We start from the raw sequence: 72,089 nt of genomic DNA, 5'->3' as shown, positions 1-72,089 counted from the left end.
TTCCTCCTTCCTATTTCCTCCTTGTCTCCTAGTCCCTCCTATCTTCCTTTCCTATTGGCCAACAGTGCTTTATTCATTAATCAGTATGAGAAACATATACAGAATGACATCTCCCATCAGACTTGGTCTCAGGAACTGAGAGGTCCCCAGTTCAAGAAATAAGGATTCTGACCACTCTTAGCTAACTGTCTTTGATGGTCCAGGACCTCTCATTTTACCTGTTTTGCTGAAAGCAGAGTCTACTGTGCTTGATGCTCTGCTACTTACACATGCTACTTACAAATGTGACTGTCAAAGTCATGTGGGTGCATGTACCGGTGTGTGTATGAGTGTGTATGTGTGTGGGGGGGTAGGCATAATAATGCAGCTTTTGACATGTGTCTGCAAAGGTCTGGAAATACCTGAATTGGGTGATTTCTTCCTGAAAACTCAAAGTGTTTGACACTATGATTACAACCCAGACATGGGGCATGTGTGCTGAGTAAAATCCTTCTTCTGTGGAAAAGATGTTCTTCATCATCTTACTAAAAAACAAAAGTAACCACAAAAAAACCTCAAAACTCAGGCCTCTCAGTTTTTAAGACTGTGTAAGGGCCTGGATTTATGGCTCAGCTGGTAAGGGAGCATACTGATCTTGTAGAGGATCTGAGTTCAATTCTTAGCTAGGCAGCTCACAACTACCTCTAACCCCAGCTCCAAGAGATCCAACATCCTTCTTCTGGCTTACACAGGCATTCATATAAGAATGAACACACATACACACACACACACACACACACACACACACACACACAAAAGACTTTATGGAGAAATAATTTATATAACACTAGTATTTTTCAGCATAAAATTCAGCTGTTTTATTAATGAATACACCATAAAATGTAAAGATCTCCCATGATCTTGGATAGGTAGGATAAATATAGTAAAAATGACAATCTTGCCAAAAAAGCAATCTACTGATTCAATGAAATCCCAATCAAAATCCCAGCACAATTCTTCACTGATCTTGAAAGGATAATACTCAACTTTATATGGAAAAACAAAAGACCCACGATAGCCCAAACAGCCCTGTACAATAAAGGAACTTCAGGAGGCATCACCATCCCCGACTCTTCAAGCTCTACTATAGAGCTATAGCCTGAAAACAGCTTGGTATTGGCACAAAATTAGATAGGTAGACCAATGGAATTGAATCAAAAATCTTGATATTAACCCACACACCTATGAATACCTGATTTTTTGACAAAACAGCTAAATGTATACAATGGAAGGAGGAAAATATCTTCAACAAATGGTTCTGGCACAACTGGATGATGGTATGTAGGAGACTGCAGATAGACCCATGTCTATCACCATGCACAACACTTAAGTTCAAATGGATCAAAGACCTCAACATAAATCCAGCCACACCGAACCTCTTAGAAGAGAAAGTTGGAGGTACCCTTGAACAAATTGGTACAGGAGACTGCTTCCTGGACATAACTCCAGTAGCACAGACACTGAGATCGACAATTAATAAATGGGACGTCCTCAAACTGAGAAGCTTCTGAAAGGCAAAGGATACAGTTGACAATATCAAATGGCAACGCACAGACTGGGGAAAGATCTTCACTAATCCGACATCTGACAGAGGGCTGATCTCCAAAATGTATAAAGAATTCAAGAAACTAGTCACCAAAACACCAAATAACCCTATTAAAAAGTGGGGTGCAGAACTGAGTAGGGAATTCTCAATAGAGGAATCCAAAATGACTGAGAGACATTTAAGAAAGTGTTCAACATCCTTAGCCATCAGGGAAATGCAAATCAAAACAACTCTGTGATATCTTACTCCTGTCAGAATGGCTAAAATTTTAGAAACACCAATGACAGCTTATACTGGAGAGGATATGGAAAAAGGGGAACACTCCTCCATTGCTGGTGGGAGTGCAAACTTGTACAGCCATTGTGGAGATCAGTATGGCAGTTCCTCAGGAAAATGTGCATCAGTCTACCACAGAACCCAGCAACTCCAAATGATCCATATCCATGCAACAAAGACATCTATTCAACTATGTTCATAGCAGCATTATTTGTAATAGCCAGAACCTGGAAGCAACCTAGATGCCCCTTACCTGAGGAATGGATAAAGAACATGTGGCACATTTACACAGTGGAATACCTCTCTGCGGAAAAAACAAAACAAAACAAAACAAAAAACCAAAAAAAAAAAAAAAAAAAAAAAGAATAAAAGAAAAAACGGAATCTTGAAATTCGCAGGCAAATGGATAGAACTTGAAGAAACCATCTTGAATGAGGTAACCTAGTCACAAAATGAGGAACATGTTATTGAAAGACCCGCAGAGCACGGACCTTTATGCTCCCACTCAGGAAAGGTGCCCCCCCAATCACTCACGAGAAGCGGTCTTGATGTGAAAGAATGAGGTATTTTATATTCCAAGTACACTGGGGTCCACTGTCATGCGCCATGCAGGGGCAGAGGACTAAGGACCATGAGGGCAGAAGTAAGATAGCTTTTATAGGATTACAACAAAGCCCGCACATCATAAGCCAATCATCTCATAGCATCCTGAGCCCACAAGGTGCAGACCAATCAATTCAAACCATCCAAGCCTTCACTTTATAGACCAATCAGTTTCCTATAGCCCCGGAGGTTTACATTCGCGTGGGTTTCTGAGTGGGGAGACAAAGTTCATATGTACTCACAGGTCCTGTGAGTACAGCAAGGAATGTGTGACCTTTCGCCTATTTACTGGCTGAGGGCAGAGTCTTGAATTTAAGGGTTAAACTTCTAGCTTCCTGAGGTCATTGGAGAGTTAGGCTGTATTTTTTCATTTTTACAGTATGTACTCATTCATATATGGATTTTAGACATAGAGCAAAGGATAACCAGCTTATAATTCACACTGCCAGAGAAAATAGGATACAAGGAGGAACCTAAGAAATTCATACAAGGTCCCTCACAGAAGGAGAAAGGAAAAAGATCTCCTGAGCATATTGGGAGTGAGTGGAGAGGGAGTTAGAAGAAAGAGAAGGGGAGGAGAGGAGAGCATGTGGGACCAGAAAGATAGAGTTGGGGGAGGAATAGACTAGAGCAAAAAAAAAAAAAGAGAGAGAGAGAGAGAGAGAGAGAGAGAGAGATACCATAATAGAGGGAAACATTATAGGTTTGAAGAGAAAACTGACTCTAGAGAAATGTCCAGAGACTGTAAGGATGGAAAAATTTAGCCTAATTTTCCCTAGACTCTGCCCCCTAGCAGTGAATAGGCAAAAGGTCATTCTTGACTGTTTACGACAGTGTGGGTTACTGACAGCACCTGTGAGTGAATGAGAACAGGAGATGAGCCGTGCCACACTACCCAGAAGCCCTAACGAAAGCAGACTTCCTGGGCTTGGATAGTTCAAATTGATTGGTCTGCACTGGATGCTATGAGATGATTGGTTTGTTATGCGCAGGCTTTGTTGTAACCCTATAAAAGCAGTCTGAACCCTGTACCCAGGGTTCCCAGTCCTCTACCCCATGTGGAGTATGGCTGCGAACCCCAGTGTACTCGTATATAGAAGACCTCATGCTTTTGCATCAAGACCACTTCTCGTGAATGATTTGGGGGGGCACCTTTCCTGAGTCGGGGCGTGAGGGTCCACACCCTCTGCGGGTCTTTCAAGACCTGTAAGGATGACCCCAATTAACAATCTGAGCAACAGTGGAAAGGCTACCTTAAATGCCCTTCGCGTATAATGAGATTGATAACTAACTTAGATGCTATCATAGAGCCCTCATTCAGTAGTTGATGGAAATAGAAGCAGACACCCACAGCTAAACACTGAGCCGAACTTCTGGAATCCAGATGCAGAGAGGGAGGACAAAACCAGGCTACAGAAACCCACAGAGACAGCTGACCTGAACAAGAGGAGCTCGTGGACCCCCAGACTGATAGCTGGGAAACTGGCATAAGACCAACTCAGACCCAATGAATGTGGGTCTCAGTTAGAAGGCCTGAGCAGTCTAAGGGACCTCTGACAGTGGCCCCAGGATGTATCCCTGGTGCAAGAAAGGACTTTGAGAGCACATTCCCCATGGAGGGATACTCCCTTAACCTAGAGACAGGAGGGAGGGCCTAGACCCTACTCCAAATGACTTGAGAGATTTTGATGATCCCTCCTGGAAGGCATCACCCTTCCTTTGGAGTGGGGGCAGGGAATGGGACAGGAGGGTGAGGTCAGGGGGCATATAAAATTCAGCTGTTTTTTAGGTAAATTTGCCAAATTACATTACCACCACTATAGAGTTTTAGAGCATTTTGGAGAGTACATTGTTAGCATATTGAAATGCAGTTGATCTTTAATATATCAGATGCTGAGTTCTTACTGCACTTTAAAAGAAGTGGTTGTTAAAAGCTTTTGTTCATGTGTGTCTTTATCTTAAGATTTTCTATAAATAGGACCCTGTTGTCTGAGTGCAAAACAAGATTTGCCTCTCGGCAACTTCTCCTTCAACAATAGAATCAAATCTATTACCTTTACGAGAAGAAAACACTGGGAGGAGACTGGTTTTAGCTCTTACCACCCACTGGGGTGTCCATGTGAAAGTAATGAGAACCAAGAATTTATTCAATGGTTCCAGAAACAGGTTATTTCTTCATAGTTACTTGCTAAGTTATTTCTGTGATTATGATTATATATTGGATTTGTAGGCTTATGCCTATTTCTTTACAACTGTCATTATAGCAGTCAGTGAGAGCTCCCTACCCACCCCAAGCCCCACTTCCAAGTCAGAAAATAAAGCAGGTGTGTGGCTGGTAGTCAGTTCCAAAACCTTGTGGTGGCATTCATGGACAGAGCCTGTGCATTGCATGTAGTGGCGTCTGCTGTGTGTTCACTGTCGTGGCTTCTCCGTTGCTGGTTCAAGTGGAATCTCCTGTCTTCAAAGGGTGTTATAGTTCTCTGAGAGGTCACTGCTAGCTGTCCTAAGGATGCATGATGTGGTGCAGAAGTGAGTGAAGGAGACTCAGGATGTGGCACTGGCATTTCCCACCCAGCAATGTGCAGACCTCCCTACGTAAATGTGTGCTTGCCCTGCAGTTCCCATGACTTCATATCCCACTGAACATTCGTGTAGATTTAAAAATACATCCCATTTATAGTATGAGTCTAGAGCCTAACTTTATAAAAAGGATATACATATTGAATATTCTGATTTTTTTCCTTCGGTTTTAAATTCTGTTTAGTTCAGAACTTTAACATGCACTATGCACCCTTTTTGAAAAATCACACTGCCAACAGCTATACCTCTTGTCAGAAGAGCTGGTGGTTCTTTGGGTTGTGGGTCTCTCCTGCAGTATTTAATGCCATTTGCAGTTTTCAATCCTCTTCTCCTCCTCCTCCTCCTTCTTCTTCTTCCCTGTCTCTCTCCTTGGAGAAGAGCTACTCAGAGCCACCTTAAATTTTCCTTCCTTTGGCTCCCAAGTTGCCCGTGATGCAACATCCCTTGCCCACTAGTTTTGGCATCGTTAAGTCTTTTCTGGGAATAAATGTAATTTTGCCTGCCCCAAAGTTCAAAACCTCCTCATTTCCTGTGGAACTAAGCAAGGACGACAGCAGCTTTTTGCAGTCTCTTCCTGTGAACACTCCAGTGGCTGGATGACCCATCCTGCCTGGCACTTGAGCTGAGGTGGGGGTGGGGGGGCATGTGCCTTCACCTCCAAGAGGGGCTCTATGCAGTCTGCACCCTGCCATCAGCGCTGCTAATGCACCAGGCTAATTAGGCCAGTTAAAGGCCAATAAAGGCAGAAATCTGTTGGACTTTTGTCTCATTCATTTCTTTCAGAAAAACTCGCAAGGAAGCTCCTCTCAGCTTTTGGAATGGGAATGGAATCTCAAAAGCTTGGCATGAGAAACAGCTGAAGGCGCCAACCTTCCAGGCCAAAGATTCTAGTCACAGAGTCCCAATTCAACTTTTTCCCTTGAGGCAAACTTCAAAGTATGCAGAAATCAAAAACTCATAGAATGAAAATAAACGGAAGGACACCACACTTAACTGGGACTTGTTGGAAGCACGTTTCGCCCACTCTGTCTCCAGCATGGCCTCGTGGTACTTGTTGGTCAGGGACACAGAACAGGTTTGCCGGCGCCCACTGACGTTAACCCCTCTACATGGCTCTTGTACAGTTTATTTAATTTTACAGATGGAGAAATATGGAAACATTATTAGCTGTCTTTCCTTGAAGTTTTAAATTTGTTCTTCCTTCCTTCCGTTCTTCTATTTTTTCCCCCTGACAACAGGTTTTTGGAACAATGTGTAATTGTGTTTGACAATCAAGTTGTTGTGTGATTGAAAACACCCTGGTAGAGACCAGATGAAGCCGGTTTCAAAGCACAGGGTTTGGAGTTACCCCCCTCCCTTTTTTATATTGTTGTTATAGGTGAGATATGAGCTACTTAAAGAATCTCACAGAAGGGCATAGACTAAAACTATTTGAGGATTTATTTAGTCATTAGGTTCAATTTAGCAGAATGAAGTGGCATGAGAGGCTTGGGGTCTTGAATTCCCCTTGTTTTCATGTACTCCTGACATTGGTAAATTTCCTCCCTCTGGTGAGTTTCTTACCTCTAGGGTTTTGGTCATGGTAAGAGGAGTGGCACCCTTAACAGGGAAAGGGTCTTGTTAACACATTAATGCACCCTTTCAGAGAGCAAGGCCCAACCCTGGTGGCCACTGCACTGGGCCATTCACAATCCCTGCTTACACCTGCGCAGTATCCTCCATCTGTATGATTTTGTGTCTAGATTCAGGTAATGGGTTTAAAAAGATTATCAAACTGCTTGCAAAGTCTTGGAACCTGCTGTCTGTTAAATTGAGAACTCTCCGGCTGAAGCACTTGGTATTTCACGAAGGGAGAAAAATAGAAGCTGTGATAATTGGATGGGTCTTACCTCATGCCATTTCTTTCAGGCATGACAATTTTGCCATGCTGTTTGAAATTCTGAAGCCCATGCCATTTAGATTTGGACTATTTTCAACTATCAATTAGTGGAGAGGTGCATTTTCCCAGGCCACTGGAATTTTCCAGCAAGCTTGCTATGAGCTAGCATGTTCAGACAACGTAGAGATCTGGCTAGTCGGGAAAGGGAAGAGTTAATGAGGAGGCCCATTCTCTTCAAGCTCTTGGGTTTCCTTGTAAAATTAATCAGTCCACTTAATGGCCTTGGAAAACAATGTGTACTACTGGAACCACTGAATTCTCTCTTCCAAAAGCAAGGCATTGCTGTGTCCTATGTCTCATTCTGCAAGTGCATTATTACACAGAACGCTAGCTAGAGGGTAAAAGGGAGAGGGCTGAACCCCCAGCATTCCCTGGATGTACCTACTAAGAAATTCTATTCTCATATATTTTCAAAATATGTTTCCTTTCTTATCAACTACACAGGCTATGCAGCAGCCTGTTGAGTTTAAATTCTAGTTCCACCATTTATTCACTGAATAATATTGGGCAATACATGTAGTTCTCTGTTCCCAGGTCTCTTCAGATTTGCAATGCAGGTAAACTAGTGAGATTTAGCATGACCATTAATGTTCATGTTTATATGTTCATTATTCATACAAAGGCATCAGAGAGAACCCCTGGAGTCAGTCAAAGTGCAAGGTCTGGAAGGCACAACCCCCAAGATTCCTGGGGGCAGTCTTCAACTGCTTCTGCAAGCTAAAGCTCTTCCAAGCCACTTCCAATTTTGGTCATTTGCTAGAAGCGAACAGAACACAGAGCCATTCCATTTTGCCCCGTGGCCACTGTTTAGCGTGTGAAATGATGCCATTACAATGCGAACTCACTGAAGGTGGGAGACAGGGCAGAACTAAGGGTGATTCCCATCTTGAAGTTTCTCTTGTCCTCAAGATTTCTATTCTCTGAATATCAATGGTATGTGTGAGTGTGACAACCTGAAATGCTCGCCTGATCAGCAATGTTCACATTTTTTATTGAGACGAACTGGCTTGGTTGATTGAATACCTCCTCTGTCTCTGAGGCTAAGCTAATACTACATGACCTCAGGGGCTGCCCATGTGCAACTATGTTAGCACAGACTATCAGATACAGACAAAAGCTAGACATCTCTTTGAGGCCAAATTTATTCTCCCCACCCTCTCTTTCCCCTCTTTTTTTTTTTTTTTTTTTTTTTTTTTTTTAAGACGAGGTCTCACATAGCTCAGGCTTCAGGCTTCAAATTCCCTGCAGTGCTGAGAATGACTTTAAAGTTCTGATCCTCCTGTCTCCACCTTTTGGTTGCTGGCAAATAGGTGTGTAGTGCAAGACTGTACCCTGTAGTGCTTCCTGCATGCTAGACAAGCATGCTACCAATTGAGCTACAGCCCCGATCTGGGTCAGGCCCCAATCACTAGTGCAGAGTTGGCACAGAGTATGCATTCTATTACTGGTGATGACTGTTGCTATTGATTGTCTTCTGCCTCCTATAAGTACATTTCCCCACCCTCAACTTTATTATGAAAATGTACATGTACAAATAGTGCAAGAAATACCTATATATCCGTCTCTAGATCTAACAATATTATGCCAAACTTCTTTATCTATGTGTGTGTGTGTCTATACGCTTGCTAAACTATTTGAAAATAAATAACAGCTCTGGCCATCATTAATCCTTTGAAAATTCTAGTATGCATTTCATGTTAATAACCATGATGTCCTTAATTGGGCAGCTAACAATAATTTCCTAATATGCAATGGTCTGGATAGTATGTAAGTTAAATAAAAGGGAAATATGAACTAATTGAGTGTATGGTTAGTTTCTAGACTCCTTTTCCCTGATAACATGTTCTTCTGTTTCTCTCATGTGGAAGAAACTGGAGGTCTTATTTCTTCCTCAGTCAAGCCCAAACACTGCTGGGGTTGTCTAGGGCTGTGTGCACCTCACATATTCCCACACACACTTGTGTTCCTGAATTTGGTGTGTGACAGTATGGTGATAAATACTGTCAGTCTCCATTTCTGCTGCTTCTCAACATTGATACCCCCACCCCTGTGTCAGTCACAGTATCTCCGTGTCTTTCTGATCGAGTTGTGCACTCAGATTGTTGGCAGGAGCTTTTCTGTCACCTGAGCTATTGGTGGTCCCCTGGTTCAATAGTCTTCAATATATATATGCAGTTTGGATTCAGTCACCAAGCTCCAGGGACCGCCTCAAGGGTGAAGTAATGGCCAAGAGGGTGAGCCATTAGAGTCTGCAATTACTTTTCTCACAAAAGAAGGTAAAGTAGCTCACCATGACAGAAACGAGGGAGAAGGTTTACCCTTGCAGTGCAAGGCTCACATTAGACACTTATTGATTGACAGGAAATTTTGTGCCATCTCAGTCTTAATGAGCTAATATTATGCTTTACTGTTATAAAAACATTTCAGGAAGTTCTATGACAAAGGACTTGTCTTGCCTCCTAGGAGCAAAGCCGAAGAATTATGTCTCTTAGGGTAGTGGTTTCTCTGGCCGTGGAAAGCAGTGGCTGTATGGATTGATGGTCAAACTTTTTTGGTTTTTGTTTGTTTGCTTGTTTGTTTTTCTGATAAGGGGATTGAACCTAGGATTTAAAATGTGATTTTGCTTTGGGACAGCATTTCTTTAAGTTACCTGGGGTGATATTATATCGTGATTTTTCTGCCTCAGTATTTCAAATAGCTGAGGTTGCAGGTATGTGCCAGCACATCCAAAGAGTAAACCAGTGTTTAAGAGTATCACTCATTTCCAGTTTCTTACACTAAATTCCAGTAGACTAATCTATTTTTTTACTGCCATCATCATATCATCCGCATTAAGGCAGGGTCTCTCCTAGCCTCGGCTGGTGTGGAATTCTCTCTGTAGCTAAGAGTGTTTTTTCTTGGACTCCTTGTTTTCCGGCCTCTATCTTTCATGAGATGTGAGTACAGAGAGTGTGCTACCATGCCCAGCTGAAAGATTGTTTTAAAGTCCCCTTATTCTGACTTCGTTTCTATTCTGGAAGTGCTCACAAATGTCGCAGAAAAAGGAAATGATCAATTTGGAATCTAAAGGAGCTGCATCTCTAAAGAACAAAAATATATCCCATCATCTCCGCGGCCAGTCCCAGCTGTGTGATTCTTACACAGAAAGCCACCTTTCTGCTATGCTCTACTTACCTGTTAGGCTGTTCACATTCTCAGGGTCAATAGTGGACAAGCCATGAGAAATATAGCTAATTACTTCTTGGAAGTGCAACTAAATCTTTATCATGCCAAATACAAATTGTTACTTTTTGGCAGGTACTTTATGACATCCAGATGAATAATATTTTAAAAATGTTATTCAGAAAATTAACTTACTTAGTTGCCATGCATTTGCTTATGACTAACATCTGATAGGGCCATGAGATATAAATAAATAAAATCCATTAGAGGACTGACAGAGTTTAGTGTGGAAGGATAGGATTCTATAATGGCTTCTGCATTGTGCATTATTTGTGTTACTATATAATGAATGTTGGCTTCTCCGCTAGACTCTGAGCCCCATAAGAGCAGAGAGACTGACCTCACTATTGTATGTATCTCCGCTATCTTTCAAAATGCCTGATATTTAGACATTATAATTTTATTAATGATATGGCTTTGATGTAATCCCTGAGTGCTCTGATAAGTAAAATATATTTCAGCTAGAGTTTGGGAAGAACTCACAGTAGATATGATAAAATTGTGGGAAACAGGAGGAAAGTATGGGCATAGGCACTTAAAGCCAGTGTTGCAGTCTCAAAATAAGAAAATAAGCATTTCCTGTGTTTAACCTAAATGTGATAATTTTTGAAAACCCCTCATTTCTCAAATATCTGAATTTGAGGGCTTGTTTAAATACAGCACATCTAAAAAGAGACCTGTGTGTTAGTACTGTAATCCCTGAGGGTGGGTGAGTGGCAGTGTTTAGATAGAATGATAGTACAGTTAGATGCTTAAGAAGGCAGAATTGGCTTCATTCATATGTCTGAATCCTAACAGAACTGGGATTACTAACCAGAAGTGGCTCAGTTAAAAGGTACTTTGTGGAGCTGGAGAAATGACTCAGTGGTTCAGTGTGCATGCTGCTCTTACAGAGGATCCTGCTTCAGCTCCTGGCACTGCTTGCAACCCAGCTCTACAGGATCTGATGCCCTCTCCTGGCCTGTGTGGGTGTATATACTCATGTGCTCATGTGACATACGAAGACACACACACACACACACACACACACACACACACACACACACACGTCATATAAATCTTTTAAAATGTTAAGATGGAAATAAATATATTTTTTAAAGTATTTTGTAACTTTCTTGGTTGTTGCAGTGATAACTGTATGTGTGCATGTCTGTATTCACGCAACAGGTTCTCACACCGTCCAGGCTGGCCTTTGAACTCCCAATCCTCCTGCCTCCTGCCTCCCTGTGGGATTCTAGTCATGGGCCACCACAGCTGACTCTTGATAGACAAATCCTTTGCCATTCCCAAAAAGCCCTTGTTTAGTCTTATTTTAAGCAGGGGTGGGAAGGGAGGTTAAGACACACCAGAAAGTGAGTGGTGGTCTCAGGGATTCTTCCCAACTTCCAAGTTTATGCCCGGGTTTCAAGGAACTCATGAGACACAGGAAGAATAGGACAAACTCTGCCTTCCTGCTATCTCGGAACTAATGGTTCACTGCTCATTTTAATTAACAGGATCAATGTGGCCTAGTCACTGATTTATAATGCCCTAAAGAGAAAAAAATAATTTTATTCCCATTTATTGGTGGAAACACTAAGGTAGAGAAGGACTGATTGAAGTGTTCATTGACACATAGGTAGTAAGTAAGAAAACCAGACTGAACTAGTAGCAGCATGGCTTCAGAGATCATTGCCTAACCATTGGAGCACACTGCCTTTCAGGTGAAATCTGGGGCATCTTTTTACCTGCCTACAAAGGCTCTGTGCACTTGTCCGATTCTAGTTCAACTGATGTTTATGATCAACTGTATTTTAGGTACTCATACTAGCTGATTTCACAGAGGCTTTCATTCAATTTCAACACCTCCGTCAAGCAGATATCATCTCTGTTGTAGAGATGAGTAAATCGATAGGTAGATGTGAAATCCCCTGCTTGGGTTTATACAATTACTGAGGAGTAGCTTTGGAATGGAAAACCCAGATCTTAGAGGCTGGAGAGATGGCTCAGAGGCTAAGAGCACTTGCTCTTGCAGAAGACACAGGTTCAGTTCCCAGCACCCACATGGCAGCTCACAACCATTTATAGCTACAGTTCCGGGGGTCTGACATCTTCTGACATCAGTAGACACCAGGCATGCATGTGGTGCACATACCTACACATAAGCAAAACACTCAACACACATACAAATTAAATAAATACATCTAAACTGTCTTAAACCCATATCATCTGTAAGTCATGTGCTTTCAATAGCCTTGTAAATTATATTTCTCTGTAAACTGTCAGCCAGTGACTATTGAGACTTAAACGTTGTGCTAATGTGAGTTTCAGATTTCATCATTTTCCCATAGATCCCTCTACCCATTAGCAGTCACTGCCCATCCCATTCTCCCCCAGTTTCTGGCAGCTAGTCTAATCTGTGTTCCTATGGATTCCTCTACCCTCAGTATTTCACATAAATGGGAACAACATGTATCCTTTCATGTGTGTCTTCTTTAACATGGCATAATGTTTCCATTTCCAGGGACCATTGGATGATAGTGTATTCCTCTCTATAGCCGGATACTATTACATTCCAATATATATATCTTCATAAATTGATAGACATGTGGATTGTTCCACTTGGGACTTATTAGGAAATAGTCTTGTATGAAAACTCAGACACAAGTCTTTGTCTGAACATGTTTTCAGTCTTCTTCAGTTTAGGCCTAAGAGTGGAACTGATGGGTGAGAACTCCATGTTGGACTTTCTGAGGAGTGACCCAACTTTTCCCCCACAAACCCCACATCATTTTCACATTTCACACAGCAGTGAGTGCTCACATTTCTCCAGACTCTCTGTTGAACTTGTTTCTTTCCTTTCTTGTTGGCATTGTGGTGCAGAGAAGTGTGTGGCCTGCCTCGCTGACTGTCCTGGATAATTTTATGTCAACTTGACACAAACTAGAGTCATCTGAAAGGAGGGAATCTCAATTGAGAAAATGCCCCCATAAGATCAGGCTGTAGGCAAGCTTGTGGCACATTTTCTTAGTGATTCATGAGGGAGGGCTCATCCCATTGTGGGTGGGGTCATCCCTGGGCTGGGTGGTCATAGCTCTAAATGAAAGGATGCTGAACAAGCTTTGAGGAACAAGCCAGTAAGCAGCACTGCTCCATAGCCTGCGCCTCTGGTTTGACTCCAGGTTCCTGCCCTATTTGAGTTCCTGTCCCGATTTTCTTCAGTGAGTTGGAATCATATGACAAATAGACCTTCTTCTTCCAAAGTTGCTTTGGGTGTAGTTTTTCATCACAGCAATAGAAACCCTAACTAGGACACTGACCATTCTTTCATAGGCCTATGACCATTAGTATGTGCTAAGGAATGTCTACTCAAGTCACCTCCCCACTTTTTAAAGTGGGTTTTTGTGTGTGTGTATCTTGGAATCTAAGATTATTATGAATCTTGGAACCCAAACCTATGCGAGACTGACAATTTGGAATATTTTTCTCCCATTCTGTGGCTTGTATTCATTGTCCTAAATGTTCTAAATGTAGATGACATCCATTTCTTTTATTTGATTTCTTGTGCTTTTGGTTTCATACTCAAGAAATCTTGCCCATTTAAAGGTCAGAAAATGTGACAGATAAAGATCATTTTTAAACTTCTCCCATGAGATGCATTTTGCAGCTTAAAGTGAGCCAGCCCTCCATGTAATGCTGGAAAGATGGGCTTATTTTTGACTAGAGGATAGAACATGATGTTAAAGAATTCATAAATTATGCCCCAAATTAATAATTTACATGCTGTGTTTATTACAGGACATTAAATAAATCCTGTCTATTATCTTAATAACTACAATTGTTATGAGATTTAAGTCAATGTTCTGAATAAACTAATAGAAAATAATTTTGGAATTCACACTAAGGAGAAAAACATTCAAAGACATTACCATGTAACTTAGCTGAGATGGCTTCCCTATTCTTGTTCAGCTAACAAACTAAAGAATCGCACTTCTACCACAGACAGAAGAGCAAAGTCTTACAAAGCATGGGAGAAAAGAAATCATTTTACAAGCATATCATTTATGTTAATGTACACTAACGAGTGTTTATCTATTGTTAGACCCTGATATATGAGTTGCCTCATCACAGAACAGGTAAGTAATAGGGACTTTCATGGCTGTGTGCCTACAAAGCCCACTCTGTCTCCATTAGAGTCCACTGGGCACCTCAAGGGAGAATTCCAAGTGTGTAGTCATGATTGTATTCCTAATGCAATTCTAAGTGTGCACTCAGGATTGTATATATAGTGCAACTAACCTATACTGGGCACGGTTTAACTCAGTCATTCAAGATTCACAGAGTTGATGGCATTTCCAGCAGATTGACACACAAGCATCCTGGGAACCCTTTTCTAAAGTGTATCAACTAGCCTAAGGGGTAGTACACCTGGCATGTGGCCTCAAGCAATGTGTCCTTATTGTGGCACAGTGTACATGAGTCTTCAGATGCTAGGGATCCATCCCACCTGTGGCTATTAGCTCCCCAGTAGTCACAGGAATTGTGAACGAGAGGTAAGCACAGCCACACACTTGGACACATACCATTGATGGTTATCATGAGTGATGACTTAAGATTATAGCAATGGAAAGACAGACAAAACCCAGAATTTTCAGAAGTGATTTAAATGGACATTAAACATCAAAAAGTTAAAATTAGAACAGTAGAGGATAATTTTCATTTATTAGCTTGGACAAAGTGAGATGCCGGTGAAGCTATGAGTGACGGCATTCATGGACCATTGGCAGGAGTGGAAATGAGTGTCAATTTCTGTCAACTGTCAAAGGTGTTAAATGTATATTTTCTTTTGATTTAGACCTTCTGTGTCTAGTATTATTGCATACATGCATGCTTACAACCTTTGAAATAGAGCTGGAGAGATCTCTCTTCAATTACACTTTACTAACTGAATAAATTGAAACCCAGTAAGATTCCCTCTTTTAAAAACAACACACGAGCATTACAAGTGCATGATGATTGCCTCTGAGACACAGAGATGAGGGCAGAGGAACACAATTCACTTCTCTCTGTATTGCTGCAACACCTAGTATTTTTAAAATCATCTGTATCACCCTGAACTGGACACGAACAAGTGAAGTGCTTCAGCTGGGCATCAACAGTGTTGATACTTTTTGTAAAGTAGCCATGTGTAGCAGATGTTTTTCCCTGAGGAAAGCCACTTTCAGTACAACCCAAACGCATGAACTCAGGCACACTTCACAGTAAGAAGTCAAGGAAGACTAGGTACGAGATTATTCTTAACAGAGTGTGGTTTATAATTGTGAACAACTAATGATAGATTTTGAACAATGACACAAGTTTAAGTGCTTAGAGCAAATGCATGCGAGAGGAGGGGCCTTGTTTTGTGGACATGTAAGATCTCTTCCCACGAGTCCCTGAGCAATGTAGCCACTATATTACAACTAACAAGAGTTTCCATCTAAGCAGAATCCTGAGCATTCAGCTTTCTGGGGGTGGGACTCACATTTAGGGACCATAAACAATAAGTTACACTTAGAATAGCTCCTTTGTCCCTGACATTGCTATGCCCTTCTACGGACAGAAAGGCATTATTTAAAACTGAGTGAGTCAAGCCTGGATTCTCCCGTTCCACTGTCACACGCTCCCATTTCCTCACCTCCAAGGGCACTCTAGTAGCACACTGACCCGTGTTCCTCTTGGGCTGACACAGGCTGCAGCATCGCTGCGAGGGGCCAAGAGCATTCACAGCCCTGATGTCCGTACAAATGGGAAAGCACTCATATACCAACCTGACGTGATGCTATTCTGAAAGTGGGGAACATTAAAGGATGAGCCCCATTTCTTCTTCTCCTCCTCTTCTTCCTCCTCCTCCCCTTTTTTTTTTTTTTTTTTTTTTTTTTTTTTTTTAAAGACAAGGTTTCATTAGTAGCTCTGACTGGCCTGGGACTAGCTATGTAGACCAGATTGGCGTGAAATTCACAGAGATCCACCTGTTTCTCCCTCCCAAATGCTACTCTACCCAACTTCTATCTATTTATCTATCTATCTATCTATCTATCTATCTATCTATCTATCTACCTATCTTTCTAGCTATGGTTCGGCAGAACTCTACCTTGTTTTTAAGGACATTATAAGTGTCTGTATTTTATTAAATTTTATTATACATGACAACCATTAGGCCATGCCTGTTACAAAGTAAGGTTCATGTAATTCTTCTACCCTGGCAGTCACACATGTTTTATTAAAATAATAATTGTAAAAGCCCCCAACATTATGAAACAGCACTGTCTGACTTTTTATTGATAACATCATGGTATCAACTGTGTAAATTCTTCACATCATTTACAGTAATCAATAGGATCACTTCCTAAATTTAGTAAAGACACAAGTAGGTACTTTTGCAGACAAGAAAACTTTTTTATTTTAAACCACAAATAGTTAGCAGGAGGCCACAACTATCCATATTTCATTAAAATCACATAAAACCTAGGCACAAAAGCACCACTGATTATTGCTCTAGAAAAGTTGCATGAAAAATTCAAATACGCACAGTTAAAACACCACGGTATGCATAGGACTAAACTTTTAAAGCGAGGGCATGGAATGCTGAATCCATTTTACACGCAGCTTTCGATATTAAATTGGAATTTATTTTACTTGAGGATGATGGAAATTTCCAAAAAACATCACCATAAGAGGATAAAATGTCCATCTTTATATATATATTTATGCCAACTAATAGAGTCCTAAAAAATTAGCATTTACAAAATACGTGGTAAAAATAGCCTTTAAAAGTTGTCCCAAGAGGTACGTGAAATCAACCCCAGTTTTCCACGACAATTCATTCTCCCTCGTTATCTACAGACTCAGTTTTCGGTGCCTGTGAATGAAAAAGAAAGGGAGAAAACAATATGTAGTCAGCACTAAAAGGAGTTAACCACAGGAAAGCCCACCCACCAGGAAACACACTTTTGAGCATTTGGCCTCTTGTTTTCCTTCCAGGTCTACTTCGAAACACACTTCAACTCTGGGTGGAAAACAGACAAGGCAGGAATGCATCGCGCCAACACGCTGCTGCATTCATTGCTTTCTGCTATTTAAACAACACAGAAGCCTTACCTGCGGGCTCCCGTGTACATAATAAAGAAACAGCAAGCTACTACCTGATTCTAGTCACTGCAAACATGCAGAGTGTCTACTGTACCCTTAACTCTCACTGTTTCAATCTGCCCCTTTACTGACAGTGTGCTGGGTGGGGGGCTTCTGCAGGCTGAGACATTAACAGTTGAACGAGAGATGTGGATCTGCAATAACATTACAGGTGATAAAGAGAGACATTATGAGCGTGCTATCCAGAGCCTTAAGGACAGAGCTATTTCTCTGACAACACTGATTTGGTCAGTGGGAGGTGGTCGCGGAAAGTACCTCTTCAGTTTTAGTGTCACCATTTGCAGATGGGGCAGTACCTTCCTTTCCAGCTTCCTGCTTTTCTTCCTTCTTCCCCTTAACACCTCTGCTAATCTTCGTCCCGGGGTCTTTCTGATGGATCGAAGCACAGGGAAACAGAACAAGTTAGGTGCAGAGTGACAGTAGAAGCCCCCAGCCAGATACAGTGGCAGCTGCCATGGTGGCCTTAGGCAAAAGTGGGGACGCAACTTTGCCGCTTTAATTTGCCGCTTTACCGAACTACACTGTAGCCATAAAACTGTTAATGGGCTGCTTGCTGAGCCCACCAGTACTTCCGTTTCTGTGGGAAAGTGGTGAGCGGCCCAGGGTTCACTCTTGGGACATTTCTACTATGAGTGGTTCTGCTGTGGAAGAGGGCAGCCAGGACCTGGTGGAAGGGGAAAAGCCTGGGGAAAAACCCACCCACCAGGGGCTGCTATTCCTGTTGTTCCCCAATGTGACATGGGGAGCCACATTTTACATAAAGACCCAGAGAAAGAAATGTTGCGATTTTTCTGACTGAGCCACAGTGCTGAGTTCTTTGGAAATCATATTCACCACCACAAACAGTTTGAGTCAGTGTTTGTGCTTTGAGGAATACAGCACAGGAGAATCACCATGGCTAAGTTCATCAGCATTAATGCACTGTAGTTTTCCTCTCCTGGCAAACAGGGCATTCGTATCTATTTCAATAGAGTAGACTGAACTGAGCGTGACTAAGTAAAATGCCCAGTACAGGTCTCACACAGTGTCAGCCTAGTGTTCACTACTTGCTACAGGAAATGCTCATATTTTTATTGCTAGTCACGGGAACGGCCATCTACTATAGGCTCTGAGCCCCTCGCTGACCTCTGGTGCTGGTGGCAGCTGTGGGGTCCAGGGCCAGGTCTGACGCCACCAGACCACCATGTGACTGAGAGTGTGTTCTGAGTCAGCTGGCAGGCCCCTCCTCACACGAGGCTGCCCACAGCAACTTTCTGTGCTTCCTGTACTGCACTGACCAAATGGAAAACACATGGCTGCTAACGCACAAAACCGCGCTTCGTGTTGGGGATGACTTTCTGGTCTGTACATTTTCGCCTGACTTATTAAACAGGATCTCTCCTCAGATGACTTTCAGGCATGGAATTATAATGAATAAAATACTCATTGCTTAGAAAGCCAAGGGGGGCGGGGGGGAGAGGGGAATGCCTCTTACCTTAGCAGATGTTTTTCTTGGTTTAGGCTCGGGTTTTGGTGGAACAGGTTTCTGCAGAAGTAATTTAAATCATACAAATACTGAAACTGACAACATTAGCACCAAGAAGAAGACAAACAGGCTGAAAAGACAGTCACTGGTTCTGACTGTGGCTCTGTGCATTTTGATCTGGTCCTTTCAGTATCAGGCACTATCTCTATCCTGGGTTTGCAAGTGATGGGCAGATAAGAAGGAGACTAACTCATTAGGCTCTGGTCCAGTAGGGCTCTCCGGGGCAGGGTTAAGTTTCTCTTTCTGATATCTCTGTACTTCTTTTTTTTTTTCTCCCCACAACACCACAGCAAGAGGAGTGACTCCACCGACCCTTGGCTAAACGGCTTGATGAATTCACTCTTAGAGGCCTTCCCAACAGATTAGAAATTCCAGCACACCACGGGCAAAGTGCACTATCCATGGGTCACCAAGGCTGAGGCCTGAGACGTTCTACAAAGCCACATCCATCCCCCTCCCCCTGACACAGATTCGGGTTCTGTAGCCAAGCCACTTCCTGTTTCCCTGTTTCATGCTCTCCACTGTCAGCTTTAGGGACGATGCTAACACCAAGGCACTGGGTCCTTTTGTCTCTGAAGCTTTTTATTAAGCATATAACTACGGCAACCTGTCTGGCTATTAAAAGTTAAGATTTTTTTCCCTGTGGGTATTTTGGGTCAAATATTTCTCTAATAAAAGTTTAAAATGTGTACATCTCTCTGAGCGCTAAATAAATGTTTTAAAAATAGAAAATACTATCCAGGGTGCCCCTGTGAAGAAAATGTGTGTTTCCCTCCAACATCTGCAAAAGATCTGAAGTTCACACTGAATACAGCCTTTATGTGTAAAATTTAATTAGAGACATTCAGTTCCAAAAGACCAGCTGTTGGAAGGGAAAAAAAAAAAAAAAAAAAAAAAAAAAAAAAAAAAAGAAAGAAAGAAAGAAAGAAAAAGCTAGACGTGGTGACCCACTCCAGTAACCCAGCACTCAGGACACTGAGGCAGGAGACGCTGTCAGCTTGAGGCCAGTCTCCACTTTAGAGTGAGACATAGTCTCAAAGATCCAAACAGGAGGGCCAGTGAGATGGCTCATTGGTAAAGGGGCTTGCTGCCCAACCTGATAACCTGTGTTCTAACCCTGAGGCACACAGGGTGGAAAGGGAGAACCGATTCCTGCAAGTTAACCTCTGCCTCCCCAGCACACAAGTAAACACATGTAATCATAACATTCTTCTTTTAAAAGGAGAAAAATGTGACCTTTAAAATAAAATTACAAAAGAAAGAAAGGCAGAAAAGTTTATACTTGTGTTCCTAACCCATCTGAACCTTCAGTCTGCTCCCCAAACATGGCCTCGTGGCTCCCAAGTCTTAACTTCAAAATTTGTTACTGTAAGTTTTCACAGATTAGTGTGTGTGTGTGTGTGTGTGTGTGTATCTTCTTGATTTTTTTTTTTTAGCCAACTGTTTACACTTTTATTACTTTTTTTATGAGACAAACCTTTCATCTTGGTTCAGCATTCAGTGATTTGATAGCACTAAGAAACTAAGATTTTGCATGCCGGTGTCTGTGTGTGTGTGTTGAGGAGTGTCAAGTATGTGCTGAGGCACACAGTTATGTCAGGAGTGTCCATCAACCAGTCTCCACCTTATATTTTGAGTCAGGGTCTCTCACTGAGCTGGAAAGCTTGCTCCAGGGCTGCTCTTGTCTGTGCTTTCCAGTGCTGGGATTACAGGTACACACTGCTACACACAGCTCCTTGTGTGGGTGCTGGGGATCCAAACACAGGTCCTCATGCTTGCATGGCAAACTCCTTACTCAGTGAGCCACTGCCCCAGTTCTTGGGAGGGTTATAGTGTGGAACACTGCTGGCCCCAGATGAGGCTCTACTGGCCCCACAGGGCATGATCTCAGGGGACGGGGCTTCCTACAGTGCTGGCCCCTGGTGCTCACGGAAAAGCTTTCTTTTAATTTAAGTTTCCCTTTGACTTCCAGGGGTTTTTCCTTAGTCAGCTTGATTTGCAACCGCTCTTCAGTCTTTCTGGTGACTGATACCCATGCTCTATGGACTCCTAAGTGGTGCCAACATCCACTTGCACATACATCCCAGCAGTGCCCGTGACATTCAGTGTGGGGATGGTCTGCTCGCTGTCAGGGAACCTTCCCCCATTCTTTTTAGAAGTAGCCCAGACTAGAGGAATTGGGGCAAAATCCTCTCGCAGAGTCAGGCTAGTCGGTTTGTTGGTAGAATGAGGAAGAATGGACAAGCAGACTGCCAGGGAGGAGCTGGAGAACCAGAGAGAAGCATGTCCAGGCTGGCTAGGAGCTGGAGCACAGAATCGACATTCTGGATCCATTTCAATATTAATAGCTGTAGAATTTGGAGTCCAAGATTTGCCTAATGTACTTGCTTGTCTCAGGGATTTGTTCCAATATACTTGGGCTTTATATTCTTGATAACAGACCTGGCCACTGTTTTTCACTGACAACAGATAATCAAGTCAATTGCTTGGCAACATAGGTTGGATTTGCTAAAAACTGAGACCCCCTCAAGTACTTTCCAAAAGGAAAATAAACTCAAGAAAAAATGCCTGCTAATCATCCTTTTGCATTGGACCAAGGGAGTACTCCTTCCTAAGGAGCTACATCGAGGGCTCTGAGGTACTTACCGCTGACAATCGGGCTGACCGTCTCGTGGGCTACAAAAGAAGGGGGAAAAACTGGTGATTATAAACATCCAGGCTGGTTTTAAAAATTCATTCTTGATATATTCTACTCTGTTGAAAGAATAAATGCATGTGGCCCATCATCCTCTACAGGCTAGCATAATGAAACACACCAAGTCCACCGGATGTGCCAGAGAAAGCGCTGCACCAAGACACAGGGTCACCTGCCATCAAGCGGCTTCTCTAATTTAAGAGTGCTGTCAGAAGGGGGAAAGAGAGGGATCCTGGTTCCACTCTAACCCACAAGCAATTTTTTAGTGACAAACTGACTTCGGAACACTTAAGAAATGGTCTCTTTAAAATAGAACCCAAATCCTTAAGCTGTAAGAGACTTAATTACACAGAAACCAACATAGAAGTTTCCCACCTCTGCTACCCTGAGAAAAATTATGACTGCAAATCTTACACAGGTAAGAAAGGTATTTTTCTTTCAAACCTAGAATAAAATCAACACAATTATCTACTAAATACATGTTTCACTAATCGCTTAATTCCAAAAGTTTAGAAAATTAGACAGTGATCGAATTTAGGTTTTTTTTTCCCCCAGAAAATCTTTTAAGGATTGTACTAGTTAATAGCCAATGACACCCTAAAGAAAATACAAACTAACACAAGCATCCAGTACACAAAGTTGACACTCTTTGCTATACAGAAGAATCTGCTTCTCCTGGGTCACATGGGTAAAGGAATTTAACTTTTTATTTGTTTGTTTTTCAAGACAAGGTTTCTCTGTATTGCTTTGGACCCTGTCCTGGAACTTGCTCTGGCCTCAAAATCAGAGATCTGCCTGCCTCTGCTTCCGGAGTGCTGGGATTAAAGATGTGTGCCACCAACTCCCGGTAAGGCATTTTAAAACTAAAATTGGCTTCCCTGCAAGTTTTACTCCATATTTTCTGTTCATTTTACTTTTACTCTCTCCAGTAGAGCAGTTGATGCTACTACCTAACTCATCCAGAATATTTGCTGAATAAATGAACTCAAGCTTTCCCCTGACTCACACTGGTTTGAAAGACTCTCATTATGATAGCTAAATGCTTCCAAATAATTTTTCTTAAGTGGGTCAGAAGAAAATGGTCAGTGGGAACTTGTGCCATGACTGAGAAGAATTGTAGAAATTCCCAGCTCCGTGCTGAGGCCAGTGGGCCAGGTCAGAGTGGAAGAAATCGTTCTCCACGTGACCACATCTAAAACCTTTTCTGCTGGAAGCCACAAGCGGAGCTAAACTCATCTTTCTTTAAGATGAAGAAGGAAACCAAGGGCCAGAGCCCCCATGAATCGTTTTAACCTCGGGGTCTCAATGAACTATCAGAGGTGGATTTCAGTCCAGATAACAGGATATACATAGAAGAGGAAGCCAGGTTAGCTGCTGACGGGGACACAGTCACTACTCAGAATAGGACATAACTGTCAGCACATAGCCTGGGGCACAACTGTGGTCAGTAGAGAAGGACACTGGAGGGAATCTCCAAGATGCCTGCTAGGATTTTCTTGGGTGCATTTGTGACCAACAAGGCCCTAGGAGTCAGGATTCAAATCCTGCCATGCCTTTCTCAGGATGCTCAACCACATTGCTGAAGAAAGGACAACATGCCCACTTAAGCTGTGCAAAACACGTGTGTCCTATGCTTCAATGTGGTTTCTGAAGGTGGGAGAACAGAAGGGTACCCCCTGTTATTGTAGAGCACAGTCCTGAAGCTTCTGTGTGCCCTCAACCATATTCCCACCATCTAACAAGTACAACAGGCACTCTTCCTGTGGGGAAGAGTGACAGCCCCCTTGCTGAAGGGAAGCAGATAAACCTTATCCAAATCCCTTCCGCTTGGCTGTCAATCTACAAGCATTCCGCTGGTTTCTCTTCACCAGTGACTTCGTTCATCTGTATTCCCTAGCCCAAAGCACCATCTTTTTCTATTTCAGTATTGTTGATGCCTAGCAGGGACCCTGAGTAAGTGTTGAGGTGAATGGAAGAAGCAAGCTCCAGAAAGCCACATATAATTCACTTATGGGAAGGAGCCAAATGTGTTCACCATTATATATAACTGTCCATTTCCCAACCAATTACTGTTGGCAAAAATCTTCCTAAAGAGTTAAAAAATCATGTGAAGGATTTCCTAACTGCAAAACCCTGCTTCTCCATGGCAACATCTGAATACCCAGAATAGGCTTTCCGGAGGGACGGTCTCATCAGAGCTTGCTCTACAGGGCGGGACTCCAGCTGACTGATCCACAGACTTAATTTAGGTTCAGAATAAGTGTTCCAAAAGAAAGGCTTGGGAAATTGCTACAAGTCTCTCTCTAACCCAGCCAGACTCTAAAAAGTAGATGTCATACCATAAAATTATTTTATGACCTCCTACCTAAAATTTACCAGCTCTTCTGTGTCATAAAAAAAAATAAAAATAAAAAGGCTTTTTAAAACTTCCCTTCCAGTAATCACCATAAGGGATTTTTTTTTCAGTGCAGTGAAGGCTGAGGCTAACCTTTCACTCAGTCAGCAATACCGCTTACGCATGCAAGTGTGGATGCCTTCCTGGAAAGAAAGTTCATCAACTTCCACAGCCTTAACATCTATAAATGACTGAACTAAATTTATTGGATATGAAACAGACTAGACTGCTATTTGTTCCTTTTTGAAACATTGAAAGCATTTGAAATATTCATTTGAGGCTCAGCTTTGGTAAAACGGGGTTGGGGAGCCGTTAAGGAACTTCTCTTAATTTGTTGATAAGTGCAAAATCATAGAAAAAGTAGTTGAAAGAATGGCTCTCAGACAGGGATGGAGAGTTTTAGGATGCCAGATCACTGTGGTTTCTAGATACTGGAGACATCAGAGTTATTCAGTAAGCATTACTGATTGACAGACAGCCCCCATCTGAAAGACATGGGGTCCATGTCAACATCCTGGCTGCAAATGCAGCACACACATGCACTCTCACACAGTTCAAAGGGATGGGGAGGGAGGGAGGGAAGGAGGGAGGGAGAGAGAGAAACAGAGAGAGAGAGAGAGAGAGAGAGAGAGAGAGAGAGAGAGAGAAGTAAAATTACTAGACTGCTGATTTTTGCTTCAAACTTATTTTACAAGACACCCCTTTGCTCCTGGGCCTCAGCGTGTTCTTTTAAAGCGAGTTCTTTTAAAGCGTGTTCTTTTAAAAGTCAGGTTGCTTTTGATTCTTAAAAACAAACAAACGAGTTCAGTATAAGCGGCCTTCTTTTCAAAGCTGGGAGACAGAGAAAGACAGAACGACAGCCTTGTCTGGGCAATGGGTAAGATGAAGAAAAAGAATTGGCTCACTCAACTGAAGAACTGTACAAGAAGGTGGGTGGTGAATGAGGGTCAGGGATCAGGGCCTCAGGTGCTTTCCCTGACTCTGCTAATTACCAGTTGTGACATGCGGAGAAAATCGTATTATTTTTCTAAGAACCCTTCTCCTTGAGATGAAATGGGATCATTGCATCCGCCTGTCTGCTATCAGAAGCAGCACTGCTCTGACAGTCACTATTTCTTCTCCAGGCTCTCTCTCTCTTTTTATTATAGCAAATGTACTATTGCTTTACTCTCCTCCACACTAAATTGGAGGCCTTGGGGAGGCAAAGTTTTGCTTGTTTTTCACTGTGGGACCCACAGGGCCTGGAACAGCACTAGGAGAATTTATAGGTGTGCATATATCTTTGATAAGGAATGCTTGTGGGGCACAGGTATAGCATGGTGATAAAGCAGGTATATTCAAGGGGTTGGGTCCCATCTCCACCTCGGCAAGGAGGGGGGCGGGGTGGGGCGGGGAATGCTTCTTAGGCTTATTGTCCAGCTCACATACAGACTGGAAATGAAAAGGTTTGCAAACGCCGGTGAGTAATAATGATGGTACACTGTTTAGGTCATTTATTGTCCAATCTCCTGAAGCTCAGGGCTCTGTACAATGCTTTCCAAATACCACAGCCATCGTGGGAAACCTTCAAAAGGAAAGCCCCCTTTGTAATGGGTATCTGTTCATCCTTGGTGACATACAAAATGACATAACTGGAAAATTCAGTTTGAACTGAATTTCAATTCACTGGGGGAGGGGAGATCAATCGGTGCCCTTCTAGCAGCTTTTAACATTAGTCAACACTCAAGCTAACCTTTTACTTTGAAAGGACTGTGTTGATGTCTTGAAGGTACCTGATGAGTTTTAATGGCCTTGGCTTGCATGACAGGTTAAAAAAAAAAAAAAAAGCATTGTCTATAAAATACTTTTGTTAGGGATAATATATAACATAAAATGGAAAATAACAAACCAGAAAAACATAAAGCATGGGAATCCTTGGGCTAACACACCTAAGTGATATACACAAAACTCATGCTTATCTTTTATGTGTATCTCAGCCAGCAAGATCTGCTTCTGGCACAGAGGGACCGGGAAGGCAGTCTGTAGTCAAGCGTCTCCGCTGAGCAATGGTTTGAAGGCTTTCTGATTGATCAAGTTAAATGTCAACCCCCAGAGAGAAAACCAAATGTGTATGGTACCTAAATCCAAAAACACTGAGGTTACACTTCACCAACTGTTCTAAAAACTATGTTTTGCCATTTTCTATGTGTTTATAATTTTTTTTTTTTGGTAACTCAGGCATGTATGTGGTGACTTGACTGTGGATTTCTGTTTCATGATTATCTCCAGCAGCTCATTGTTGGTACATGGATGATAAGGGCAGGCGGTTTTGCTTTTACATATGTCTTTACAGCTTCTGGTAAAGATTTCCTCCTTGGCAGAATGAGTTTCCACGTACAAAGCTTATGTGGGGCTTTGGATATCACGACAAATTCCTCTGAATTATTAACCATAATGTGAATCACCCCATAAAAGGGTCTGTAACTGGATATTGTTTGCGCTCCCTTGTGACCCCTTTCAGTTTATAAGTTCAAGTGTAAGAGCTGAAGTTTTCCACACACTGGAAACGTTTATCCAAAAGGGAACAGCTGTCATCACAGATACATCTCACTTCTGACTTTTGAAGACATCTCCTTCAGTATCCCCATCAAGAATGAGATATAAGCATATCTTCCAAGTTCTTAACCCCTCTCCAGGCTTCTGTACTTTAACACAGAGCCTCTTTGAGTCGCACGCTAATTAGTTATCTGAATAACTTAAGAATTTTCCTAATTAAAAAAGAAGCTTCAATATTTTGCTATATTATGAATCTTTTCATAGTTTTGTCTTTAGAGATAAATCCTCTTAGGTAAATACTCAGACTCAAAAAAGGAATTCATAATTCACTCATTGGAGCAGAAAATTTATGAAATCAACAACCTTTCATTTTCTTGCTATGAAAAGCCGGCTCTGTTTTCCTTGATGAATTTACCTATTATCACTGCCCAGAAGGAATTCTCAATACCCACTTTGACAGACAGCAGGACCAACAGGCAGAAACACAAACAATGTCAGAAAATACCTCATCAACGTGTTCAATGAAATATGCTCAGGCCAAGTGGAACTACATGAAATCTTTGGCTTTTAGCTTCAGCAGGCTTGTTTGCAATGGCATTCCTTCACGTGCAGACAACATGAAACATTTCAATAGTAAAACCTATGTAGGCATCTCAAAGGTATGCTTACCTCCTGTTTGGTTAGTTTGGTTCCATCTTTGCCCTCTGTATTCTCTGGAGACTAGAAAGAAAAAAACATTTGAGTGAACTGTATTTAAGTTTGAAATCACATAAAAAATGATTGGAACATACATGGGTAATAGGACTCCTATTTTCAGGGGAAAATGCATTTATTAAGTATATATTTAAAGAGTGTGTAGTGTGTGTGTGTGTGTGTGTGTGTGTGTGTGTGTTACACCCTTGGGTGCGTATATGGACGTCAGAGGTCAACAGTGGATGTCTTTCACATTATTTTTTTAAGACAGGGTCCCTCATTGAACTCAGAGCAAGTTGGTTTGGCCAGGGTGACTACCCAGTAAGCTTCTGGAATTTCTTACCTCTAACGCCCCCCCCCCCCCAGAGCTGGGAATACAGATACATGCTGTAGTGCCTGGCCTTATATAGGTGTTGGTGATCCAAACTCAAGGTTTCATATTTTCACAGCAAACATTATATCCTCTTACCTAGCCCCAAGGTGTATATTTTACACACATGCACATGTACACATGCATGCATCCATGCGTGCGCGCACACACACACACACACACACACACACACACACACACACACACACACACAAACCAGGGAGGTGACAGAGGGCAATATAAAGGGAAAGAGGCAGGGTAATAAATAACACCAAAGACATTTATAAAAGCTACAAGGAAACATTATTTTACATCTACTTTAAAATGCAGCTATTATACAAGTGTATGCATACACACATTAACACACTAAAGTGACATCGCTTGAGGCAATAAGATTTCAATCAAAAGTCACAGACTATTGAGTGAAAGTCCCAGTTCCAGGCATGAAAAACCTCCCTTTGAATTATTAGAAGAGTTCAAGAGACTCCCAAAACAATACAGGCTATTACCAATGCTCTCGATTACACTCCAGAACTTGAAGGCAAGATCTTATTGCTGAAGACACAACATAGCTCTGGCACAGGACTGGAAGGAATCCTTCTGGAAGTGACCTGAAAGCTTCCTCCCTGAGGGATGGCTCTTATAGTGTCTGGTGGTGCTAAGTAGGCTGTTAAGGGAGAAAAACAATTATAGTCCTACCCAGCTACGACACCTAGGAACCACAACATTGCAATGACTAGCATGGCAAGATATCCATAAAGGTGCAATAGTGGCATACATACATATCTTGGTAGCAACCAATGGTTGCCTATTTGGACTTAAGCCCTATTCAACAGGAGGGAAACCATGCCTGGTACTGGAAACCTAGCCAACTTTCCATGGCTAGCAAGGTTATGGACTGTATAGGAGAACCTACTGCCACTTTCATAAGTTAGTATTGCTTCTAACCGTATTCTAAATACTTATCCTTTTACCTAGATAGCGTTGTTCTGAGCCCTCATCAAAGCAGTGGTTTTTGCAGCAGATGGAGACCATTCTAAAAAGCCACAACTGGTCAAAATGCAGAAAATGACTGACTGCAGAGTGCCCAACCCAACTGATACATCTACAACCTCTATGCCTACACTTCAGGGAAGACTGTGGAAGAGAAGGCAAAAAGACCATAAGAGCCTGAGCACAAGGGTGTCTGTTATGCAATAGTGTCTACATATGACAAGGAAGCTGTACCTTTGGAATCTCAACAACACAGTTGCCTAAACAAGGCCAGCACAATGATAACACCAGTCAACAGGTCAACACAGATGGAAGAGATCACACAAAGCCCTGCACACCCCGAGATGAAAAGCTATAGGCAATTAATGACTGCCAAGAGTTGGAGAAAGTACACAAACAGGCTTAGTGAGATGGCTCAGGGGGTGAAAAACACTTGTCATTCAATCTAACAATCTGAGTTAGATTCTCTGAGCCTATAGTGAAGAGAGAACCAAGCCTTGAAGGTGGCCCTCTCACCTCCATGCAATCACCATGACACACGTATGTGCGAATGCACACAAGCATACACATACATGCGCACATAATACTTGAATACACACACAAATAATAAAAATTAAAGACCCCCCCCCACAAAAATAGCAAACAGGTTTGGCTTAGCAGCATGCCTCATCTGATAAAACAAGAACAAAATTGACAGGATCATAAAACTGCCACTTAGTGGGGCTGGTAACACTGTAAATTAATATCAGCTTCTCAAAGAACAACCTGGAAAAAGCTGAGAGATAACAAGGTGATGATCCAGTAATGCTTTGTAAGGAAAAAAAATGTATTTCTATTATATCTAATACGGCATAGCTAGAAATAATCTGCATGTTCAATAAATAGCTGAGAGCTGTTTAAACTATGTAACTAAGGCTAGGGAGGTGACTTGGTGGTTAACAGCACTTGCTGCTATTCCAAATGACCTACATTCAGTTTCCAGCACCCATATTGGGTGTATCTGAGCCATCTGTCATCCTGTTCTATGGAATCCAGCGCCCTCTCCTGGCATCCATAGGTACATGCACACATGTGCATAAATACTCATTCAAGACATATAAATAAATAATAAAACAAATACAAAATTAACTATAACTATTAATACAGTGAGATTAAAATAGGTTTAAAATAAAAGAATAAAGATCTACATAATGTAATGATAAAAATTTTAAAATTAGGTAATAAAATAATGAGAAAAATATAGGAACTGCATAGGAGTCTTTGGGGAAAACAAAACATTTCGAGGCAAAGGTCACGGGAATCTGCTCTGCCCCCTGATCAGTTACATGTGGTCACTAGTTCTCATTTTCTAGCAGCTCCCTCGCCTACAGGGTTCCAGCCCTTTTCCCATAGTTGACTAATTGTTCTCTCCTCCAAACAGAACCTGGCCTATCCTGAAGGGAGATTCCCATTCTCTTTTCTGTTCTCTGTTCTTGCACAGGAACACCAGCTTCACAGCCCTTGTTCTGCATCCCTTAGCTGAGTTCTAGACAGTATCATCTCAGCAAGTCTGAGCACATGGCAGTTCCGAAAGGGGTCCTGGGCCTCCTGATTCCCTAGGTTCAAACACAATGCTTTCATCCACCCACATTTTCTGATCGCCAGGGCACCCTGTAGCTATCAATCAAGGATGCCTCTACTTGTAACAGACAGATAGCTAAGAAGGCATTATGCTGGTATTCTATGAATGTAGATTGTATACAAACATATCCTGGTTAGTCGCAGGTAAAATAAAAAGAGGAAACCTCAGTTGAGAAAATGCTCCTGCCAGACTATCCTATGTGTAAGCCTGTGGAGTATTTTTTCGATTAATTAGTTTAATGATTGATATGGGACCCACCCCACTTCGGGCAGTGCCAACCAGGGGAACTGGTCCAGAGTTGTATAACAAGGCAGGCTGAGCAAGCCCCGTGGAGGAATCCAGAAACCAGCGTCCTTCCATGGCTTCTCCCTGCCTTCAGGTTCCCACCCTGACCTGGACTTCTCTCAGTGAGGGGGTGATCTGAAAGCTCTAGGGTAAAATAAACCTTTGCCTCCCCAGCTTACTTTTGGTCATAGTGCTTATCACAGCAGCAGAAACCCTGACTGATAATATATATTCTTATAAGCTTAGTGTTAATAACATTATTTCCAGTGTTATATGCCAACGATTAGTAGCAGGCAATATTATCAAGACATCAATCTTTAAACACGGATCTAATGATGTTTACATTAGATGGAACAAAAGACACTGCATTCAAAAGACATGAAGAATGAAAATGTTAATGCTTTCTGATGAGTAAACTGTATGATTATAGATGTGACAGAGCACATCCAGATAAGGCTAGTTGCTTTGGCAGTCTCTCTACAGGGGTTTGTATTATCAAGCTCAGACATATTTCCAGTTAGGAGCACCTGATGTTTTCTCTGGGGTCAACATGCTTCAGTGGCCTGAATACAAGCTGTGGGCTCAAAACTCTGCCTTGAATCCTGGCTCCAAGACCTGTGCCCAGCAACTTGGTCAGAGGCTCAATCTCTACATCAATGGGTGATTTAACAATGACATCTAACTTAAAGGGTCATACTTACTATTTCTTAGGCAGAGGTTAGAGAAAGCAGCTCAGGAACTCAATTGCTATGAAGGCATTATACATAGAAGATGTTATACAATAGAAGGTGCAGGTGATCTTAAAGATCTTAAATGTCAATGTACATCCAATGGAGCCTTGAAGTCACATACTTTTCCTTTATGCAGATTCTCTGCGACTGGCCATCATCCTGTTGCTCACAATGATCAGGTGCACTATTTTGGGAAGATCATCATTACTGCATGTCTTCTTGCATGCCTCAGCACTGTAACGTGCTGCCAAGCTAGATCAGGAAGGAGGAAGGTATACTGTGAAGGAATCAAAGTAGATTGCACCAGGGGATTATGTGAAATAAGGACAAAGAAAGGAGGAGATGGAGGACTAGAAACTTATTCAGATGACTTCTAGTGGGTGCAGGGCGCGGAGCATTTCACAGGCTACAAGGAATGGCAAGCAAATAGGTCCTTGCCTCATACTTACAAGAAGCTGGTGAGAACTAAGAACACCCAAGAGTATGAGAACCACTGGCAAACAAAGTCCTCATGTGGGCTGGAGAGATGGCTCAGTGGGTAAGAGCACCCGGCTGCTCTTCCAAAGGTCCTGAGTTAAATTCCCAGCCACCCTCAACCCCCCTGAGGGCTCACAGCCATCCATAATTCGATCCGGTGCCTTCTGCCTGCAGGCAGAACACTGTGTCCATAATAAATAAATAAATCTTAAAAACAAACAAACACATCTAAAAAACAAAACAAAAAACAAACAAAACAAAAAAACCCCAAAAACAAAAACAAAAAAAAAAACAAAAATAAAAACAACAACAACAACAAAAAAAGACGAGGCTCCTTCACCTCCCAGCTGCCAAGAACTAGCAAGGAAGGTTGGAGATATGAGAGGTCAACCGTGGGTCTGACAGGTCAAGCACCAACTGGGAGTTCAGTCAGCAGGTACTGGATCCAGTGACTGGATTAGGACACTGACTCGTCAGAAAGCACAGTACTACTTCAAGGGAGCATGGCTCATCTAAAGCAATCTTAAAAGATCAGGGACCTTTGGTAGGAGATAAGCTAGATACTTTGAGGTAGGACTGGAGCTGACAGCATCGCCCTCTACAGGATGAGCTGGGTAGGAATCTGATGAGCATCACCATGTACCTCAGAGCTATGTTAATCCCAGGCTGGGGTTTATACATTTGTTTCATGCCCTAAGAAGTTTAAAGGATCCAAAGAGCAAATGTCACAGGAGGTTCTCATGTCTTACAGTGGAAGGGCTGAAGACAGGCTTCCTCAATAGCTGTTGTGCTATGTCAAGATAAATTACTGTACCCTTGTGCTACTGTTAGAGCCTAGGGTTACATATAATTTGTCAGGACAGCAATAGTGTACTGTATGGCCACATATCAGGGATGAAAAATAGCTTTTCCGCCAACACTCAGTGCTAAGGCCAACATGGGCAATCTATTGTGTGTGTGTATACATTCGTGTGTGTGTGTGTGTGTGTATGTGTGTGTGTGTGTGTGTGTGTGTACTTCTTCTCCGCAAAGGCTATTAGCTTATGTGTTTTAGTAACTGCATATGTAAAGACAGCACCTCTATGCTTTTTGCCCCAGGCTAGCCCTGTGATCTGTTTCCAGGACCCTCTATTATTTCCTCAAGAAGGAAAACAAATGGGGTAGGACTGGGGGAGCATTGCTTGCTTGCTCAGTCAGATTTAAAGACTTAGAAATAATAAAACAAACAATTTAGATGTAGTTAACACTTATGTAGACTTGGATACTACCCCCTCCAAAAAGATAAACACTTAAAAAATCTTAAGACTACAGAAAGCATGAAAATAAAGGGTGTAAAAAAATATATATGGACTTGAATATAACTCCATGTCCCTGAACAGGCTTGATTTTCAACACCAAGAATAACAGATTAACAAATAAACACATAATTTTTGTGATTAATTAAAAACTAGAGTGAACCTGCATCAGGAAGGCACCAAAATGCACAATAGTACACAATAAAACACTATGTAGCATTGCAAATAATAGGTAGGCTTATCATCATGCACAAATCTCCCAACTGTGGTGAACTAAAAAGGTATCAGATGGTTTGAAACAAAGCTTAAAACTACACTTAAGTGCTTAACCTATAAGAACAGCAAAGAAAACCACAAACCTAAACTAGGTTACTTTGGGGGTGAAAAGTAGGAAAATAAACTCACTGGCAAATGTTGTACTTCATGCAATGGATGATGGCCACATTGGCTTACTATTTTTATTTAAAGATGGATGGATAGATGACGGATACTCAAATATTCTATATTAAAATGTCTTTGGTTTGTAAAACTATAAGAAGTTCTGACCCAAACAGACAAGAAGGAAAAACAAATCTTATTTTCTTTGAAATACAAATTTTGAAAAAGAAAAGCAGCTCACAAATTCTGGGGGGTGGGGTGGGGGGGGGAAGGGAAACCAAACCATAAATAAATTCTAAGTGAGGGTCAACAAGAGAAATGACTGATTGCCACTGAGCAATCATCCCAGCATGCAACAAAGAACAATAAAGAGATGGACAAGGGCGGGGTGTGTGTGTGTGTGTGTGTGTGTGTGTGTGTGTGTGTGTGTGTGTGTGTGGTGGGAGACAGGAGACAAAGAGACAAGTGGCTATTTGAGACACTTGAAGTCTTTCTGAGACAGCCCAGAAGCAGAAAGACGCATTGGCTGAGAACAAGGTGTACCATAACAAAAGTACAGTAAAGCAAGAAAAACTTAAAAGTTATCAGAGTTAAAAGGCAGGCTACCAGCAAAGGATTTCTCCCCACTAACAAGGATAAATATCAGTCAATATTGTCCACAGAATCTAGGCACAGGGTCGACCTAGAATTCCACACCTTGTTGCCATTCCAGAGTGGGTTCAGATTACAAACATAGAGTTCACCACCAACAAAGCCTTTCTTTCAGCACGGCTCTGTTACTAAAGGGTCAAATTCAGAAACAGGAAAAATGAATCTACATGGAAGGCAGGCAGGTAAGAAAAGAAATGTCTTGGTAAATGCAATTATTGTGCACAGATAATACACACTATTTGTTTTGTTTTTAAGTGTCTTAACAGAAATCTGGGATCAGTGCCAACCTATATCATGTTACATACAGCATCTGTAATTTTAGATTTTCTGAGGGGCACATTAACAAAGCAAAAAGAAACAAGTAGGACTATCTATGCATGATGTTTTAGTCAACTGAATGTATAAAATTGTGCCATCTTACTATGTAGCCAGTGTACAAATTATTAATGTGGTAGTGTATATTTTTGTATTAAATTCGTTGTTTATTTTACTTAACAGACTAGTTCTACCAAACACTAAATTTTCATTCCAAATATCTGATGTGTATTTAGAATTCACAAAATATACTTTTAACCAGATAATTCCAAAAACACTTAAAAATTTCCAGTAATGGAATCTTGTCAGTTTTCCAGTATAAGTTGATTACATTTAACCCAAACTGGAAATTCAGGTCCTTTTCTTTTTAACATGTTCAGTAACCTCTTTCAGCCTATAGCCACCATACAGGACAGGGGTGGGGATGGGGGTGGGGGTGGGGAAGAGTTGGGGGTATCTCTGGGCAGTAACAACCTCAGGAGATGGGAATGGGGGATGGATAAAAATTCAATCTACTGGGGGCTTGGCTTTGATTTGGAAGATAAGAGACACTAAAATATGTCTGGCTCTCTTATAATAAGATGTAGTGATTGTTATTTAAAAATCTCAGTCTATGAACACACAAATTGGGAAGATGAATGAGGCAAATCTGACTGGTAAGGCAGAAGAGAAAAGAAAAAAATCAAAAGCACATTGTAAACAGAAAACACATACCATGATGTTAGGGAAAACTCAATACATCACTAAGCACAGTGTAGTTAAGCAAAATATACCCACTCTGAAAATTTTACAGCATGTAGAGATTAATACTGGGAAAGCAGATATGAATGAATTGTAAAAGCATACGTAACACGTGAACAGGAAGAGTGCACCACCAACTCATGGTAGTAGTTACCTCTAAGGAGGTGCAAAAGGACTGGGGCACAAGGGGATTGTAAAAGGAAAATTTCTCCATGTGGGCTTCAAGTAGGAGGACCTGAAGCAAATAGGCAAAATATTCTAATTTGTGAAACTTGGGCCGTGGATAAGTCAGTATGTTCTATTGTTCCCTGAGTTCCAGTTTTTAAATATTTCTAAATTTAAAAAAAATGCCACTCATATTGGGAAGAAAAATTAAAGCCAATTTGCTGTATTAAGTCCCATTTAACAATGCCATCCCTCTTCCCTGACACAAATTCCCTGCTGACAACCAGCATTTTCTGTATGCCTTCCATGAACTACCTGTCCGTTTTCCTATTCAACACGTATTATTTCTTCACTTGTAGAAAAGGAGGGATCTGGACTTAGAATATTCCTCTCCAGGTAGGGTAAGAGGAGCTGGCACAGGGAACATGGCCACCTTCAGTCACTGACCACGGGTTCTCAAAAGACAAAGGCTGGAATGCGGCTGTCTCTTAGCCTGTCATCCTCAGCAAAGATTTACACATAATCGGACTGATTGACACCAGGTAATTTCCCCACAAACAAGGGTGCCAGCCATAAAACGGTGACAAATGAGGGTGCCAGCCATAAAACAGGAACAAGACTTCTTAAATAACAAGGAAATTCCTAAAACTGAAACAATTTTCTATGACATAAAATACACATAAAAGCCACAAGACTTTCTTTTTGAGTTTCCCAGAATGTGTGTCTGCCCTGTATACATGTATGTCTGCGTCTGCATGCATATATATACATACACATATGTGTGTGTGTGTGTATAAAAATCTCTTAGTTTCAGGAGATACTCCTTTTAATATTCTGATTTCTACCCCTATCTTCCTCTTTTGCCATTTCCTCTTCCACTCCTTACCTAACCCTTGGATGTCTTTCTAGAGTTCTAATATTTCACCCCCAGGCAGCCATGAGAAGGATCTTGCTCAGAGAGTGGTTAACATCAGAATGCTGTTTTGCACTGATGACCTCTGCACACATTGTGGTTGTTTTTGTTCATTCTATAGCTCTAAGTTTGAGACACCCCCAAGCTATACTGCTTTTTATTTTATTTTTCATCTGTCTGTGTGTGTGTGTTCATGTGAATGTGCATGTGTGCTCATGCAAGCCTGTGTTATATGTGGAGATGTGAGCACATATTCCATGGTGCACACATGGAAGCCAGAGGGGACACCCTCAGGGCTTGGGCCTTGCCTTCTCCATGGTTTCAGTCAGGGTCTGTTGTAGGTGTTGCCTGTGTCTGGCTTCTAGGGATTGTCCCATTCCTGACTCCATGTCCCTATAGGAACACTAGGACTGCAGACACACAATGCTGTGTCTGGCTTTTTGTGGGTCCTAGGGATCTGTCTTATGCTTGTAGGGCAAGTAGTTTATAACTGAGCTATGTTCCCAGCCCTGCACTGGACCATTTGTAAAGTCACAGTTAGACACTCTACACTCAGAATTGAGGGATTATGTTCATATTATTAATGATCAAACCCACAACAAGTTCTGTCACCTTGTCCGCTGCTTGTGTTCCAACTATCCACAGTGATTAAGGTCACAGCAGGCTGGCATGTCTTCCCCAAATGTTCTGTTAAAATTAAAGTAACTGAGAAAGAATTCTGTTTATCTGTTCAGAAGCCTGGATGAATTCAAATAAACACTCATCTTCTAAGCTATATTTAAAGGCAAAAACACTTTACAAATAATCAAACATAAATTAAAACCAAAAATAAGTAAAACCTTCATGTATGCATAGTGCAATTTCATTAGTTTAATTATATATATTATTAAACTATATATATATATTTAGTTTAATAATATATATATATATATATATATATATATATCTCAATATAAAAGAAGTAACTTAGAATATTCTACACCGTTTTCATCTGTGGTCTCTTTGTCCAAGGTTCCCTCTTCTGATGCATTCTAATTTTGCACATATGGGATGATGGAGAAAGTCTCTGGCTAAAGCAGAGGTCTGTATTCTAGTCTAGCTCACCTATATGCTGTCTGAGTATGCATTTTTTCACTAGTACAACAAAGAGAGAGATGATTATTTTCCTGACTTAGCTGCTCACTTACTGCTTACACTGCAGGAAAGTTCTACACATTATAGGGGTACTAGGCACATGGCAAAGGTTGAGGAAAGTACTGCTGAGGGATGATAGTAACTTAAATAGTAATGGTAATAGTAAAGTCTAAAAATGACCAAATGGCTCACCACAATCTAATGAGACTGTTAGATTTTATAGATGAAAATTTGAGGTCAGAGATGATAAGTATTAATTTTTTCAAGATGATTCTGCTTGGGAATCTTGCTGGCAAGTAGAAAAGCTGGGACCAAGACACAGGCAGACTCATATTCTTAACAGTATATTGTTCTAAGCAGCTGGTCAGCCTTCGCCATTTTCAAAATGGCTGCCAATCTGGAATGCAGACAGCAAAGAGCTGTCAGTTAGGGAAACAATTCAAATGCAGCCTAACTAAGAAACACATAATATATTGTGGGCACTTCCTTCCGCCCTCTATACCCAAGCTTCTTGAAACAACAACAAACACTACCCCATTAAGGTGTGCATGTATGTTGAGGTGCAGAATTTTGTTTTTGTTTGAGATTCCCAGGGTGGCCTTGAATTACTCAATTTGTTGGACCCACCTTCCAAATGTGCAGATTTAATGATGATATACACAGATAGTAAGTTTTTCTTCTTTAAAACCTCACTGTGATAGCTAAAGAAAAGCCAGGAAACTATCCCTTTTTGCTTGTTTTTGTTTTTTGGGTTTTTCTTTTTGTTTGTTTGTTTTGTTTTTGTTTTTTGAGGCAGGCTCTCCTGTATCTGAAGCTGGCCTTGAACTCCTATGTAGCTGAGGATGACATTGGACTTTTAACCCTTCTGCCTCCACTTCCAGAGTGCTGGGATTATAGCCATGTGCCACTATGTCTAGTTTCTGCAATGCTAGGGACTGAATACAGGGCTTCATGAATACCAGGTAAGCGACTTACTGATTGAGCTACACGGCTAAGCACTGTTCTATGATTTTATAGCACTGTATAGTTTTGATGTGTTTTGCACTGTTGCTGAATTTGGTCCTCCCAATACTGTCAACTAATCAGGGGCAACAGCCTCATTATTTTCATTTTAAAGTGGACTGGAGTTTCAAAGACGTCAAAGAGCCTTGTTCAGGTAGAGTGGCAATCTTTGAACTTGTACACCAGGGCTCTCAGAAAATAGGAAGCAATTATGATCTCCCCTTGACTTAAAAAAAACCAAAACAAAACCAAAAACAAACAAACAAAAACCAATCAGCTAGCTATGATGAAATCTATGCATGATTGCTAAAGGAGAATTATAAAATTAAATGTGCTTGTCATTGGGAGGTAATAAGGCAAAAACAGACTGCAACATGTAGTTTAAAAACTCTACATGTTGAGTACACACAGAACTGGAAAAATGAAGGAAAGGTTTTGCTGAGGGCTTTGTTATTGTTTTGTGAGCTCTTGTTTCAATGAAGCCCCAGCAGGTCCTGAGCTTTATATCCTCACACATCTGCTTGTGGCAATACAGATGAGCATTGCCATGCTCATTCAGAAGCAGTCTCTACAACAAAAGTCTTTAGTACATTTATCTCATATTTAGTACATAAATGAGAAATGACTCCCTACAGAATTTAAATAATTGTGCCTAAAAAAAGAATTCAAAGAAGAAGAAGCAGGAGGAGGAAGAGAAGAAGAGGGGGAGGAAGAAGCCGCAAGAGCAGACACAGAGGTGGCAACATCAACATCACCAGCAGCAGCAGTAGCAGCAGCGGCAAGAAGCTAGAGCCTGCAAGATGTCTCAGTGGGTAAAGGTGCTTAACTGGCTAGCCCAAGGATGTGAATTTGATCCTGGAACACACGTAAAGGTGGAGAGAATCAACTGTATGAAATTGTTTTCTGAGATCCAGGTTGTGACATGTCCTCATCATAACATTAGTAATAAAATAAAGTGTTTTTTTCCTAAAGTACAGCTTACATCTCAAAAGGAAGAAAGAAATGGTATTAAAAAACACCCATTTCAGCATAAAGTTTGTATTTCGTTTTGTGTGTGTGTGTGTGTGTGTGTGTGAAATGATAACATAATTTGAAAGCAATATAACTGTCTATTTTTAAATTTATATTTGCTATTAATGTGATGGTAATCCAGAAAACTAGAATAAAACCCCATCCAGTTCTAGGTCTAACAGATTTTGATAGAGATTAACCTATTTCACTCTTAACGTGGTACATTCTAAAAGCAAAAATACCTTTCCAATTCCTAAATCCAACGTCTAAGTAATGGTGGTTTAGTATTTATACTGTAATCTCTGACTCTAATGTAAAGTAATCAAGTGTATTTTCATGTTTCTAGTCATAGAGAAATACCTCTATTGCTACATATAAAATATTAAGGAACAAGCAATAAATCTTGGACATACAAAATCAATAGTTTACTGTGGGATATGAGAAAATAAAAAGACAGATTTTCCATATTGATTTCCAAAGAAATCAATACTCTGGTGAGGAAGAGGTGTGTATGTGTATTGTGTGTATCTTGTGTATCTTGTGATGATGGGCTTTCCCTCCCAAGCTCAGCCCTGGACTCTGGAGCAAGTCTTTGGCTGAGGCAGAGATATCACAACTTGGCTGGAAACTTCCTATGGTACCTAGAAGTGATGGCTACAGCCTAGATTTTAATAGATCTAATATTTCAAACAAATAAGCAGTAACTTATTTATGTAACTTAATTCTTATTTCATTTTTAGGCGCCTTAGTCTAAATTTCCATTTAAGCTGATATTATTAGAAATAAATGGTAGTGAGAAATTTGATGGTATAATGGTCAAAAGGAAAATTCTGAGTGTCTACTAGTTCACTCTCAGTGTCTAGCTGTGTGACCCAGAGGACACACCCTCATCTCATTGAATCCTGATGTTCCCTTCCCATGGTTGAAGTCACAGGCTCTGGAGCTGGCTCTCTAGGAATGAATTCACAGCTCACATGGACCTTGGGGAAACATCAACCTCCGATGCTTTAGTGTGCACAGTGGAGATGAAAGGACCTGATTGGGTGGATGAGGGGATTAAGTTTACGAAAAAAGATGGGAAAGGAAAGGACCTCACTCACAGAAAGTCCCTAGAATGTCATAGTCACAGTAAGCATGTGTGTTGTTCATGACATTGCAGCATAGCACCTCTCCTATGTACTCTCTTCTAGTAATACAGCTTCACTGCTAAAGAGCCCAAAGAACATAAGACACATAGCTCAGATCTGGAAGGAGGCGGCATAAAACATTCAGTAATGTTAGGCATTTAAATCTGAACAATATGATATTTTCTCACGTTAATTATTGATACCAATCCCTCCTAAAATACTAAATGTTAGAACCCATTTTGATTCTCTGTTCCCCCATTTCTGCATGTAGGCTAAGCATGACTTTCCCTTGGGCACACCTACAGGACTGCTCCTGAGCATGTCCATCACAGGACTCAGTAAGCAACTATTGAATTCTTCCAAGACAGCGAAATGTGCAATAAATAAGTAGCTGGTGAAAAAAAATTCAACATTTTGATTTGGTTTATCTTTGACACTGATTTTTAAATTACCCAGGAGACCAACATCATATTTCAACACACTAGGTACTGCGAAAGCAGACACTTTAAATGGCATTTATTTCAGTCACCACTGCCAAATTGCACCCTACAGGAAAGTAGAACATATTTAACTTAGGTGTCAACAAACACAGCATTTTAAGGGAGAAGTATGGAAGGGAAGGGGTTATTTAGCTGACTTGCTAAAGGAATTTTAATATTACATAGAGATATTTTGAAAATTTTCTTCTGTTAAGAAAAGGCAAACGTTGAAGAACATCCAAAGATTAAAGCTGATGTTCTGAGAACAATACTTTTATGATTTGATTATTGCACACCCACCACTAACTGCAGTTAATTAGCTGTCTATGGTGAGGACTTCTTGTTCCCATTGACTGTAGCTGCCAAAAATTTGTTCATCCCCCCCTCCCCCTCCATGGATACCTGGGGTCAGTGACAAGCCCATTATTTCATTATGGTTCTCTTAATAATTAAAAATTTCATCATTTTAATCATACCCATGTTTGACTCTTCTGACTATGCCAGTACTGAACCAAGTATTCTCACCACCTCAGTGACGACTGTGTCCCTCCCCATGCCAGTACCATGCTAAGTACTGTCCATCTCAATTAATTCCCAATGAGGTAAACATATTACTATCCTGGATTTACATATGAGGAAAATGTGTTAGAAAATAATAAAAATAAAAACGCTAAGGAGGGGCTAGGTAAACTGTACCAAATTATACAGTCAGTAAACAATGAATACAAGCATCACATTCGACATCTTCTCCCTCAAAGTCTGAAATAATAACTATTTTTCTCTTTTAAAAAAATTAATTGATCCACTTGTTCAAGAAACATGTACAGTACCTGATGTGGGTACTTCTGTCTGCTGAGAATATGTTGATGAATAAAGCTGTTTTGGCCAGTAGCCAGGCAGAATATAGCTTGGCAGGAAATTCAAACAGAGTTATAGAGAAAAAGAAAGCAGAGTCAGGGAGACACCATGTAGCCACTGAAGGGATAAGATGCCAGAACACTACCACTACGCCATGGCCATATGGTAATATATAGATTAGTAAATATGGGTTAATTTAATTATGAGAGCTAGTCAGTAATATGCCTGAGCCATTGGCCAAACAATTATAAATAACATTAAGCCTTAGAATGGATATTTGGGAACTGACAGGCAGGATGAGAAACCTCCAACTACAGTCAGGAGCTCTGGGGGAATAACATATTTCATGGCTCATTAAAATTACAAGGACTTCAAAACAGTTAATTTAAAAACATAAATAGTTGTGTTGATTTAGATAGAAGGCGCTAGGTCAAGGGTAAAGGCACTGGCTACCAAGCCTTACAACCTGAGGTGGTAGTAAATATCTAAGACTCACATACCTGATAAAAAAAAATCTTATATTTTGAATATATAAAAATTCTTATCCAGGCAGTGGTGGTGCACACCTTTAATCCCAACACTCAGAAGGTAGAAGCAGGCAGATCTCTGTGAGTTTGAGGCCACCTGGTCTATGGAAAGAGTTCTAGAACAGCCAAGTCTGCACAGAGAAAAGCTGCCTGGAAAAACCAAAACCAAACCAAACTAAACCAAAACAAAAATTGAACTTGAACATATAAAAATTCTTACAAGTGAATAAGATGACAAATAATTTGAGTTTGTGTGTGTGTGTGTGTGTGTGTGTGTGTGTGTGTGTGTGTGTGTTAGCCAGACACACGCTAGGGCCATATGGGAAGAGAAACTCTTATGAGTCTGTGGGGCGCCATACTGATTGATGACTGACTGATGTGGGTGGTGCAATCCCTGGGCAGGCAGTCTTGGGATGTATAAAAAAGCAAGCTCAGCAAGCTGTGGGAAGCAAGCCAGTAATTCCTCAGTGGTCTCTGCCTCAGTCCCTTCCTTGAGTTCCTGTCTTGGCTTCACCTGATGAAGGACCCTGACCTATAAACCAAATAACCCTCCCCCAAAAGTTGCTTTTGGTCATGGTGTTTTATCATAGTAATAAAAAGCAAACGAAGACACAACTCAGTTTAAAATGGGGCAAAAATATCTCAACAGGCATTGTTGTTCACATCAGAATGCTAATGTATACAAGCCCCTGGTTTTGATCTGCAAAACTCCAGGAAAACACCACATACACACACACACACACACACACACACACACACACACACACACAAGAAAAGATGCTCATCATTCTCATCATCTCTAGCTATAGAAATGTAAATTAAATCTCATTAGGATGTTCATAAGTCAGCACCTGCACAGTACAAAGTGTGTGCACGAAGGAACCCTCCATTTCTACTCTTTTAAATATTACCAAGATTAAAAATTACGATTAAAAAGTTTGTAGCCATGCAATGGCTTATAAACAAATATATGCAGAATTATCTACAGTGGACAAAAGTTGAGACAATCCTAATGTTTTTCAACTTTTGAAGCGATGAGCAAAAAGGCAATATATCCATACGATGAATATATATGTATATATAATAAAACAATATATATATATATATATATAATAAAACAATGAAATCATGACACATGCTGCCACATACAGGAACCACAAAAATATGAAACAAATTGGAAACAAAACACTACACACTGTAAGTTTCTTTTATATGAAATTTCCAGAAAAGCAGCCTAGTTATAGTGGGAGTTATCATGCTTTCTGTAGGTTATCCTTTTGAGCTTCAAAACTGCATAATGGGAATGATTGCACAGCTCTGTAATTTACTGAAAAAAATCACCGAGTTGTGCACTCTAGATGAATGGCAGAGAAGTCATTTTCAATAAACATTTGTGTAAGGAATCTGTAATGCTTCAGCAGTACGGCAATCATACTTTTAAAAGTCAGATTATTTAAAGAAAACCACGTCTTGTTAATTTCAAACAAACACATATCTCTGATTTCCAATAAATATAAATATTTTAAACACTTACTTATTTTTTAAGGTGTGTGTGTGTGTGTGAATACACACATATTGAGTGCATCTGTACCAACTGGTGCTAGGAACTGAACTCATCTTCTCTACCTTAACTGTTGATCAGCTCCTAGAGTGAATACTTTTATTTAAGCCTGTTTTTCCTATAACAATACCTACTGTCTCTATAAAGACATGTGAGGTATTCTCTTTTTAAAGAGCAAACCTCTTTTAATGCTACTTGGTACAAATATTTTTCCTGTTTTCTTTTTTTCACAAATTTAAAATTTTTAGCAATATTTCTTTATGCAGCCAAATGTATACATCTATAGTCTTCATCTTTTGGTGTTATAACAAGTGACAGTCTTGTGAAATACACACTTTGAAACCTTGAGTACTGTTAATTATGCCTCTCTCATTCCAAGCCCAATGTTACTGGGCCCTCCCATTAAAGGAAGAAACAAACAAACAAACAAAAAGCCAAAAACAAACAAAAAAACAAAACCCCAAACAAAAACCCCTCAATTTAAAAGTAGCTCTCTGTTACCCAATCCTCAGGGTCATCTCTAGTACTGCAACAGAACACAAGCTGCAGCGCTCCCCCCAACACACACCTCCAGTGGATCCCACAGACCACCCCTTCCTGACCACTCCTAGCTGTGTCCCAGCCCCCAACTTGGGTGGACATCCCTGCTCAACCACAGGCCATGCCTTCCAGAAGACCAGGCAGATGAACAGACAGACCTTCTCAACTCTCTCTGTTCCCCCAAACCTAATCGTTGGGATCATCTCTAGCACTGCAACAAAATACCAGCAGTAGCCTCTCTTCCTCCCTGTCCACACCTCATGTGGATCCACAGACCTGACTTCCCTTCTCCCACTCATCCTTGCACCCAATCTCCAACACACAGGGAACACCACAGCAGTCTAGCAGGCCAGTAAAACTGGCAACACACAGCCATCAAACTCTCCAAAATTCCAGAGAGGAAAAAAACCAAGGGGGGCACCCATCGAACAAAGACAAAACCAGAAATGAGCACCTAGACCTATAATCACCCCAAACTCAGATGCCTAGATGTCAGCATAAGAATACAATGGATAATAGCCAATGCAATGTCTCCATTAGAGACTAGCTCTCCTACCATAGTAGGCCCTGAATACTCCACTATAGCTGAAGCACAAGAAAAAGACCTTAGAACCAACTATATGAGGAGGATAGAGGTACTTAAAGAGGAAATAAATAAATTAAAAAATGCAGGAAAACAAGGTGCATACCAAAACTCAGGATCTCTGTGCGTTCGAGGTCAGCTTAGTCTACAAAGCTCCACAGAACAACCCTGCTTCAAAAACAAAAAGAAAGAAAGAAATACAGGAAACATAAACAATTTTTAAAAAATGAATAAATCTCTTAAAGAAAGCCAAAGCAACTGTAAGTAAATAAACCCCTTAAGAAAGCCAAGAAAAAACAAACAAACAATCAAGAAACAGTTGAAAGAAATGAATGAAACTGTCGAAGACCTGAAAATGGAAATAGAAGCAATAAAGAAAACATAAACTGAGGGAATTCTGGAAAAGGAACTAGAGCAGCAAACTTCACTAAGAGAATACAAGAGATTGAAGAGAGAATCTCAGGCGTTTAAAACACAATAGAAGTAATGGATACAACAGTCAAAGAAAAACGTTAAATCTTAAAAAAAATTCTGACATAAAACATCCAGAAAATCTGGGATACTATGAAAAGATCAAACCCAAGAATAATAAAAATAGAGGAAGGAGAAGATTCCTAATTCAAAGGCCTAGAAAATATTTTCAACAAAATCATAAAAGAAAATGTTTCTAACCTAAAGAAGGAGATGCCTATAAAGGTAAATGAAGAACATAGAACACCAGATAAACTGGACCAGAAAAAGAGTTCTCTGCCACATGGTAATCAAAACACTAAGCATACCGAACAAAGAATATTAAAAGCTGCAAGGAAAAAGTAAGTAACATATAAAGGCAGACCTATCAGAATTACATCCAACTTCTCAATGGAGACTAAAAAAGCCAGAAGTGCCTTATAGATATGAATACTTTGTTTTGGAATGGATTTGTATTTATTGATACAATTTAAGGTCAATTTTGTGATATGTATATTTCTCCTCTTGTTTAGGTATTGTGTTTATATTATTTATATAAAATATAATATTTATATATTAAAAATGTAATGTATAATTTAATGCAGATTATAGGTAGTTACCTATAATAGTCAAAACTTATTGTTAGGTGATTTAGGATTTCTAGATATATAGAGATGTATTTGAGATGGATAGGAATTCTTCAAACCTTTCAAAGATCTACAGAATATGGCATTCAAAATGGTTTAGGGTTTTTCTTGACAATGAGGCACAACTGCTCTTGGCATCAGAAAGTAAGATGGACATTGAAGAGACTCGTTATGGAGTTTGCTTCCAGTATGGCAAGACTAGCCATTTGGACAAAATACTGCTCTTGTCTGGACATTTGACTTTATGCTGTATAAACTGGACAGGCAGGACCCACAGAAAAGTGACTGCTGATTCAAGATGGACATTGCTACAGAGTTCCTGCTTCATGGAAGAATCTGCCAGACAGTCTGCAGGACACAGAGAAAAGTGACAGACAAACTGCCAATACAAGAAGACAGTTTAAAGTTTCCTGCTTTGCTGAAGAGTCTGCCAGACACACTGTGGCCTGTGAGCTGAAGATGGAAGATTACAAAAGAACTTCAGGTGACTGACAAGGCAAGTTGTCTCTGTCATTTCTAGAGTTTATATTTTATCCTTCTGTGGTCTTTGAGGGAGTTGAAGACAAATAGTTATGGTTATAGTTTTCCTTAGTTAAGCTTAAAGATAAGTTACATATAGGACTTTAGACTCACAAATACAGGCTAGATGATAAAATAGTTTCTTTTAATCTTGCTAAATGTTAATGGACTAAATATTGTTAACTGTGATTCTTACTTGATAACTGTTGTGTTATACATTTTGCTATGTTAAGGTTAAAACCCTTCTTTTTATTTTAGACAGAAAAGAGGAGATGATGGGAGATGTCATTCTGTAAATATGTTCCTCATATTGGTTAATGAATAAAGCACTGTTGGCCAATAGGAAAGGAAGATAGGAGGGACTAGGAGACAAGGAGGAAAGAGGAAGAAGGAGGAGTCAAGATGGAGAGTCTGGAGAGAGCTGGACGCCAGCTGGCTCTCCGAGGGTAAGAGGAGACCATGTGGAAATACATAGATTAGCAGAAATGGGTTAATACTTAAGACAGAGCTAGCCGATAAGAAACAAGTAACTGGCCAACAGCATTATATCAAATACAGAGTCTCTGTGCATTAATTGGAGCTGGCGGGACAAGACTAGCGGCGGGCTGGCAGAAAAAACTTACTCCTTACAGTGCCTGGACGGATGTGCTGCAGACTCTCAGACTATATATATATATCAGCCCAGACTACTATACCCAGCAAAACTTTCAATCACCATAAATGGAGAAAACAAGATAGTCCACAAAAAAGTCAAATTTAAACAATATCTATCTAAAAATATAGCCCCACAGAAGGTTCTAGAAGAAAACTCTAACCAAGGAGGTTAAATACACCCATGAGGACACAGGAAATAATATTATACTAACAAAACCAAAAGAAGAAAAGCACATAAACACACATACAAATACACACACACCACCACCACCAGCGACAAAATAACAGGAATTAACAATCATTGGCTATTGATATCTCACAGTATCAATGATCTCAATTTTCCAATTAAAAGACTCAGACTAACAGAATGGATGCAAAAACAGAATCTATCTTTCTGCTGTACACCTCAACATCAAGGATAGACATTATTTCAGGTTGGAAAAGATATCCCAAGCAAATGAACCTAAGAAGCAAGCTGGTGAAGCTATTTTAATATCTAACAAAATAGATTTCAAACCAGAACTAATAAAAACAAAACAATAAGTAAGGTCACTTCATACTCATCAAAGGAAAAATCCACTAAGATGACATTACAATTATTAATATCTATGCCCCAATTACAAGGGCATCCATTTTCGTAAAGGAAATATTACTACAGCTAAAATAACATACTGGTCCTCACACACTGATAGTGGAAGACTTCAATAGCCACTCTCACCAACAGACAGGTCATCCAAACAAAAACTAAACAGAGAAATACTGAAGTCTACAGATGTTATAAACCAAATGGACCTAACAGGTATTTATAGAACACTTCACCTAAACAGAAAAGAATATACCTTCTTCTCAACATTTTTTTCAAAACTGATCACAAACTTGGACACAAAGCAAGTCTCAAGAGGTACAGGAACACTGAAATAACCCCTGCATCCTATCAGACTACCAAGTGTTAGCGCTGCATAATTCTGGGTAGTGGTGGTGCACACCTTTGATCCCAGCACTCAGGACACAGAGGCAGGTGGATCTCTATGAGTTCAATAGCCTGGTTAACAGAGTGAGTGCCAGAACAGGCTCCAAAGCTACAAAGAGAAAACCCTGTCTCGAAAAACAAACAAATAAACAACAACAAAGAAGCTTATAAACTCATGGAAACTGAACAACTCTCTACTGAATGAAAAACAAGTCAAGACAAAAATAAAGAAATCAAGAACTTTCTAGAATCCAATGAAAATGAATACATAGCATGCCGAAACTTAGGAGACACAATGAAAGTCATGCTAAGAGTAAAGTTCATAGCACTGTTTACATAAAAAAAAAAAAAAGAAAAGAAAAAGAAAATTGGAGAGCTTTCATACTAGCAACATAATAGCACACCTAAAAGCTCTAGAACAAAAAGACGCAAGCTCACCCAAGACAAAGAATCAATGAAACAAAGAATGGTTCTTTGAGAAAAATCAACAAGATAGACAAAACCTTATCCAAACTAACCAAAAGAAGGAGAAAGAACTTCTAAATTTAAATCAGAAACAAAAAGGAGGACATAACATTAGACATCAAGGAAATTCAGAGAATCATAAGCACATACTTTAAAAACATGTACTCTACAAAATTGGATAATTTAAAACAAATGGATAATTTTCTCAATAGGTGCTACTTAACAAAGTTAAATCAAGGTCAGATAAACAATTTAAATAGACCTATTACTGCTAGTAAAGCAGAAGCAGTCATTAAATGCCCTTTCCCTGTAAAAAGCGCAGAATGAGATTGTTTTAGCAGAGTTCAACCAGACTTTTAAAAAAGTGTTAACGCCAATACTCCTCAAACTATTCCACAAAATAGAAACAGAAAGATTCTTTTTATGATGCCATAGTTACTCTGATGCCCAAACCACATAAAGACTCAACAAAGAAAGAGAATTACAGAGCACTCTCCCTTATAGAAGCAAAAATACTCAATAAAATGCTTGCAAACAGGATCCAAGAACACATCAAAAAGACCATTCACCATGATCAGTAGGCTTTATATCAGAGATGTAGGGATCTTCATACAACAGACAAAAATCGGTCAGTGTAATCCACCATATAAACAAACTGAAAGATACGAACCACATGATCATCTCATTGGATACAGAAAAGGCCTTTGACAAAATCAAGCACCCATTCATGATACAAGTCCTAGAGAGATTAGGGATACAGGAGATAAACATTAACATAATTAAGGTAAAGGTTAGCCTATAGCTAACATCAAAATAAACATGGAGAAACTCAAAGCAATTCTACCACAAGACAAAGTTGTTCACTTTCTCTGTATCTATTCAATATAAACTTGAAGTTCTAGCTAGAGCAATAAGGCAACCGAAGGAAATCCAGGGGATACAAACTGAAATGAAAGAAGTCAAAGTATCATTATTTGCAGATGATATGATAGTATACATTGATGATATGATAGCATACATTAAGTGACCCCAAAAATGCCACTAGAGAACTCTGACAGCTGATAAATAAAGTAAGGAATAGGCAGACTTTTCTTTCTTGAGTCTCTAAATGGAAAGAGATTACTATGCACACCAAATCTACTTTGCAGATGTTGCTATACTAGACAATTTCTGGCATAATACTCCAGACATAGTAATTCCAGGGATAAGGAACTGGAAAGAAAAAAGGGTATGAAAATGTGTTTGTTGATGAGGTCAGGACTGAATCCAGGCTTTGCTGGTATGTTTCTATATAGGACATGAGATCACAACATGACTGCTGCTAGCATTTGTGGCTGTTAGAGCAGAACAGTCTAGAATGCAGTCAGTCATTGTCCCACCACCACCTGAGTCTGTTATGTAATACAGAAAAGTCAACTTTATCTAAATTTTACAAAGTTACTACAATGTTAAGTGTTACACTGCTTCAAACAAAATAAACAGCAGTCATTTAAAAATTGGTTTAATGCCACTAATAAACAAACATATATATGTTGTGTAAAACTTACACAACATGTCTTAAGAATAGTTTATAATAACATAGATGATAGTGTGACTTGAAGTTGTGTAGCTGAGGCCTAATCATGTTAGAGTATAATAAGAAGAGGCATCCAAATGCCTGCTAACAGAAAATGATGTTTATTTTACCTTGAGTCCTACCCACACTTTCAAGACCAAGCAGCCAAAATTCAACCTGTGCTCTTATCTGTCCTCTGGTCTTTGAATCTGAACAGCACATTCTGTAACCTATATACGCCCAAATGTCAGTCAAGTATTTGCCAATCTCATCGCTTCATTGAGTTAAATATAAGCTCCCAGAGAACAAACTGTGTGTCCCTATAATATTTAAACAATGCTAGGTCTTCAGATGTTTTCACTGCCTTTATTAGTACCACTTCTTGATCTGCAGAACTAGAAAATCCATTAAATAACATTTCTATGAAACAATAAAACATGGAGCAGAGAGGGCAAACAAACAACAAGAACAAAAAAACTGATGTGGGGCTTTTAAAGCTGATTACCAGGTTGGGGAGATGGCTAGATGGGTAAAATGTTTGCCCCTAAAGCATGAGGGCCTGAGTTTGATCCCAAGCACCCACATAAAGCCAGATGCCTGTGTGTTCATAATCCTAGTGAGAGTCAGTCCAGCCAAATCAACATGTTCTAGTGGGAGATTCTGTCTCAAAAACTAAGGCAGAGAGCAAGAGAGAGAGACAGCTAGCCAACTTTGAGCTCTGACTTCTACTCTCATGTGTCTGTACCTCTGTGTGTGTGTGCGCGCACTCACATTCTTGTACATTTGTGCAGACACAATTTAATTTACAAAGCAGAATGGGTAGTTCTTTAGTCACGGAAATATGGTGATATGGTATGCATATTCTTCGGCAATTACCTGGCTTTACAGACCTCTAAGGCCTATGCATGGATTGTCTCCAGTTCCTTTCTTGCATTAGGTGTGCAGGCTTCACCTGGGGACAGTGGTTTCTAATGTCAGTCCCAAAGAACCCCAAGACTCTACCAGGTGGGATGTCCATCATGGCCATATGACTTGTGGCTGTTCCTGCCCAGGTAGCAAAACAGGTGTTTGGCCTCCAGATAGCGTTAAAAAGATTTCTGCTAATCAAGGACCCTGTTTGCCTATAGTTGAAGGACTATTAGCTAACTCCATAGTGAGTCCCTGCCTTTTAAAGAAGTAAAATGCAAAGCCAGCTTCCCGTCCATTTTTTTCTTCCCTTCTCCTTTAGAGATGGACAGTGGCAGGAATATGAGTAATGGTTTCACCAGTAGTGGCCCTTGATCAAGGAAATGTTCCACCAAATCAGGAGCCATTATTCACAAAGGGTGATTGTGACCTGCTGCTTATCCAAACATGTCAGTAATTCCCAGGAAAAGAGTTAGCCTCGACTACCTCTGTAATTCACTTCTCAGTAATTAGTTCCTCTGCTTCTGCTAGAACTCCCAGCTCACCACTGACCTTGGATAAAAGGCTGCAAACAGTGACATCATTTTAGTACAACAGTACTGGAAAAACAATGCTGCCATCAGACGAAGCTGTGAGCCTCAAGCTTCTCCAACTACAACGCTACGGATTTTCTAAATTCTCCTCATCCCTATCCATGTCTGCATGAAGAGAAAGAGTTAACAATGGTGGCAAGTAAAACCTTTAGATCAATGGCACCTCCACTATAAACCCATGGTTAATGAATTGTTGGGCAATTCGGCTTAAGACTCTGCTCAATGAATGGGTTTTTAAATAGTTCTGTGGTTATGAGGATTAAATGAGATAATGCACATCGGACTCCACCCAGCATGAGACCCAGAGTAGGTTTCATTAAACTCTAAGAAAAACCTTCTAATTAGTATGGTTGATTTTCTTTTAAAGAATGGAGATGACTGGACTGGGGAGATGGCTCAAGGAGTAAAGACGCTTGCTGTGGATTCCTTAACCCACATGGCAGGAGAGAACCTACTACAGTCATGTGGGTGGTGGTGCCTCCCCTGCACACACAAAATAAACAAACGCAATAAAAATAAATTTAAAAGGAGTGGAAGTGTTTATAATCAAATCCCAGTGGTGACATATAAGAAAGCAAAAGCTTCTAAAAATTTAAGGCTTCGATAGCTGTAAATAATGCAAACACACACACACACACACACACACACACACACACACACACACATCAGTGATCAGTGCACAGTCTTGGGGAAAAGCGGGGGCATGATTTGAATCAAGTTCCAACTTTAATGGCCACGCTGCTTGACTTGGATCCTTTGGGCAGTTGGTTAGAAGGTTTTTTTCCTTAGGAATCACACATCGGTTCTATCAAGGAGGGGTAAAAAGAATCTGCCCTTCATTTACCAGTCCAATGACAAGTCGAAGCCCCACCCCTAGAAGCTGTGTGACCCCACGTGTGGCTCGAGGGGACACAACCCACAAGGGGCATAAGAGAGACTAAAATGACCCCGGCTCCCTTTCTTCCAAACGTCAGGTGGTGGTGGGTGGGACAACGGCCAGGGTTTGGTGGCCCCTGACCTTGGCCAGGGTCATTGTGTTTGACACCAGTCCCCTTCTTCGCCGCCTACCCGGCGCTGCGCACTGCCCCTCCCGCCCTCGTGGCCGGTGATTGACACCAGAGTGGGTACATACGGGTCCACAGCGCAGCAGGGCTGGCGTAGGGAAACATGGCTTTTCCTCTCCCGGCCTTCCGCCCGCATCCAGCCCGCCCTGGCACGGCCCGGGGGACACTCCCGACCCCGCCTGGCTCCTCTGCCTGTTTCCACGGGTTTTCATTTCCCTGGCCTGGGAGACTCCTTTCGTTGCTTTTTCTCTACCCCGAGAAAACCTGGAGTTTGCCAAGAGGAAACTCCTGCGAGGGGGATGGACACCCGCCCTGGCTGCTGCTGGCAAGAGGTGGAAACCATTCCAGCCAGGAGTTGATGGAGAGGGCAGGACACGTCCCTAGAGGGAAAGTAACACTCGAAGCGCAGTGCGGGGCCAGCGAAGTCTGCAACAGGCATCTGCAAAAGGAGCGGGCAGCAGTGGTGCCCAGTGCCTGAGTTACTACGCAGCGCATCGCTGTGTCCATCGCAGCGCCGGGGGCTTGCTCCGAGCACACTCGAGGGCCTGCGAGCAATTTTTTTCAGCAGGACTTACCTTTCTCTTCGGCATAGTGACTACGTTGGTGCCGCAAAAAAAGTAAAGCAACGGGCTGGGCCGCTTGGCACGCCACTGGATGCTGCCTAGCTGCTGCAGCTGCTCCCGCAATGGGCTCGGCTAGCCCGGCCTCTCCGACCTGCACCTCCGCTTCCTCCCCCGGTGCTTCACTCGCTCGCATCCCGGTCCCCCAATGGCGAGCCCCGCCAGCCGGCCGCGAGGCCCCATTGGCTGAGGGAACGTTCTAAATTCCACGAGGGCACGCCCACCCCTGCTCACCCGGTACGCGCAGTTGTAGTTTTTACTTCACTGGAAAAAAAATATATTGCCTGGCGACTGAGCATGCCCAGTTCAACCAGTAGCCTTTAGGCCACTATCCTGGAGTTTCATTGTTTCACGAGCCTTCTGTGGATTAGAGCAGTGTGCACCTTCATAAAAAAGAAGAGTTAAGTATTGACCTGTTAACTTTATAATGTAAATAGGAACACGGGCACCCTGTACACTTGTTATACACAAAAGCTTGTAACGGGTGTTCACGGTGTAGATCTGTACAGGGTAGGAAGGTCTTCTACTCAGGAAGTCTTACAGTTTCTAAGGCTCTCAGTCCTATCTCTAGCAAATACAAAAATGTCTTGATCTAATTGTGTTTTATTTTATTATTTATTATTTTAATCTGTGATTACAAGTTACATACAAATTCAGCCAATTAGCTCTGTGTGAAAATGGATATAGTGTGTTGTGGGAATTAGAAACTGAGAAAGGTAGGAACAAATTTATATTTTATGTACATTTAAACAACATATGCCAAGTTACCTTTCATGTATAATGTAATGTTTCTCAAAGTTCTACAGAGAATTGCAAAATGTATGTCTGAACTTATAAAACCTGTTTTATCCTGGTGAAAGACCTGGGTGGTGGGATTAGGGGAGAATTTTAGGTCAACAACCTTTATAAACATAAAGACTCGGATAGAATTTTAGCAAATCAAATTCAACAACATTAAGAAGATAATACATAACCAGGGAAGTTGGCCCTGGGAACACAGAATTTGCTCAACGTCTGAAAATCAATCAGTGTAATGAGCACATTACTTTAATAAATAAGGAATGTGATCATCTTAACAGCTGCAGGAAAAATGCTAGTGAATAGGTGAGCAAGTCATGATAAAGTTGTACAATGGAATATTATCTGCTATAAAGGAAATGAGCTATCCCTGCTCAGATAAGTAGCAAAAGCAAAATGCAAAGTGAAAGTCAATATAAGACACTACAATGAGTAATTTCATTTATATAAAATTACAGGAAAAGCAAACTAAGCAAAGTTAACCTCAGAATCATTCACAAAGCACAAGTCTCACCATAGGAAACTGCATGGAAGCTTTATACTACATAGGGTGAAATTTACCTTGCTCCTACAGAGGCTGCGTGGAAGTATGAAACAAAGTTATCAGACAATTTATTTTAGTGCGGACTTCACCTTTTCTTTGTTAATTTTCATAATGAATGAGTTGAAATCCTTGCAAACTCGAGAAGTAATGAATGACTTCCTTTTTTGGTGTATCTTGATCTTTTTCTGTCACTACTTGGCATGCTTTCAAGGTCCTGCTGCTTTTATTTTCTTAGTGCTCATAGTTTCCCATCTTCAGTCAGAGAGAGTCTTCCTTTGGACATGGTCCCAGTTGTCTGTGACAGATGCCTTACTCTCAGAAACTCAGTGCATGACATTGAAAAGAACTAAGGTAAGATCGATTCATTGCTTTAAAGCTGCAGGAAACATAGAGGTTTGCAATTTTACCACTAAACAAATATTTATAAATGAATACGTCTTGGAAGAGAGTTAAATTGCCAAGTGCTTGGTGGTTGAAGAAGAAGGAAAAAAAAAAAATGCCAGGGAAAATATTTTTAGTAAGATGTGTGGGGAAGATGCTGGGTAGTGTAAGAATGTAATCTGAGTTGAAGTGTGCTTTTGTTTTGGGCAAGTGTTTTGCCACTGAGCTACATTCCCAGCCCTGTTGTTTTTCCTTATGGAGATTTAAGGGTGACAGTGTTAGGGATAAGGTGACTTCCCAAACTCTCTTGTAATGAAAAGTGATTCATAAAGTTGGTTTCTTTCACGGATATTTTTCAAGACCACATACTTAGGTAAGAGTAGCAAACAAAATTACGGTCACTATTTAACGAACACAATAAAACAGTGGTGAAGAAATGAAAGCTTGCTGGCTGGATAAAGAAAGCTCACTGTGGCCCTGGAGGGATGGCTCAGCAAGCAGTTAAGAGTGCTGGCTGCTCTTACAGAGGACCCAGGTCTGATTCCCAGCACCCACTCCAGGTGCCCTTCTCTGACTTCAAGGGCATCAGGGATACACACCAGCAGGCAAAATATTCACAAGTAACACAAAAGGAATAAATAATTTTTTAAAATGATGATTATGAAAAAGCTTGAGTGTTTGAGCCTCTCAGTGCATTTACAAAAACTGGAAACAACTTCAGTTGAAAACAGCAGTGGGTGGCACCTGCCTAAGCAGTGCACTGGAACAGTGTACCCTCCCCACTGGCACACCTTAGTCTTTTATACCCTTCAAGACCAGGGGAATCAGTGCTGAGGGCAGGAGGAAGAGGCAAAAGAATGAGCTGACAGGCAGCTAGAATTTCAGGTTAAGAGCTAAAGAGTCCTGAACTTGCCAAGTGTGGGATGGCAGAGGAGATCAAGCTGAGAGGAGACAAGCTCACCTCTATGGCTGGGTGTATTCCAGAGAGCATTTTCAATGCTTTCCCGAATGACCAACCTCTAAGACAGTGAAAGCTTCTCAACAGGATTCAGGTACTTCATGAACTCAGACAGAGGACAGATGAATCAAGGGAGTACCTGTCTGGAGAAGACAGAAGGGAAAATTGGGAAACAAACTTCAACCTCCCCCCTTTCTTTTTCAAATTTGTTGAAATAGTAAATTTCCTGACCTCAGCCTTTCTAACGGCAAAACCACTTATAGCGTCATGGCTGTCATCAAGGAACAGGGGAGAGAAAGAAACACAGAGAGGATGAAAATAAAATGCATTACTCCTGGTAGACTTAAGTGATGCTTTATAAGATGATTATTTCCATTGGGAGATGCAGCTTTGAACAATCATATTAAGTGAATTAAGCCTCTCTCAGAAAGATAAATATCATGTGTTTTCACTCCTATGTTTTGGCTCCTAGTTTTCATACAGATATGTAGAATCCAATGTGTATATATGACATGACAGTAAAAGAGAAACTGTCTAGAGAAGCAGAGAGGACCAGTGGGATGGAGGAGTGAGAAATGGGCAGGTGAGGAGCATGAAGAGGATGTGCTCAGTGGACTTATATTCTTGTATGGAAATGTCTTTATGTAACAGTACCATGTATCAGTAGACACAATAGAATTTTAAGTAATTTAAAATAAAATAAGATTAGTTCCATTTCCCATATATTTGCACACAAAGACACACATGCTGTGTGTGTGTGTGTGTGTGTGTGTGTGTGTGTGTGTGTGTCTATGTACACTGGGTGTATGTGTGTGCTGTAAGATAAAATGTATTTCTATTATTGGTAACGAATATTTAACAGTAATGCACACTTCTAATGAAGTTTGTGGGGCTTCAGTAATTTGTCTCTGGAAGAAATTTGCTCAATCTTCAAGTCGCAGAAGGAAACTTTTAAAGGAAGTTTGAAAGGAAAAGATTATTTTGCAAATCCCTCCCAACCTCTTATTCCACACCCATCCCTCCCCACCTTTCCCTCCCTGATATAAGGCAGGCTCAGGCAGTTTCCCTTCAGTTTTTGCTGGAGAAGCCAGTTCTGCAGTTTGTAGTATTGTTGCTTCTAATACAATTCCAGATCATATCAAGGGTCTTTAGTTAATAGGTCCATGAATGCAGAGGTGAATTCGAGTGTAACAACAACAAAAACATTAAAAAACAAGCAGAAGATGAGAAAGGAGCACTCTAAGAGGATAATGAGGAAGCAATAACAAGAAGACAAGTATCATGTGTTCTTTTTTTTTTTAATAGAAGAACCCATACATAAATACGTATGTGACATGACACGTAAGAATATTGTGTCTTACAGGCAAAGTGTCTAATTTTCTGACATGTTAACTTTGGGAGGGACTAAAGCAACTGAGGTATTTCTAAGAACCACTGACCCTAAATCAAATGAGTAGCTTACAAACGGTACAGATTCCTCAACTCCAACTCCAACACAGGCTTATAACTGGAGTATGTGTTTCAAATAAGTTTTCTATAATCTAGCTCTAGACTAGGTCTGGGCTCTCAAAACATATGTACCAAATGCTGGGATAGTTGTTCTTCATTCTAGGACCATGATACAGCATTTATGAATATTTCTTTATGAAACTGTGTCTTGTCTGGTATACACTAAGTCCTCTCTATAACATTGTATCTGTTTGGTATACTCTAAGTCCTCTCTATGACACTGTATCTGTCTGGTATACACTAAGTAAACTCTATGACTTCTTTCTGGAATACACTAAGTTATCTCTATGAAATGGTGTCTCTTCTGGTATTCACTAAGTCATCTCTAGATAAGTTCTTGGAACTAATACAGCATGGGCATTCTGAGGATAGCTGTTCTTAGGGATGGTTTATGATATCATAAGTAGTAAAGGAATGCACATCAAATTCTCTTGACTTCAGTATTTCTGCAAAGTGGGAACACAATCCTGTAAGTGAAGTTCTCCATGCAGATTTCACCTTGTGTTCCATTTTCCAGCTTGCCTTGGTACTGATATTTTCCCACTCTTCCTCTTCCTTAGCTTTGAGATACCTGAAGAGGAATTAATCCTGTACACACCCAGATTAAAGCACCTCTATCTTCTCATGAACCATTCAAGGTGTCTCAGACCCCATATCCTCAAAGCCAAAATTCCTGCAAGTCATACCTTTTCATAGTGTTACTATGTTAACAATTTTACAAACACCTGTAGCTATTAGCAGCAAGAGAGACCAGGTTTCTCTGTAACCCTCTGACTGGAAACTTTCCTCCAACTTCCGTCCAGTTTAATCCATGTACAGATAACTTGCCTCAAGTGTATTTACTTTTCCTTGGTTATGATGGTGCTTGAACTTATAGGAATGTGATTAATTCACTCTTTGTAGCTCCAAAATGACTATGTGAATATAAATTAGACACACTTGGTAGCTAGGTTCAGGACTATAATCCTTTAGTCATCTCCTTCTACATGTCCCACACAAAGGGGCAGTTGGTTTAAAAAGGAGAAACTGAGCTGAGGGAAGCCCCCAAGGCTTGTGATGAGGACATAGCCAAGTAAAGATGACTCCTATCCCCTTAGGGGAAAGAGTACAAGGTACCAAAGACCAGGTGAGAGTTGCTGCCAAACCCTCTGGCAGAGTTACACATTCTTGGAGGCTGCTGTCATTGCCAGCCCACTCTCAAATGGGACCACACCCTGTCCAATAAGTTGGTAGGTCTTACCATTTCAGGTAGTGACTGCATTTCTTCAAATACCAGAATCCCCAGGAGTTGACAAGAGCCATTCAACAGCCCATCCCTGGCCTTGCCCAGAGTAGACTTGCCTTTCAAACCAAAACCCACCATTTCCCTTTTCTTAATATAAGCAAAGAAGCCTAAATTAAAGTTAAAAAAATGAATGAAAGCTGAAGCTTAAGGACATGGGAATTAAAGAAATTATTCACTAAGTATCATAAAGTGTCTGGAGATGATGTTCAAGCTAGCTTGGTTAGTACCTTTTCTAACTGTGAAGCACTAGGTAAGAATTCAGCCAGACACCAACATGAGTTCGCAACTTAAGAGTGAATTTTGAAAAGGGATTTTATAGTCTGCTTTATCTCAATAATTTACCTCTTTACAACACAAGAACCATTTTGCAACTTTAGCAAATGCTTATCAAAAGTCTTATGAGCTGCAGTCACAGTTGTGAATTCAAGTCCCAACTTACTGAACTAAGACCACATTAGTTGTTAACATCTTGGAACCTAAGTGGACCTTACAGCAATGCTAAAACAGAGGCAGCTCTTAGGGGCTAAGCTAAGCTTCCAAGTAACAGTGAAGACCATGTGTTTGGCACTATCTTAATAATTGGTTCAGTTTCAGGGACAAAAATAAATTGCTAAGGTATATTGAGCTATGTGTGGGCAAAGATGTTAAAAGCCAACTGAAATTATTTTGTTGCAATTGAGATGGACCAAAGTTGGACTAAAGGAATAGCTTTCTCAAAGAGAGGTAGATGTTTGAACAGCATGTATTACACACACACACACACACACACACACACACACACACACACACACACCAGGGTAAAAATTCTTACTATAAACTGTGTTTTAAAAAGACATTCTTCAGGGTCAGAGTCTTTCCTTGGGTAAAAACTCTGTCTTTTATAAGCAAGTTTGAACTTGTGATAGGCTTAAAGGCCTTCCTGCATTCGGGCAGCTGTGCCCGTCCTGTCCCATATATGAGCTGGTGTTGTTCATATAGGATTGGAGGAAGTTGTAGAAGTTCTGGAGAGACCAGGGCAAGAGTTGGGCTGGGCATTCTCCATGGTGCTTTTAAAACCATTTATTTTGCAAAATGAAGAAAATTGTTTATCACAAGGGAGTACCACTGTAAACCTTTTTTTTTTTTTTCTAACAGAATTTAGATTTGGAAACAGTTCTAGCCAAAACAAAACAAAGACTTTTGTTCCCTAGCTCTACTGCAAATACAGGTTGCTAAGTGACAAGGCTTGTAGTAATGCAATGCATGCAAAAAGCCACAGGGCCTTAGTGTAAACACCACCTGCCATTAGGGTTAGGGTTTAACCTTAGTTCTGTAGCATCCATTCTGCAAGCATAGCAGGCCTATTACACACCAGAAATAGTGTCTTCTTGATTGAGATAGTGTTTTGATTTGTAGAGTGTTTTGATGCAGAAGAGGTGTGGCTTCCTTTGATGACCAGATCTGAGGAGTGACTTTGGGAGCCTTTCCAGCTACTTTGAACCTGTTTCTGTAGTTTTGCTTCCTTCTAACCTAGAATCTGCTTCTTTAGTTCTTTCAACTATTTTACAAACCACTAAACATCGAGTCTCTCTACCCTTACTTTGGGTAGAGTGTGTCTTTGCAGAGAAATCACAGCTTATAGAATTTCTTATTGATTATTCAGTTATATGAGTTGTATTCCCTCCCACTGAAGCTGTGACTGGGGGAGAGGATGCAGAGAGATCCACTATACTTGTGTGCCTCTGAGTGTATGTGGTAAACAGAGCTTTTAGAATCACCCACTTGATTAGGGTTTCTGTTGCTTTTATAAAACACCGTGACCAAAAGCAATGGGGAGGAAATAGACCTTTGGGGGAGGGAAGGGTTTATTTCATTTTACAGCTTGCAGTCCATCATCCAAGAAAGTCAAGACAGGAGGAACTCCAGGGAAGAAACAACACAGAGGCCATAGAGGAGTTCTGCTTACTGGCTTGCTTCCCAAGGCTTGCTCAACTATCTTTCTTATATACCCCAACACTACCTGCTGGGGGTGGCACTACCCACAGTGGGGTGGGCCCTCATACATCTATCACAAATTAAGAGAATGTTCCATGGCCAAACTGATTTGGACATTTTCTCAAGTGAGGTTCCCTCTTCCGAAATGACTCTAGCTTGTGTCAAATTGACATAAAACTTGGTAGCACCATACTCCATTGGGCACAGCTAAGAAAATAAATATCTTATTTAAGCTTCTGGAACTTTAGAAATTTTGTTGCTTCTGAATTATACCTTACCCTGAAATGACATAGAACTTATAACCTAAGAATGGAGTATATCTTTAATAGTAAACTGTAAAGTACATTGCTTTCGTTTAACGGCTCTTCAGAGGGAATCAGAAAACTATTACTGAGGACTAGACACACAGAGCTCCACATGTCCTAGTGTTGACACATTTGGTAAAACTTTTGGTCTGCAACAAATTAGAAAATCAAAATGGCACAACTGACTTTAGGGCGAGGTTGAGATAAGGTATTAATTGTTTATCGGTTGCTACAAGTTGCACTTGCTAAGAGAAGGATGAGTTTGTAAGGATAAGTGAAAGAGTCTACAAACTCAGAGACTTCATAATGTTGGAAAAGGGAACTGCCTCTCACCCCAAGTGATGAACAATAACATTATTGCTTGAGCTACAAAAGCTGATAAAACTCATCAAAAATCAGATCAGTGATAACATGGGCTGTTGTGTCCTGTTATGCCATGCAGTTGAATCAGTGACTCAAAATGACTTAAAATGGTTCAGGAAAGTACCGTTGCTAATAAAAGGGAAGAATTTAAGTGGGAGGAATATAACAGTCTAAAGACAGATCCTGGGGCAAAAGAATAAAAAAAAATATATCTAGAAAGTAATCGATATGGAGCCAAGGAAGCATAAGTTTGTAAGGACAATTTCATCATTAGAAGATTCCAATTTTGACTACATGTGACCATGGTTCTCTGAGACTTGAAGTAACACGAAGCATCTCAACATGTATAGGCAGGAAATAGGTTGGGAAAGTTGTTCAACGTTTAAGGCAGGCATATTCTCAATTCTCAATGACTATCTTAGGCAAGGGCAGAGTAAAACTTGCTGAAGGGAGAATCCTAGAATCCTGGAGGTCAGTGGACAATGAACCCTTCCTAGGAGCTCATGTGGAATATCCAAGAATCATTTCTTAACTCCAAAGTAGACATTCTATAACTCCTAGACAGCCAGATATTGGACTGTGAGTCAATGGGAGATGGTATGTGATAGGCCTGTTGTAGAAGCTTTCTTCACATTATGCTACGTGTGGGACTTGTGAGTTCTCTTTCTCAGTAAGAGGAGTCTGTGGAAATACTTTATGTACTAGAAGAAAAGAGAAAAACATATTTGTACCCAGAGAAGAAGGCTGGTAATCATGATTAGCATTCACCAAATAGTCCTGCCTTATGCTTCCATGAAAGAAATCTCCAGAGTATTTTCATCTTGCAAAATGGAAACCTGAGGCACCAAAAAACTCCTGAATCCAGCCCACTTCCCTTGTAATCAACATTCTGTCCACTTGGTAACCACCAGTTTCCTACCACCAGATTTCTCTACAAATTATACGGCTCTAGGTCACCTATATAAATGGAACCATATAGTGTTTATTTGTCCTTTTTCCCCCGTCTTGTTTTACTTAGCACAACATCCCTGTCCATGTTTTCCTGCATCATGGGATTTACTTCTTATTTGAGGTTGAATAATATTATGTTATATAAATATGTCATGTATTATTTATCCATTCATCCAGCAATAGTCTTTTGGGGTGTTTCTAGTTCTTCACTATTATAAACAATACTGCTCGATTGACATGATCCCTGAGATCCAGCATACAATTACTGTATATTTTAGTTTCTTCCCTGTTGCTGTGACAAAATATCATGACCAAAGGCAACTTATGCAAGAAAGGACTTATTTTTGCCTGTGGTTCCAGAGTGATGAAGTCCACTATGGCAGGGAAGCCTGGCAAGTGGCAGGAGCAGGCAGATGAGAGCTCATATCTTCAATTACAAGCACAAAGCAGAGAGAACGAACTGGGAGTGGGCTGAGGCTAGGAACTCTTACAGCCCACCCTAGTGACATATTTCCTTTAGCAAGACTGTAGTTTTTCCAAAACCTCTTCAACTGTGGACCAAGAATTCAAGTGCCAGAGCCTATGGGGGACCTTGCTCATTCAAACTACTATACTTCCTATTGCCTGCTACCATATTCAAGGAAGCACATACTAAGGTGAGCACTATCCAGTCTAAGTTCCTGTATGATTGAAATGGCACAGATCCCTTCTTACACAAGAGGTACATGTAGGATGAGTGAAAAATAAGGCTTTGTTACTTTAAGTCATTGGGATTTTTGGGGGAGGGGTCCTATTTTATTTTCACTGAAAATTAATGTTTTCATTTTTAAAAATAAAACTTGGTTCTTCTAATGTTTGGAAAAGAAATTTAGCATGCTAGAGGCTCCCTTGTGGGAAAGGCTGATAAATGTGAGCTCTGTTACATATTCCCTGTGTATCTATCCTGCCCAGTTATACCTTTCTTGAGGCCATGTTTGTGGCCATGTCCATGTCCATGGCTTCTCCTTCATTAACTGGTGTAAGCCTGGGGAGATCCCAAGTCATGTCTCATCCCCCCTCCATTCGTCTTGCTGTCTGTATTTTAGTGTGTTGACTTCATTGCACCCTGTATATCTGAGAGGATTGCATTTGGCTGAAAGCATCAAACCTTCAGATAATTGGGACAAAGAAAAGGGGAGCTGAATTTCTTCCTAGCACTGAAACAGTTGACATCCTGGTTCCTCCACTCATGGGGACAGTCTGTTTTCCATTCCCCTTCCACGCTCATCAACATTGCCTTCTGTATCCTGGGCTGAGTGCTAGAACCATCTTCATCTTACATATGTGCATTTGGGACAAATGCCTTTTATGGAAACTCCCAGAAGCTGCACCTATTTCTACTTCCATTCCATCAAATTCATCAAAGGAAACTTAAAAAAATGGAGTTTCTACTGTTGAAGAAGAGGAAATTGATGCTCCAGTGCTAGTAACTATGGTTGCCAGAACAATTATCTCCAATGCTGGGCATCCTAAGTTCCAGGACATTCATGTGGAAAGCAAGGGCTATGCAGTTATGGTTAAGGTAAGGATTTGAGATGGGGAATTATCCTGCATTATGTAAGTGAGTTCAACTAATAGGATAAGTTCTTAGAGGCTGCTGCACACTATTAAACCTCAGGGTGGAGGCCACCCTTGGCCATTGAATTTCTGAGTGTCATAAGTGTAATACATTGAATGCATGGTCGGATTTTCCTCTATGACTGGAGTTTGATAGTGGTCACTGCCAAATCCATACCAAAAATAAAAATATAAATAAAAATAAAAAAATTTTAGAGGCTATGGATGTAGGTCAAGAATAGCATATTTGCCTAACAAGCCCAAGGCTATTCAGTGGTTCTCAACCTTCCTAATTGCTGAGACCGCTCATATTGTGATGACACCCAACTATAAAATTATTTCCTTACTACCTCACAACTGTAATTTCTACTGTTATGAATTATAATGTGAATATCTGATGATATGCAGGATATCTAATATGCCAATACCTGAAGGGGTCATGACACACAGGTTGAGAACTGGATAGAGTCTAGATTCTATCATTGGGGGGAGGAGAAAGAGAGGGTGGGGAGAGTGAGAGAGAGTGAGAGTGAGAGCTAGAGCAAGAAAGAGAGAGAGGGGGAGTTACCTGTGAGCAGAAAGGAGCTAATAACATCCAGGGGAGGACCTGAAAAAACTCTAGTGAGAACTCAACCCACTGGGGCAGAAAGGAGACCATGAGTCTAGGAATGTGGGTGACCTTTAGAAACCAAAAGAGGCAAGGAAACAGATTTCTCTGGAATCTCCAGAAAGCATCAATATAATCAGTAGCTTTATTTTATCATAAGTAGAACCATACTGAACTTCTGACCAGAAGACAATTCCCTTTTGTGGTTGTAAGCCCCTACTCCTAAGGTAATTTATTATCGAAGTTAATAAGCCAGCCATTTCAGCCAATGTGCCATATTTATTTCTGCACATTTTTCTATTCTTATGTTACATACTAATACCCTAACCAAGGTGAAACTCTTCAAATCCCATTCATCCATTGTAACCTAAAGATGGATGGCAAATGCATTTTCTGAAGTCATGCAATTTTTTTTCATGATGGAAGCAGGGTTGAGCCCCAATTTGTTTTGGCTGAAACCTATAATAGTCTTTAGCATTTTGTTCAGCCCTCAGCGAGGGTAACATGTACACTGTAAGTGTACAACGGGCACTTACCATAGAGGTTAGTGGCTGCTTTCACACTCTGTGCTTGTGGGATCTGCTTCTGCCTGCATGCTTCTGTGCTGGTGTATTATCTACAGCCTATAGCACAGCAGAAGGCTGGGAAGAAAATTGCTGGTTCAGCACTTTTTCCAGACCCCCTTCACCCATCAAGTAATCCTGTGTTGTCTGAGACCACTGAATTGTACCATGATTAAGTATGATTCACAATGGTGTCCCGAAGGGGTTGCAAGTTCCCATGATGTGATATGAAATATCAAAGAGAAATTATATATAGAACAGCTTTGTCATCACCTGCATATGATAGCATTCTGAGGAGACAGTGTGGTAGCTCTCAGTCAAACGCAGTTTGTTAGATTGACCTTTAAGATTAATGGAATGCAGTTTAAGGAAAATGCAAAGTCTAGTTGTATTACTGATTATTAGAGTTGCTATGGTATGGCTGCCACTGACATTGTACTTCTTTTAATTAGCAAATGCTTTAAAATGTAATGAGCCAACTTTGCCTTTATTCAGCAAATTCAGTAGACAACTCCTACATGACAATTTTGATAGACAATGAAGAGATATTGTGAGTAAAACAATTGAGTTAAATCTTTCTGTAGTATAGCTGGGTGCTATGCTCTCCAGAACTTAAAAGGCAGGGTCAGGAGCATTGCAGATTCAAGACCAGCCAGGGCTGCATCACGAGACCCTGTCTGAGAAGGAAGGGATGAATGAATAAACGGCACAAATAAATATTAAATTCCAGTGGGGATGAGTGCTGCTGAAGGGAGGTTATGTTCATATCAGCTTATTGAAGGCAAATTTAATTAAGCAAAAGTCTGAAGAAAGTGCTTTAAAGTAAGCAGGGAAATCATAGAAGCATTGAAGCAGAATAGCATGTACAGCATCCCTATGGCTCATCACCATTCTGTGTAAGGGAGATCTGTGCATCTGAGCTGAAAAGAGGGCTGGAAGATGTTCCAGGTGATGACACTGACATAAAGACCAGGTTGAGGATGGTTTAACAGTGTGACTTTTGTTTTATTTTAAGAATGGGTCAAAGCACTAAAGGAGGGGAAGTGATTGGCTGGGTTTGGTCTGGGAAATCCTGGACAGGGTTGCCAGCAAGTTAGTGGTACAAGAAAGTATGGAGGACTATGAGATGATCATTTTAGGAAAACACACAATTAAGATGGCTGCAAACCATCAATTCTTGGTTTTTGCCCTGATGTCACCAACAGGGTAAAAACTACCCAAGCAAGCAACAACAAACTTAGCTACTAAGAGTATTTTGTTGTCATCCAGTGCTCTCTTGATCATAATTGATATCACTCCTTAGTATTTAACTCTTTTCCCTCAAGTCCTGGGGACTGAATTCAGGGACTCATACATGCTAGACACATGTGTGAAATCGTCCTACAAGGTTGGACTTGGGTATGGCTGCTATGGGGCTCTGAGGGTTTAATTTTGATCCTCATACTTTTGAATGATTCCTGCCTTACATTTTCAATTACTGTGTTACAACTCCACGACTAAAGCAACTTGTGGAAGAAAAGATTTATTTCATCTTACAACTCTCAGGTTATACTCCATCACTGAGGGAAGTCAGGGTAGGAACTCAAGCAGGGCTGTAACCTAGAGGCGGGAACTGAAGTGGAGGCCATGGAGGGGTGCTGCTGACTGTCTTGTTCCTCTTGACTTTCTCAACCTGTGCATTCTCTCTCTCTCTCTCTCCTCTTTTGCCTTTTGCTCTCTCCCTTTCTTTTTTTATTAAAAAAATTATTTTTCATTTTACATAACAACCCAAGTTCCCCATCCTCCCATCCTTCACCTTCTCAAGCTTGCCCCTTCTCCCCTCCTCACCCCCTATCCACTCCTGCAGGGGGTAAGGCCTTCCAGCCAGGTGGGGAACCCAGGAAAAACACTAGAACCTTATGATTCATTTGTTTATTTTGAGGGGTCTATTCATGTGTTTAACTGCACACACCTAGTAAAAGGGTCTTAGACATAATTACTTTTAGTATTATTGGCCCTTTACAATGCCCATATCCAATCTATAGATAAATTTATTTTGCATAAGTAATTCCAATGAGACATTAAGATTATATACAGAATTAAGGTTGTTAAATTGCTATCTTCAGATACCAATTGTACCTGGATGTGATAGAACACACCTGTGATCCCAACACTCTGGTGGCTGAGGCAGGAGGATAGTTAGTTCCATGCCAACTTGTCTATGTAATAAGATACTTTCTCAAAAAAAGAAAAAATATATTAATGGTAATGACTAAGGTTCAGAAATATAAAGTAGATAATAAATGCTAAAAGATAACTAAAATTGTATATTGCAAATATTTACTCAACCCAAAGGAAGGTCTTTGTGAATAAATTGAGAAAACAAAGACATTGTATATAAAAAACAAAATAACAAGTGTAAATCTTATGTTACCAATACTTAAAAGTGCCAATGGTTTAGGTTTTCCATTTAAAGGATAGAGATTGACAGGTCTATTTTGTTCAGTTTTCATTTAATTACATACTGCTTGCATGAATCTCTTTAGATCCAACAGCACCAAGAATTCTAAAGTAAAAGGATGAAAAAGAGATACCTCAAGTATCATTCAGGTTGATGACTGCTCTATTCACAACAAGTAAGAGATAAAATCGACTTAGATGTCCATCCACAGACGAATGGGTCAAAATGTAGCACATGAAGTTGTATTCAGTCATAAAGTAAAACATAAATAAATAAAATAAACTTTAAAAAATAAGAAAAATCATGACATTTGTAGGAAAATGTCTTGAAATTAGAAATTATTATGTTAAGTAAAATAAGCTATACTCTGGAAAACAAATAGCTTCTCCAATTCATGCTCTCAATTTTACTGTGTGCGAGTGTGTTCACGTGCGCGCGCGCGCGCGCGTGCGCGTGTGTGTGTGTGTGTGTGTGGGGGGGGTGCGTGTGCACATACATGCATGCATGACCAAACTAAAAAGAAGAGAACGGAGACCACCATAGAGTGAAAAAGATCTTAAGAAAGGGAACAGAGAAAAATGAAAGTGATGTGAGAGCAGAAGGAAGAACCATTTGGAAAGGAAGGGGAGAGGTAGAATGATGTAGGGAGCTAAGGAAAGGCAATGGGAGTAGAATGAATAAAAACAAATCCTAATGACATATGTGTATGGAAATCCTATAGTGAAATTTATTACTTTGTATGTTAAGGCTAAAAAGGAGAGATGGAGAGAGAGAGAGAGAGAGAGAGAGAGAGAAAGAGAGAGAGAGAGAGAGAGAGGTGGTCTCTAAATCAAAAACTGCTAGTATAGGCAAAACCAAGAATTTTCTAATGTTCAAAGGTCAATCTACAAGGAAATTACAACAAATTAATACACACACACACACACACACACACACATATATATACAGAGGCACAGTATATTTGAAGCAAAAGCTGACAAAATTCAACAACAATAACAGCAAAAAAAAAAAAAAAAAAAAAAAAAAGAGCACTAAAGTCTGTATAGTCAGTACACAAATGCTAGCAGGAAAGTGAACTCGAAAAAAATCAAAAAAACACTATCTATAAACCAGACACCACAGAGAGCTGTAGAACACCCCTTCCAACAATAACAGTGTAAATAGTCTTCTCAAGCACTTGGTGAATGTTCATAAGAATAGACCATATGTTAAACCATAAAACAAGTATAACTTTTAAAGGATTGAAACCATACAAAGTGTGTCCTTTTGACCACAATGAAATGAAACTGAAAATCAGAAACAGAAGGAAATTTAGAAAATTTACACATTGCAGAAATTAAGCAACATAGATCTAAAGAAACAATGGGTCAAGAAAAAGCCAAAAAGGAAATTAAAAAATGTTTTAGGGTGAATAAAGATGAGCACACAATATGCTAAACATATATGGTAGCCAATGAAAGGAACAATCAGAGGGCAACTTACACTACATTTTAAAGAAGAAATTGCTCCAATAATTAACCAAAATTTCCACTTCAGAAACAAGACAAATTAAGAGAAAACTGAATCCAAACCAAACAAATAAATGATGCTATAACTGTGATTTAGTTATAAAATATATAATAAAATGCAGAAAAGAAGAATAATTCAGAAAATCAATAAAGCAAAACGTTGGTTTTCTGAAGATAGCAATAACATTTACAAAATGTTAGATGAGCTATAATAGAGAGAAGATTTAAATTAGTACATTTAGGAAAGAATTATGTGTATGTTGTATGTGTGTGTTAGTATCAGCGTGTTAGTATCAGCTTTACAAGAATCAAAAGGATCCTAATGAAATAACAAATAATGGTTTGCCAGTAAGTTAGATGATATAAATAGTATTCACAGGTTCTTAAAAGACACAAACAACCTTCTATTTCAAAAAGGAATAGAATATCTGGCTTGGCTATAACAAACAAGAAAGTTTACTCAGTAACTAAAAGCCAGGATCATATGGCTTCCCTGGTGAATTTCATCAAACAACCAATGAGCAATTTGTGCCAAGACTCAAAAACTGTTCCAAAAATCAGAGTCAAGCATTTCTTAACTTATTCTTTAAAGCCTCTATCATACTGACAAATTCCAGATGGAACATCACAAGAAAAGTCGTTATCAATACCTTTATGAACCTTCTGCATATGCCATTGATTATATGCAATAGCTAGGGAGATTTATTCCAGGAATCCAAGGTTGGTTCAACAGACAAAAATGAGTTTTTATAGAACATTTTAGAGGACAAAAGAAAAGACACTGTGTGGTCATCTTAACAGATCCATAAGCATCATTTAACCACATGCAGCAAGGTTTTATGACCAAATACTCAGGAAAGTAGAGCTAGATGAGAGCCTCCTCAAACTGAGGAAGGGGGTACATGAAAAACGTACAGCAGCTAACATGTGTATGATGACCACCTGAAAATTTTCACCTAGTAAAACCAAGTGTGTTAGCCATCACCATTTCCGTTCAACAAGAAATGAAGAAGTGAGCAATTTCAACTGGAGATGGTATTTCCTTATGTACAGAAGACCCCAAAGAACCCACAAGAACTATTCAAACTAATAATTTGAACAAGTTTGCAAGGGCAACATGAAAACTACAACACTGACTTATCTTAGCTATGCAGGCACAATATTAAGAAAACAACCTCACAATAGAATAAAAAGAATTAAATACTCAGAAACAAATTTCCCAGAGATATGCAAGACCTATGTGCTGAAAAGTCGAAGACATTGCTGAAAGAAATCAAAGACCTGAATACCTGGGAAGGCTGGTGGTGTCCTCAGATTGAGAGCTTGATGTAGACTGTAGCTCAAGTTAATGATTAAGAAAAGCAATTGAGTTCCAGTAGCCCAACTAGTTTAAATTCTTTTAACCTTAATGTTGGAGGATGCGTTCTCAGGTTTCAGAGTGCATCATAGCTGAAATAAAGCTTTGAAAGTATCTTAGACTAAGATGTTTTTGTCAAATGGCTTTGAGGTGAAAAACCCAAGAAGACAATCTAAAGTTTTAGAAAGGCACAGAGTGCAATGAGGAACTCTTTAAGATCAGGAAACAAAAACAAAGCAGCCCAATTATTATTAGCTGACATGTCTTTCTTGCTAGGATTGGTTGATGACCAAAGGTGATTATTAATTCCTTATACCATTTGTGCCCTCAACCTCCTGATATAAAAACTACTGATGAGTAGGTATGCACCCTAAAGATGTAAAGTAGAGCTGTTTTTTATGTATAAAAAGTATAGGTTTGTATTCCTTTAAGGTTCCTTACAAGATTATCTTTCAAGATAAGTAATAAAGTGCCTGGTACTTTCTTTGTAACCGCAAAATGCAGACTGCCAGTAAAAGAATTACTTGCTTACACTGTTAATGTATAACAAGTTGCTTAGGTATGGATGTATGTGGGCTCTTGGGATAATTTTTTTAACTGCAGTATGTAAACTGTTTAATCATGTTAAGGGATATGGGAAACATGCTGTTTTATTTTTGTTTGTTTGTTTTTTGTTTTTTTTTACTTGTGTTCATTGTAGTCATTCACTTGAAATCAGAATCTAAACACATTGTAATTGTTATATTGCCAGAAAGATTTTGCTAGGATATATAAGCTGTAAGGAAAAGAGTAGAGATAGAGTAAAAATGAGTTAAAAGGAAAACATTGGAAATGAGAATGAGAGAGTTGGATGGAAAACATCAAGAGAGACAGAAGGGACATATCTGGATAGAAATAAGAAAAACTAATACAGAATCACAATACAAAAGAAGGTCTGAAGGAAACCATCAAGAGAGTGTGGAAATATCTTGCCCCCAATCCCCTTAGATAAAAAAGTCATAGTAAGCTGACTCCATGGATTCCCTTTCATCCCTGTGCTTCTGGAGGCTGGTCCCCAGGCAGCAATAAGTTTAAGGGATCAAACTTTCTAATTTCAAGCTCTCCTTCAGAGGAACAGTAACTCTCATGATCTCTTAAAAGTGAAAATAACAGATCAGTGATTCAGACTGTGTTATATAGACAACGTTAAACAAAGAAAACCATAAATATGTGCTCAGGTATTCCTGAGACACCATCCAAATGAGGAAGAAACACATCTACATCAATTAATGTTGCTTCAGTAACTTGAAAGCACGTATGAAAGACTCTGGAGCCCTTTCTCACACCATATGTGAAACCTAACTCAGCATAGGCCAGATACTTTAATGCAGGACTCAAAAATTATAAAATTCTTAGAAGGAAACCAGTGGGGATCTTCATGCCCTTTGACTTACTTATCTTAGATATGAAACCAAAAGCACAATGCCTAGTTAAATTGAACAGTTAAGGGTAGTGCTAGCTTATGGATTGATAGGGGTTGTCCTTCTGTATAT

The 72,089-nt window shown here is 40.3% G+C and overlaps 1 protein-coding gene across 5 annotated transcripts; it reads right to left on the bottom strand.

The window, feature by feature from the left end:
• Positions 1-16,598: 16,598 nt before the first annotated feature.
• Positions 16,599-53,545, bottom strand: Hmgn3 (high mobility group nucleosomal binding domain 3). Of its 5 annotated transcripts, XM_051207908.1 has the most exons (8): positions 53,374-53,545; positions 27,195-27,245; positions 21,547-21,576; positions 18,850-18,900; positions 17,631-17,744; positions 17,410-17,509; positions 17,175-17,232; positions 16,599-17,085 (listed from the first exon to the last, which is right to left on the bottom strand). In XM_051207908.1, the coding sequence occupies exons 1-7, from the start codon at positions 53,386-53,388 to the stop codon at positions 17,210-17,212; spliced, it is 384 nt and encodes a 127-aa protein (XP_051063865.1). In that variant the 5' UTR covers positions 53,389-53,545; the 3' UTR covers positions 16,599-17,085; positions 17,175-17,209. The 5 variants fall into 5 exon arrangements, with proteins under 5 accessions (XP_051063865.1, XP_051063880.1, XP_051063872.1 ...); XM_051207923.1 differs by lacking the exon at positions 17,410-17,509 and having other exon boundaries at positions 17,672-17,744; positions 53,374-53,544; XM_051207915.1 differs by lacking the exons at positions 17,175-17,232; positions 17,410-17,509 and having other exon boundaries at positions 53,374-53,542.
• Between the last annotated feature and the right edge of the window lie 18,544 nt (positions 53,546-72,089).

This window comes from Phodopus roborovskii, unplaced genomic scaffold (genome assembly GCF_943737965.1).
Source record: "Phodopus roborovskii unplaced genomic scaffold, PHOROB, whole genome shotgun sequence".
In the NCBI taxonomy this organism is placed as follows: Eukaryota; Metazoa; Chordata; class Mammalia; order Rodentia; family Cricetidae; genus Phodopus; species Phodopus roborovskii.
The sequence above is the reverse complement of the archived record's forward strand: the minus strand, read 5'-3'. Positions and strand labels throughout refer to the sequence as shown.

What these genes read in the sequence shown, in the direction of transcription:
- Hmgn3 (XM_051207900.1), bottom strand. An exon ending in GGTCAGCCCGATTGTCAGCG is followed by an intron (nt 18,901 to 21,546) that starts GTAAGTACCTCA and finishes TTACTTCTGCAG; the next exon opens with AAACCTGTTCCACCAAAACC. An exon ending in GTGACACTAAAACTGAAGAG is followed by an intron (nt 17,510 to 17,630) that starts GTACTTTCCGCG and finishes ATGTTATTGCAG; the next exon opens with ATCCACATCTCTCGTTCAAC.